At 36.6% G+C, this 72,089-nt stretch overlaps 2 protein-coding genes across 2 annotated transcripts; one reads left to right on the forward strand and one right to left on the reverse strand.

Moving 5' to 3' along the window:
• Positions 1–16,083: 16,083 nt before the first annotated feature.
• On the reverse strand, positions 16,084–16,839 carry LOC107774942 (uncharacterized). Its single transcript, XM_016594607.1, has 2 exons — positions 16,668–16,839; positions 16,084–16,616 (listed from the first exon to the last, which is right to left on the reverse strand). Exons 1-2 carry the CDS (start codon positions 16,837–16,839, stop codon positions 16,084–16,086), a joined length of 705 nt encoding a protein of 234 aa, XP_016450093.1.
• A 36,753-nt stretch (positions 16,840–53,592) lies between these two features.
• On the forward strand, positions 53,593–54,690 carry LOC107804373 (kirola). The gene is made up of 2 exons (XM_016628262.2): positions 53,593–53,837; positions 54,203–54,690. Exons 1-2 carry the CDS (start codon positions 53,651–53,653, stop codon positions 54,457–54,459), a joined length of 444 nt encoding a protein of 147 aa, XP_016483748.1. The 5' UTR covers positions 53,593–53,650; the 3' UTR covers positions 54,460–54,690.
• Positions 54,691–72,089: the final 17,399 nt, after the last annotated feature.

The following is a 72,089-nucleotide window of genomic DNA, read 5'->3' on the forward strand; positions in this document are numbered from 1 at the left end:
TGAGTTTCCAAACTAAATTTAGTTAGAAATCGATCGACCAGTGAAGAACTTAAGCTTAAGTACTTAAATATCAACTGTAATATTTGCACTAAAATTGATAATCTAAAAAGATAAATAACTTGCTGTAATAATTGCAAAATTCTTATTAAACCATCAAGAATACGGATCCGGTTCTATTCATTAGGGTCTTTGTCCAAGTTGAAATTGCAAATTTGCTAGTCATGGGAAATTTGCATAGCTAGTCCGATAGGCTTAGCTAAAAAAATAAATAGATCAATTATTCTACATTTGAAGTTTTCGATCGTTGAGTCAGTTTTTGGTGCCGGAAATTGATTTACTATTGAATTGTAATTTTCGAGTAACTAGCACATAATTCAATTATTTTAATAAGATTAAAGACAGTTTTATGACTTTATTAATGATACAATAAGTAAAATTTAATTACTCTAATGAGATAAAAATAATTTTATAAGTTTAGTGGTCCATAAACGCAGCAAATATCATTTTTAGTCCGCGATCGAAATTATTCACATCTGTTAGTTGTAAAACTGTATAAAATTTGTATTTTTTACATATAACATATAAAAATATACATATAAATAAAAAATATATATTTTTCGGCTATTATTTTGGAACCGGTTGTACGGTGTAAACACTTTGTGCATTGGGTGATGGTTTAAACATCTTCTTAAATTTCCTTTTGACTTTTATTTGTACGATACGTTTGTGTCACTTATTGTAGTTTCCATGCTTTTCCTAACATTTTGCGGAATAATGAAATAAAAATATAAATTTAACTATTCAAAACCCGGAACATCATGAATCATAAGCTACAAAAGTAAAATCTAGTGTCTCTATACATCAGAGTCTAACAAAAGAAAAAAACATAAGATAATGGACAGGAGAAAGAGTAGAAGAGGACTCTGAGGTCTGCGGACGCGACAGATATACCTTAAAGTCTTCAAAGGTGTCCCGACTCACTGATAGTGCGGCTGATAAAGAGTACCTGAATCTGCACACGAATAAGATGTACAGAGAGTAGCATGAGTACACCATAATCGGTACACAGTAAGTACCAAGCCTAACCTCGGTCGAGTAGTGACGAGGTCAGGTCAGGGCCCTACTGGTAAATATATATATTAAAACAAGATAGAGTGTTATACCGCAAAAAAAATAAAGGCTGAAATTTAACAACAATAAAATCATAGAAGGTAACAACTCAGTACACAAAAAAACACAACAGGGGATCTCCAGAGATACCGTCTCGTAGTCCCAAACGTAAATGTGCAGTACAGGGGGGTCTCCCGGAATACCGTTTCATAGTCCCAAGTAAATATGCAGTACAGGAGGATTTCCCGGAATACCGTTCCGTAGTCCCAAAGTAAATATGTAGTACAGGAGGATCTCCCGGAATACCGTTCCGTAGTCCCAAAGTAAATATGCAGTACAGGGCGATCTCCCGGAATACCGTTTCGTAGTCCCAAAGTAAATATGCAGTACAAAGAAATCTCCCGAAATACCGTTCCGTAGTCCCAAAGTAAATATGCAGCGAAAAAAATAGAATTCAATAGTTACGGCACGAAATTCTACAGTTCAACTTAAGTACCACTTAAGGAAAGACAGGTAAATTTACTAAATATGTTGCACGTAGTTCAAGTAAACGGTTAAGGCAACTAAGCATGTTATTCTAATCTAGCAGGATACTACACATGTTGGAGAAACTCAAATAAGAAATAAATCAGGTTATTACTTAGTAGAAAATCGGGTTTTTACACAATTAGCCCATGTACGTACTCGTTACCTTACATACACGACGCTCATATATCAAAAACAATACAAATCTTACGGAGAGTTCCCCCACACAAGGTTAGGCAAGCCACTTACCTCGAACCAAGCTAAATCAATCCGTAAGAATGCTTTTTGCACGAATATCCGTCTCCGAATTGCACAAATCTAGCCAAAAGTAATTTCATATCATAAATACAACCATAATAGACTCATCTAATTAATGAAATCAATACTCTAACGAAAATCCCGAAATTAACTCAAACATTGCCCGTGGGGACCACGTCATGGAATCGGGTAAAAGTAATAAAATACGAAAGCCCGTTCACTCACGAGTCTAACCATTTCAAGTTTACTAAAATCTGACACCAAATGGTCCTCCAAATCGACAAATCAAACTTCCAAATCCCTAGCCTCCAACTCCCAATTTTCACCTTAAATACACAGTAACTAGGTGAGAAAATACATGGGGAAGCAAGATTATTGATCAAAATAAGCACAAGGGACTTACCTCAAGAAATCTTTCGAAATTGATTTCAAAATTCGCCCTAAACCGATTTTGCAAAGTCCAAAATGACCAAAATCACGAAGCCCCTCGGTTTTAACCACTGCCCAGGAATTTCCGCACATGCGGAGCCTGAACTCGCACCTGCGGGTGCGCTTGTGAGGAAAGAAAATGCGCATCTGCACAAATCACTTACCTCCTATGCCTCCGCACCTGTGATGAAAGAGCCGCACTTGCGCGTGCGCGCTTGCGAGAATCCCTTACGCTTATGCGGACCTTGCGCACATGCGATGACCATAACGCATCTGCGGGCATCGTAGATGCAGAATTCACCTCGCACCTGCGACCCCTGGCACTCCTCCACTTTTTACGCTTCTGCGCTTGCCTCTTCGCACGTGCGATCCCGCACCTGCGGTCTCTCCACCGCAAGTGCGAAAATAATAGATGCCTGAAGACTTCAGCAGCAACACAAATCCAACTTTTGATGTGTTATGCACTCGAAACTCACCCGAGTCCCCCGGGACCTCAACCAAATATACCAACCAATCCTAAAATACCATACGAACTTAGTCAATCCCTCAAATCATATCAACTAAAGCTAAAATCACAAATCACCCTCCAATTCAAACTTAAAGAACTTGAAATTTCAAATTCCTACAACCGATGCTGAAACCTATCAAATCACGTTCGAATGACCTCAAATTTTGCACACAAGTCATATTCAACATTATGGACCTACTCCAACTTTCAGAATCAAAATCTGACCCCGATATTAAAATTTTCACTACCGGTCCAAATCTCCAATAATTTGACTTTCGCCATTTCAAGTCTAAATAAGCTACGGACCTCCAAAACATAATCCGGACACGCTCCTAAGTCCAAAATCACCCAACGGAGCTAACGGAATCGACGAAACTTCATTTTGGAGTCGTCTTCATGCAGTTCTGACTACGGTCAAAATCCTAAGACTTAAGCTCCCGTATTAGGCACTAAGTGTCCCAAAACACTCCAAAAACCAAAACGAAACCTCCCGGCAAGTTACAATAGCAGAAATAATTATGGAAGAAGTAGTTAAATAGGGGATCAGGGTTATAACTCTCAAAATGACCGGTTGGGTCATTACATCCTTCCCCCCAAAAAATAATCATTCGTCCTCGAACGAGCAAAAAGACATACCTGAAGTGGTGAAAAGATGAGGGTAACGGCTGCGCATAACATGCTTGGTCTCCCAAGTCGCCTCCTCGACCGGCTGTCCCCTCCACTGAACCTTCACGGAAGCAATGTTCTTTGACCTTAGCTTTCTCACCTGCCTGCCTAAAATAGCCACTGGCTCCTCAACATAAGATAGATCCTTGTCTAACTGGACTGAGCTGAAATCCAACACATGAGATGGATCACCGTGATACTTTCGGAGCATACAAACATGGAATACCGGATGAACTCCTGCTAGGATGGGAGGTAAGAAAAACTCATAAGCAACCTCCCCAACACCTCAAAAGGACAAATGAATCTTGGGCTCAGCTTGCCCTTCTTCCAGAACCTCATAACACCCTTCATGGGCGAAACCTAGAGCAAGACCCGCTCACCAACCATGAATGCAACATCACGAACCTTCCGGTCCGCGTAACTCTTCTGTCTGGACTGGGCTGTGTGAAGTCAATCCTGAATCACCTTAACCTTCTCCAAGGCATCCTGAACCAAGTCTGTACCCAATAATCTTGCCTCGCCTGGCACAAACCATCCCACTGGGGACCGACACCGCCTACCATATAGAGCCTCATACGGTGCCATCTGCAATGCTGGATTGATAACTGTTGTTATAGGCAAACTCCGCAAGTGGCAAGAACTGATCCCAAGCATCCCCAAAATCTATCACACACGCGCGGAGCATATCCTCCAGTATCTGAATAGTGCGCTCGCACTGTCCATCAGTCTGAGGGTGAAATATTGTGCTCAACTCAACCTGAGTACCCAATTCATGCTGTACAACCCTCCAGAACCTTGATGTAAATTGCGTACCCCGGTCAGAGATAATAGATACCGATACGCCATGAAGCCTGACGATCTCACGGATGTAGATTCGAGCTAGCTGCTCGGAAGAATAGGTAGTCATCACAGGAATGAAATGAGCCGACTTGGTCAGCCTATCCATAATCACCCAAACTGCATCAAACCTCCGCTGAGTCTATGGGAGTCCAACAATGAAATCCATAGTGATCCGCTCCCATTTCCACTCCAGAATCTCTAACTTTTGAAGCAATCCACTTGGTCGTTGATGCTCGTATTTTACCTGCTGGCAATTCAGACATCGAGCCACATACTCTACTATGTTCTTCTTCATTCTCCTCTACCAGTAATGCTGTTTCAAGTCCTGATACATCTTTTTGGCACCCGGATGAATGGAGTACCGTGAATTGTGGGCCTCCTGGAGAATCAACTCACGCAAACCATCTACATTGGGTACACATAGCCTGCCTTGCATCCTCAATTCACCATCATTTCCATTAGTGACCTCCTTAGCATCACCGTGCTGAATTGTGTCCTTAAGGACAAGCAGATGGGGGTCATCATACTGACGCTCCCTGATATGATCATAAAGACAAGACCGAGAGACCACACAAGCCAATACTCGACTCGGCTCATAAATATCCAATCTTACAAACTGGCTGGTTAAGGCCTGAACATCCAACGCCAATGGCCTCACTGTTGATGGTAGATATGCTAAACTCCCCAAACTCTCTGACCGGCGACTCAAAGCATCGGCCACCACATTGGCCTACCCAGGGTAGTACAAAATAGTGATATCATAATCCTTAAGTAGCTCCAACCACCTCCTCTGATGCAAATTAAGATCCTTCTGCTTGAACAGATGTTGCAAACTATGGTGATCGGTGTAAATTTCACAAGGAACACCGTACAAATAATTCCACCAAATCTTCAAGGAATGAACAATAGCAGCTAACTCAAGGTCGTGGACATGATAGTTCTTTTCATGCACCGTCAGTTGTATGGATGCGTAGGCAATCACTCTACTGTCCTGCATCAACACCGTGCCAAGACCAATCTGCGATGCATCACAATATACAGTATAAGACCCCGAACCTATAGGCAATATCAATATTGGGGCTGTAGTCAAAGTTGTCTTGTGCTTCTGAAAGCTCTCCTCACATTCCTCTGTCCACCTGAACGGAGATCCCTTATGAGTCAGCCTGGTCATAGGTGCTGCAATAGATGAGAAACCCTCTACAAATCAACAGTAATACCCCACCAAAACCAAGAAAACTCCGGATCTCTGTAGCTGAGGATGGCCTGTGCCAATTTTACACTGCTTCAATCTTTTTTGGATCCACCTGGATCCCCTCACTTGATACTATATGACCCAAGAATACCACTGAGTCTAGCCAAAACTCATACTTTGAAAATTTTGCATATAACTTCTTTTCTCTTAAGGTTTGAAACGCAGTCCTCAAGTGCTGCTCATGATCCTTCAAACTCCGGGAGTATACCAGGATGTCGTCAATAAACACAATGACGAATGAGTCAAGATAAGGCCGGAACACACTGTGCATCAAGTGCATAAAAGTTATTGGGGCATTGGTCAGCCCAAAAGACATAACAAGAAACTCATAGTGACCATATCTAGTCCTGAAAGCAGTCTTCGGGATATCTCGCTCCCGAATCTTCAACTGATGATATCCTGAACGTAAGTCAATCTTGGAAAACACTCTGGCACCCTGTAATTGATCAAATAAGTCATCAATATGAGGCAATGGATACATGTTCTTCACCGTGACTTTGTTCAACTGGCGGTAATCAATACACATCCGGATAGAACCATCCTTCTTCTTCACAAATAAGACAGGAGCACCCCAAGGTGACACACTGGGCCGAATGAAGCCCTTATCAAGCAATTCCTGTAACCACTCCTTCAACTCCTTTAACTCAGGAGGAGCCATACGATATGGAGGAATATAGATGGGCTGAGTGCCCGGCAACAAATCAATGCCAAAATCAATATCTCTGTCGGGCGGCATGACCGAAAGATCAGTTGGGAACACATCTGGAAAGTCCCTCACTACAGGAATTGACTCAACTGTGGGGGTATCAATACTGACATCTCTCACATAAGCTAGATACGTGTCACACCCCTTCTCAACCATTCGTTGAGCTTTAAGAAATGAAATAACTCTGTTGGAAGTATAATCTAAGGTACCTCTCCACTCTAATCGCGGTAAACCTGGCATAGCCAGCATCACGATCTTAGCGTGACAATTAAGAATAACATAGTGGGGTGACAACCAGTCCATGCCCAAAATAATATCAAAGTCCACCATGCTGAGCAATAATAAATCGGCTCTGGTCTCAAAACCACTAAGAGCAATCAAACACAACCGATACACACGGACCACAACAAGAGAATCTCCCACAGGAGTAGACACATAAACAGGGGAACTCAAAGAATCCCGAGATAAGCCCAAATATGGGGCAAAACAAGAGGACACATAGGAATATGTAGAGTCTGGGTCAAATAATACCGACGCATCTCTATGACAGACCGGGACAATACCTGTAATGACAGAATCAGAAATGACTGCCTCTGTACGAGCAGGAAGGGCATAATATCTAGCCTGGCCTCCCCCTCTAGGGCGACCTCTACCTCCCCGACCTCCACCTCGGGCTGGCTGAGCAGGTGGGGTGGCAGCTCGTGTGGTAATCATAGCCTGAGGACTCGATGGATCACGTTGTTGATGAGAAGTATGTGGAGGTGCACCCCTCCTAAATCTGGGGCAATCCCTCACCATATGGCCAGTGTCGCCACACTTAAAATAATCTTTGGGATGGTGTGGCTGCTGTGACTGGCTCAGGCCAGTCCTGCTGATGATGCCAGTATGCAAGAACCAACCTTAGGGGATGGGAATAATCAAAACAAAGAAAAGCAAAAAGGTAAACAAGTCATTAGGGGATTTTGGAAGGATATTTGCAGTATTTAAACATGTATTACAGAATTATAAATTCGCGTCCTAATTTTGGGGACCTCATTGTGCCTGAGGTAGGCCTAGTGACACATAGATTTGGAGAAACTTGATGCCGATAACTGCCTCATTTCATTAATGTAATAAATAGATCAAACCTCTAAAATGACATTTCATATTTTAATCCATTTTTCACATAAAAATTTTACGATTGCGCAAGCAAGTCGATGAGTGATAAATAGTACTTTTTGAAGTTTTAAAACACAAAATTAATTATCAAATTTAAAGATGACACTTTGGATCATCACAATACAGTTCTAATACAGTAGAACATGTAAATAAATAACGAATCCAAGAATAACAGATCAAGATATATGCAGAAGGCAAAAAAACGGAAGAACAGAAGAGTAAAAAGCAGAACTCACCGGATAGCTCCATATAGAAAACAGAAAAACCTAAAAGTGGCAGAAAATAGCAAAAGAGATGGAACAATGATGGAGCAAAGTAAACACAGATAAATTTCTTGAAAACGGAAAGGCTCTACAGGTTGATGTAATGTTCATATCTCACAAGTCATAGCTAGCCTACTTATCAACTTTTATCCTATGTATAGATGCCCATGCTAATCTTTCAGAACACACAAAGGCGAGGAAAAAACTTAAAGGCCCTGTGTCGGCAAGCTAGCGTAGTAGAAAATCCATTTTTTGAACACTTCTCGACATGCTACTACTTGATAAGAAGGCACCGTCTTTAAAACTCAACTGAGTTGATTTTGGTCAATAATTTGAGCAAACAGACTCGGATCAGTATTTTGACAGTTTCGATAGGTCCGTATCGTGATTTGGGACTTGGACGTATACCCGGAACTTATTCGGACTTGGTGAGAAACGGAGTTGATTTGACGTGATTCGGACGTCCGATTGTAAAAATATAAGTTTTGAAGTTTTCTTGAAAATTTTCTTTGATATGGTGTCTGATTCGTAATTCTAGGTGTTAAATTGGTGTTTTGATCATGCGAGCGAGTTCATATGCGGTTTTTGGACTTGTGTGCATGTTTGGTTTGGAGCCCGAGGGCTCGGGTGAGTTTCGGATGCTCAACGGGCCATTTTGGACTTAAAGAAGATAGCAGATTTTCTGGTGTTTTATTGCAGAATTTTTCTTCATTGCGTTCGCGGGGGAGGTCTCGCGATCGCGTAAGGCAATTTGAGTGGTCAACCAAATTTGTTCTTCGCGTTCGCGAATTTGAGGACGTGATCGCGTAGGGGTATGAAGTGGTGTTTCGCGAACGCATTGCCAAGGTCGCGTTCGCGTAGAGTTAAGGAGGCTAAAGTTGAGCCACACGCTCTACTCATCGTGAACGCGTGAGGTCGTTCTCGATCGCGTAAGTCTGAGAGTCAGAGCATCGCGTTCGCATGGTATTTTACGCGTTTGCGTAGAGTAAAATTCTGGGGCAGCAAAGTTGAGCTTCGCGATCGCGATCGCGAGGCTATTCACGCAATCGCGATTAAGGAATCACTGGGCAGAACCCATACATTCGGAAGTCGCCATTTTTACTCATTTTTGAGTTTTAAGTCTCGGATTTGGGCGATTTCAAAGGAGATTTTCACGACTTTGAAGTGGGTAAGTATTCTATAACCAAAAATGATTATATTTCATGAATCCATGTCCATATTCATCATTTAACTCGGATTTAGATGGAAGAAATTGGAAATTTTGTAACTTTCCAAAAACGAAAAATGAAGATTTGAAAGCCAATCCGAATTCGATAATTTTTGTATGGTTGAACTCGTATCGGAACGGGTGTTCCGATTTCGTGAGTTTTTCCGAGATTCGAGACGTGGGTCCCACTGTTGATTTTTTAAATGAATTTCGGATTTTATCCGGAAAATTTATAAATTACGATTTGTATTGAGAATATTGAATTGTTTATGACTACATTTGAGGATTTCAGACACGAATTCGCGAGCCTAAGGTTTATTGGATTCTTGAAATTTGGTTGCAAAGCGAAGTAAATGTCGTGGTTAACCTTGACTTGAGAGAATAGAACCCTTAAATTATTTGTTATGTGAAATGCATGTGAACGACGTATAGGCTAGGTGACGAGTGTCTATACGTCGTCAAATTAATTGTTTGCATAATTATTTGAAAATCATAAATTGTTCTAAGACACGAATTAATTGTTATAATAATTATTTCTCTCTTATTCTTTGTCAAATATTAATTCTTGAATTCCTATAATAATTGTTACATACTTATTTGATTTATGTGTCTTAAGTGTTACATGACATTTATCATATTAAATATTAAACTACCTATTTTCTCCATGATTTCCAAAATAAATTGCTACTTGTCATTGTCTGTTTCATAAATAAATCATAATTATTGTATGCTTGTTGTCTTATAATTTCATATTAACTGTTGTAATTATTGGGGCAATTTCTTTTATAATAATTGGTAAATGAATATATTGGAGGAGCGGGTTGCACGCCGCAACGAAACGAAAAGGAATATATATATTGGAGGATCGGGTTGCACGCCGCAATAGACTTATTAAAAAGTTCATATTGGGGATCGGGTTGCACGCCGCAACAGACTTATTTAAAAGTCTATATATATACTTGATTAAAATAAATATATTAAAAGGTTTAAAATGAATATATTGTGAGAGCGGGTTGCACGCTGCAACGAAAATTGGTTGAAATAATAATTGGTTATGACTGTTGAGTTGGCTTCAACTATTAAAAATGAGTTACCTGATTTATTTCTATTATTGTTGTTATTACTATTATTGTGTACATGTTAATGTAAGTGACCTGCCTTAGCTCGTCACTACTTCGTCGATGTTAGGCTCAGCACTTACCAGTACATGGGGTCGGTTGTACTGATACTACACTCTGCACTTCTTGTGCATATTTCGGAGTTGGTCCCGATGGCGTACCATAGACTTGCTCGAATTTCAGCTACTCATAGGAGACTAGAGGTATAACTGCACGGCGTCCGCAGTGCTGAAGTCCCTATCTACCTTATTTTAGTTGTATGTTTGCTTTCAGACAGCTTTATTTTATTCAAACCTTTATTTATATTATTCTAGAAGCTCGTGCATTTGTGACACCAATTCTGGGATGGTATTTAGACACCGTTATTTTTATGGATTATTCATTACATTTCAGACTTTGCTTCCGCATTTGCTTGCCTAGCAAGTGAAATGTTAGGCACCATCACGGTCCGAAAGTGGAAATTTCGGATCGTGACATGTATAAATGCAAATAAAAATCATGCTTTGCATATAAACTTACGGTATATCATTATCCCCCTAATTTTAAAAAATACTGATTGATATACTTAAGCTCTACATATTCTCGCAATTTGTAAAGGTTGACGCAATTACTTTGCCTAAGTGATGCAGAAAGCTAAAATCAGAATTTAAAAGAAATTGTCGCAGATAAAACTACCTCTTCAAGAAACATGTGTTAGTAGGTAACTATTGATATTCAAAAAATTTCCTAGTTACTACCTATTTAGAAGCCACAAACCAGAGGAGCTTAGGGTCAACATATCTGCTTGAGCTGTTTGCTTAAAGGATGTCCAATATGCTTGCAGACAAATGACAATTATGATATTTCAGGATTACTACGTTTTAATTTTGTTGTAGACATGTGAAAATTTTTGCTGAACCAGGGGGGCAGGGACTGAACTTTACACGTTCCATGTCCTCTGCAGCCTTTTTTGATTGCCACGTGTATAATCATGTTGGTCCTCTTGAGTTTTCTATTTCTTACACAACTCTCAGCTCTTCTTTATTTTGCTTGACTAATCAATGTGTCTTTTTTTTTAAAGAAATTATAGTTCAAACTAATTTTAAACCTGAAGAAAAATATTTTTTCTTTTTAATTCTAAGTTTTAACTGTTAATCTTAAAGTGAAGATTGTCACTTTTGCCTATGGTTAACACTATAATAAATGCTTGTTAATAAAATCAGAAAGCATATAAACTATAAACTTTACAAAGAAGTTTGGCATGATTATTTATATTTGTGCACGTAATGGATACACTAAATATTTTTGCAAAACTACAACTAAAGGTTTACATCTTCAACTTGAAGAACAAAGTAGACATTTGCTTTTATCTTTGTTCAAGTTCCCAATAATTTTTAATTTGGGAAGAATTTTCTTGCACTACAAATGCTGAACATATTTTGTATGACTTCGTGAAGTGTTGGAGAACAATTTTCTAATGTTTTATAATGAATTTTTTTTGTAAATTCCAAAAAACAAAAATGGATAGGTTTTTAAGTTTCGACGTTGGAAAAATATGAAATTACTATTATTACTTATAATTAATTTTTGTTACATCATGTAATAGATTATATTAACTTATGAATAAATAGGAATCAAATTGAAAATTAATAAAATTAGTAAACAACAAGCTAACATTTAGAGGGTAAATTAAGTGGACAACTTTTGAAACCAATGCCATCGAGGTACTTCTATGAAAAAGAAAAACTAGAAACATAACATAATGAAGATTAACTCGAATCCCCTTATAATCATAATCAAAATTAAGATTAAATTTGTTAATCATATCTAAATTTGTAAAGACATAAAGTTGAGCCTTCCGAGATTGGCGCACGGGCTAACCATCACTAGTTATTTACTAGATGGTGGTCTGTGAAGCCTAAGAACGCCATCCATCAAGTGATTCTTAGAATTACTCCTACTGTTATTTGCTGGGAGATATGAAAAGCAAGATGTGCTTCAAGATATGGGAACTCTAGGACTTCTCTGGCTAGAATTAAATACCAAGTCCTCTACCATTTGAAATGGGCTATCTCAAAGCTTATGGGTAGTAGTGGCCATGGCAGTGGACATGTATTTGTTCCCAAGTTTTAGCTCTTGTCCCTAAGATTGAGAGTATTCTAAAGTGGGAGAAACCATGTCTAAATGGTGCATATCACATGGCTTTCTGGATTTTATTCTGGAATGTGATTCTTTATTAATTGTAAATATGATAAAAGGCAATGCAAAAATTGGTGTGGCAAATGCAGAAAACTATCATCGAGATTAGAAGAATTATTTTGCAGGCTAATTGTGTTATTCAACATTGCTATAGAGAGGCAAATGAAGTTGCCGATTGTGATGACCCAAAATATCATCGTTAAATTTAATAATTAATTTTGTGTTCTAAGACCTCAAAAAGTACTATTTATTATTTTTCGATTTGCGTGCGCAGTTCGTAAAATTTTTCACAAAGTTTTCAGGTGAAAAATGGATTAAATGTGAATTAGAGCTTTAAAACTCAACTAAGTTGACTTTGGTCAATATTTTGAGCAAAGGGACTCGGATCAGTGTTTTGACTGTTCCGGTAGGTTCGTATCGTGATTTGGGACTTAGACGTATGCCCGAAATCAAATTTCGAGGTCCCTAGCCCGAGATATAGAATTTTGATGAAAAATTAAAAGTTTAAGTTCAAATTATGTGCAAACGACCCCAGAATAGAATTTTGATGATTCCAACAGCTCCGTATGGTGATTTTGGACTTAGTAACACCGATGATATTGCCAAATACAGTATTGAAGACATGGAAGCGGTTTTCTATGATCTTAAAGATCTTCCTAGAAATGCGATATGCCCTTATGTTCTTGATAAAGCTCAAATTGCGTCAATTAGACATAGACAAAGGAAAAGCCTCTTTGGGTAATCCGGTATTTTTTGTTGTATCTATCTTAAATTACAAGACAATGTATAGCAGGATATACTTTTCCTTATCTCTACTATGTTGTCCATTTGTAATCAGTTTCATTTGCGGGAGGTTTTGGATCAAAAGCCCCCCTCTGTTTTGTATAATCTTTTGGTTTGCAATAAATGCCAGCGCCACCTAAAGACGTGAATTATATATAAAATAAAATAAAAGTAATTACTTGGTCATTATGAAATTGAGTATAATTAGAGAGGTGTAATTACACTTTTCAATTCTCAAGGGGAGGTAAGAATTGGTGGTAATTAGGGGCGAGGCTATGTTGGCTCAAGGGTGGTCAATAAACCACCCTTCGCTGAAAAATTATACTACGTATAAGGAAAAATATTACTTGTTATTGATTAAAAATAGACTTTGAACACCCTTGCATATTCCACTAGCAAAGGGTGTTTAAAATTTGAACACCCTTATTGAATTTTTTGGCTTCGCCACTGGTGGTAATTACACTGTGTAATTACAAGGTTACTTTATAATTTCTTTTCCTTTTTTTATTTTAATTTATTTTCATTATAACTTTTTATTTCCATTATTTTAATTTATTTTTATTTTAATTTCACTTTTTAATTTTTAAATATATTTTCTTTGTACATTATTTATCTTTTGTTTCTCTACCTTTACTTCTTGTGATTTCATGTAATTGCTTGTATATTTTATTTCTTATTTGTTTTATTTTTTTTATTTAGCGTAACTGCGTTATTATTCTAGTTTTTGAAACTACACCTCATAATATTCAAGAAAAAATATGCATATTAAATACATAATCTAATATCATTTATATTTATATAAAAACATTTATAGGCATATATTTGTTATATTAACTTTTAAGTTTTGATAATTACTTCATTTAAAATTTAATTTAACTGTGTAATTATACTTGTGCAACCATACAGTACGCTTGTAATTACACTGTAATTATATTATGACAAACAAACATGTCATCGTAATTACAATACTCTGTAATTACTAGGCTGTGTAATTACTAGCCTAATAGTTATACCAATTCCAATTACCTAGTGACTTTCCAAACAGATCCTAAAGTAATAAAAATACATTTTATACGACGAAATACTCGGGGTCTTTTCTAGTAATATTTATGTCCCAATTTGTGTGGCAGTATTTGGCGAGCATGAAGTTTAAAAAAGAAAAAAAAAGACTTTTGAAACTTGTCGTATAAAATAAACTATAAATATTTATATGACAATAAATTATTTTATATAAAGTAACATTAGCATTTTAAAGTTAATAATATTAAATATAGAATAGTATTATTCTTTTTGAAATTGACTAAATAAATCACATAAATCAGAACGGAGGGATACGTGGGAACATATTATGAACTCAGCCTTCGCTTGGTCAACAGATTATGAAGCAGCACTTGATGCATTTATTTGACAGTGACAACAATTGAGTGTAATTGTAAAGTCATACATTTGTTAGATATATTAATTGAGGGTGGACCCAACGCTATCTATAGAAGCGGCAGCAACGTAAGGGACGTATTTAGACCTTTTAATTGAGGTAACTAATTCTAATTGTATTTCTTGGTCATTTAAGAGGGTGTAATGATTAAAGACTTTTCCTGCATAATAGCCACGTTCTGGCACTTTTAATAATTAATTGGAATAACAAAATAGTCAAAACACATGTTTTAGGGGGTAGCATACTGTTAAGAGGGCTTAACGCATTAGGACTTCTGTCCTTTCCCGTTGCAGTACCCTACAGAAGCTTTAGGAAGATAACGAGGCCTAAGCCAAACGCGAGTTTTACAAATAACAGATCGGCTTGAGACAGAGAAATTCGGACGAATAACATAAGGGGGGAGGAGGGGATAAGGCTGGGTGAACACAGTTTTCACTAAGAGAAAGATATGCCTACAATTGAATTGTTTGACCTCTATTGATGCACAATGGATTAAATTTATTTTTTTGAAAATTGTGTGCTTATAAAAAATTATTCCTTGTATATTACCGTCTTAAACATGTCATTCCTATAAGGGAGTATTGTTAACACTAAAATGAGAAATAGAATTATGTCGCGACCCAAAATTCACTGCTTGTGATGGCACCTAACCCAACTCGCTAGGTAAGCCAACTAACAATCAACACACCAAATGAGAATAATAAGAGATCAATAATGAATTAACTGAAATGCTCATACAATATCCAAAGAATTAGTAGTACAAAACATGAGCCACTAAGAATTAGATTTACAAAGCTCGGATGGAAATAAATGCAACATCTGTTTGAAATTGTACATAAACAGATTTCAAATCTAAAACTACCAAGAACAAGTGGCAGCTATATGAGGAAAGAAGGCATGTCTTCAATGCCAGCTCCCGCCATACACTGCAGCATCAACTCCAATATCTGGACACAAGGTGCAGAAGTGTAGTATGAGTACAACCAACTCCATGTACTCAATAAGTACTGAGCTCGGAAGAAGGTCAATGTCCAACTCCAGTAACCAATAATAACACAGGATATAATAATGCAGTAACAGTAAATAACTCAAAAGATACCATATTCAGCTCAATCGCAAAATACGAAAATTTAGACACGCTTTACAAGTATAACAATTAAAGGCAAATCTTTAACCTAAATCACCTAAATATGAGTTTATGAGATAATTGTGATTTTTTCCAAACTTGCAATAACAGATAAGACATTTCATTTACCAGTTAGCATGAGAAACATAGATCTCTATGCCTATATGTCTATCACGACCCGGAATTTCCACCCTCGGGATCATAATGATGCCTAACATTTCATTTGCTAGACAAGCCAACTTTTTTTTTGGTAACTAAATAATTTTATTACCAAGTAATATTTACACATTGATTCTCTTTTTTTAGCTTGATCTGGACATAAGTCCCAGATTCAGCTATCTCTTCCTTTCCCTCTACTCCTACCTATTCTTAACTGTCTACATATCTATATGAACAATAGGATAGTAGTTCAGTTCTAGTAACCTTCTCTTCAAACGTTGCTTCAAATTCCCTCTACAATGTATCTCCTGTGTTAACAGTCAAGTGATTGTTTCAGCATTCCTCTGTGTTGCTTAAAAGACTCATGCATTCCTCTCTTGCAATATATAATATATGCTTCCAGCTAGTGACATCCTGTAAATTTCAGCATTAGAACTTCTACCTTTACAGTATTGTTCAGCCCATTTCAATTCTTGATCCCATGTCATCGCATGCCTATGAACCCTCTGCCATTCCAGCACTGCTGTCCTGATTTGTGTTGAAAATAGACATTTAAAGAATAGGTGATCAATAGTTTCTTCTTCTGTGTGACATAGTGGGCAGGTATCATCTTCCACACAGCCCCATCTCCTCAATCTGTCTCTTGTTTGTAGTCTTCTATATGCAGCCGGGAATAAGATGAATATCCATTTAGGTAGCCCAATATTGTTGCACATCATCCTTCTCCATGGAACCTTGCTAAACTCTCCTTGCAGCTTCAAGTACATAGCCTTGGTTGGGAATTTTTCCATTCTGAATACCTCTTCTTCTGAGTAACCAGCTTCTTCAAAGTATTTCTTGGATTTAAATATTTTCTGGATCACCCATGATGGTTGTTTTGGCTCATCTCCCCACACTGAATTATATTTCTTATAGTATACATGAACTCATTAAACCCATATTTTGCCTTTCTTCTTGCATAAATTCCATAGTAGCTTGCAGATAGCAGCTTTATTCCATATGCCTATGTCTAACAAGTTCAATCCACCTGCTGCTCTTGGCCAACACAATCTGTCCCAGACTAGAAGTGCTTTCTTTGTGACCTCCACACCTCCTGTCCATAGAAACCTTCTACACATGCTTTCAATCAAGTGAATCAGTTACTTTGGTAGTAGGAATATGTGAGACCAAAATACTTGAATGGAGAATAGTACACTCTTAATAAACTGGACTCTTCTTGCATAAGAGAGGAACTTAGTAGTCCAAGATTGTATTCTCCCTACCAGTTTCTCAATAAGAGGCTGACTTTGCACTAGTGATAGCCTTTTAGTACTCAAAGGTACCCCGGATATCTCACTGGAAGAGTCCCCTTGGAGAATCCTAGCATTTGCAGTATTTCCTGTTGTATGTCATCCCTGAATCCTCCAAAATAGATGGAACTTTTTTCAGCATTGGCAACTAATCCAGAAGCTTGTGAGAATTCTTGGAAGCACTGATATAATAGCTGCACATATATAGTATCACCTCTACAAAATAGTAACAGATCATCGGCAAAATTAAGTTGTATTATGTTTAGCTTGGCATACTTAGGGTGATAGTTAATATTTGGATTCATCTTTAATGTCTTCAACAGTCTGGTGAAGTACTCCATAGCTAATACAAATAGGTACAGAGACAAAGGATCACCCTGCCTCAACCCCTTTTTAGCAGGGAAAGGTGTTGAATGCTGCCCATTGATGATGATGGAATACGAGACACTCCTCACACTTCTCATAATCCAGTGAACAAACTTCACTGGCATTTGCAGACTCCTTATGAATTTCTCCATATAATCCCATTCAATAGAGTCATAGGCTTTCTTCATATCCACTTTCAACATGCATCTTGGTGATAAGCCTTTCCTACCATATCCTTTAACAAGTTCATGACTCATTATTATGTTGTCATTTATCAATCTTCCAGGTACAAATGCAGACTGCCTTTTATCTACTATATCATCCATTATGCCTTGCAGTCTATTAGTTATCACCTTCAATATGATTTTGTAGATGAGAGTGCAGCAAGATATTGGTCTGAATTCAGTAACTCTGGTTGGATTTGTTACCTTAGGAACCAAGGTCACTGTTGTACAATTGATAGGCTGGTACAAGTTATCTCTTGAGAAGAACTCCATCACTGCATCTGTTATCTTGTCTCCGACCACAGGCCATGCCTTTTTGAAGAAAAGTGCATTGAATCCATCACATCCAGGTGCTTTACTATCACTTATACCTAGTAGAGCCTTGTATATTTCTTCTTTAGATATTGCTTTTACCAACTGTAATTGTTGTTGTCTATTCACCAATGGACCATCCCTCATAATCAGTAGATTAATAGCAGGTAATCTTCCAGTTGCTGATCCCAATAGTTGTTTATAGAACCCAATTACTTTCTCTTCAATCTCTTGTTTTGTTTGTATTACTTCCTCATTGCTCCTTATTAAGTTCTTGATCTTGTTCTGAGAGTATCTACTTGTTATGCTTGCAAAGAAGTAGGCAGTGTTATCATCTCCTAACTTTAACCACTGTACTCTTGACTTTTATTTCATGATACCTTCTTTCACCCTCAGCCACTTCTCCAGTTGCATCTTTATGTCCTTTTCTACTATAACCATATTCTCAGGTTGTCCAGGACTCCTCATTTGTTCCTGCAGCTTACATAATTGTTTCCTGCACTGTTTAATCTTGTCTCCTACTGCATTATACTATGTATTATTTAGGTCTTTTATAGCTTGTTTCACTCTTTTCAATCTTTTTCATACATCTTTCATGGTATTGTCTTCATTACTCTCTTGCCATGCTCCACTAACTAGAGCTAGGAAGTCTTTGTGTTCAACTAGATGATTTAGAAACTTGAAAGGTTTGGGAACTTTCTCTTCATTATCTTCAAATGACACATTCAGGGGTGAGTGGTCAGAGCATCCTAGATCCATTACCCATACCTCCAGATATGGCATTTTCAACATCCACTCAGTATTGACCAAAGCTCTGTCTATTTTACTGTAAGTGTGCCCATTTGTCCATGTGAAATTCCTTCCATTGGTCCTCATTTCAACCAAAGCAGTATCATCTATGAAACTATTGAAATCTCTCACCTCCAATTCTTGTACAAGATTCCCAATTAGCCTGTCCTCCTCTGACCTGATGGCATTGTAGTCTCCCATGATTAGCCATGGGCCCTGTTGCCTAATATTTATATCAGCTAAGTCTCTCCACAGGTATTCCAATGTATGCAAGCCATAGAATGCAGTAAAATCAAACCTCATATCCATACTTTAATGTGAATTGCAGCATGAATAAATTGAGAAGACTTTCCCAATTCCAAGCATTCTATCTCATTAGCATCCCATAACAACCAAATTCTTCCTCTGCTACTGTGTTCATAGTTGTCTAACCAATCCCACCCTGTAGTAATCTTCCTTATTATTTGAATAGCCTTCTGCTCCTTTATTATGTGTTCAGGTAATGCTATCACACTTATTTTATTGCTCCTTATAAACCTCTTAACCTCTTTCTATTTAGGGATCTTATTCAATCCCCTAATGTTCCATGTAACAAGCTTCATACACGAATAAATAGGGATTGTGAATACCCTTCCACTCCTGTTTGGCTACTCTGCCTACTTGAACCCTCACCCATTTGCCTTGGAACTGTTAGTTGCAATCCAGATTCTACTAGTATGTTGAACCCATTGATCATGCTAATTTCATCAGCTCCTGTTTTCTTCTTGCTTCGAGCTACTGATTTCCCTGTGGCTTTTTTCCAAATATGTTCCTCCTCTCCTCTAGCTATCCTTGTAGGTGGGTTAGCAATATTGCTATTTGCACCAGCAACCATTGCTACTTCACTGTTCTTAACAGGTACGTTTTCCTGCTCCACCTTATTACTAAGGTTAGCTTTGGGTTGCCACTCTTGTTTCTGCTTTTGTTGCTTAGGCTTAATCTTCTGAGTTGGTTGTTCTTCTTTTTTGCATATGTGCCCAACTTGCATACATGTATGACAAAATTCAGGGACCCAGTCATAAACTATTTCTTGCATGAATTCTCTTCCCTTAGGATGTGTCACCTTAATGGCCCTGGGTAGTTCTTTAGTAATATCCATCTCAATTAGCACTTTAGCATAGGTAATTCGATCCAACTGAGTAGTACAAGCATTTGCATATAAGGGAATCCCTAATCCACTACTTATCCTACTTAGTGACTTTGCTCCTCAATAATTCAGTGGTATATTAGGGAACTTTACCCATACAGGTATGGTTTGCAATACCTCCTTATTAAAATCAAAATTTTCTTACCATACCTTCATGATTATCGGCTTATTATTCAGCATGTGAGGCCCTGAGTACAGAACTTCATCTCTGTCCTCTGTAAATTAAATCTTACCACAAAATAACCATCATTTTGAAAGTAGACTTTTGGCTTTGTTGTAAAATTCCACACTGAAGCAATAAAACGTTCCATAGCTCATATTGTTGGGGTTGCTCCAACAACATACAGGATCAAAGCTTGCTTTCATTTCCTTGTCTCCTCTTCCACTTCTTCCTTGCATAATTCAACAATTACTTCTCCATTTATTATGGTTGGTGCAATGAAACTTAGATTCATTCCTTTTGTTGCCAATCTGTTCCCCACAAACAAATTAACTCACTTATTCTGGTCTATCTCTGTGCTCGCAGCTGTTAATTTGTCCTTTCTTTTATCATCTTCTAACCTATCCCCAATTTTCCCTAAATTACCAGTAGTTGCTTCTGAATTGCTCGCAAGCAGAGCAATTTTCTCTGAGCTAGGGTTGCCGTTCTTCAACTAATTACCAGTATTTGCTTCTGAATTTCTCGCATGCAGACCAACTTTTCCTGAGCTAGCATTGACGTTTTCCCACTGATTTCCAGTAGTTACCTTTGCACTATCAATCATTGGTAGAGGACTCATAGCAGGGGGTGTTTGCATACCTTCCTTTATGGCTGATAATGGCGGCCACTGTTCTTTTGAAATTTTCTTCACATCTGTGATCTCCGAACTTTGCGTTCCAGTGATCTGAGTATTGTTCCCAGTTCCCGTATAATCCATAAGCGGAATCGTAGTCGCATTTCTCTTCGGCCTACCCCTCGTCATTGTTGTTCAGGGTATTTTAGCAAAAGCACGCTATCATGCGCTGAGAGAGAAGAGAGTAACGAGCAATATAGAGTTTAGACAAGCCAACATTAGCTATACTTATTAACCATTTTAAACAATTCAAATCAAATGATAACAATAAAATTGAATAACCTGAAATAAAGTGATAAATTGATAAATGGCGTAATCCAAATACAATCTCAAAAATTGGTATCACAAATACATGAGTGTCTAGAGTACTACAGATAATAGTCTAAATAAAACACAACTATTTGGGATAAAAATAAATAGTAAAGAGGACATAAAAGGGGACTTCATAGTTGAGGACGCCGTGCAGCTATACCTCAAGTCTCCATCAATAACTGGATCCGAGCAAACTCACTTAGCGTTGCTGGGACTAACTCTGTTATCTACACAAGAAGTGCAGAGTATAGTATAAGTACAACCGACCCCGTGTACTCTATAAGTAACGAGTCTAACCACGATGAAGTAGTGACGGGGCTAAGGCGGGTCACTTACAATAACCTGTACGCAATAATAATAATAATAACAGGAAAAACAAGAAATGGAACTAAAGCAATTAACTCATAAAAAAGAACTCGAAATCCAACTACCAGAGAATCTAGAATAACATGTCTCATAAACTCATCTTAACATACCGAGGCAAATCCAACAATCACAAACAAATACCATATATATAATCCATTGCGGCGCGCAACCCGATCCCACCATATCATCATCTGTAAATATCATAATCCGTTTTTATTCCACCATTTTAATGCATTACCTTTCAATTTTCGTTGTGGCGTGCAATCCACTCCCCAAACAATTTCAATCAACAACCAAGATTTACAAGAATTTCTACATCAAGAGAGTAAATGTATAATGTAGGCAATGCAGAATCACATAATAATCAAAGAATCTCTAACAACTCGAATATCTCGACTTTATCAACTCATCGGTTTCTTTCAATTAAACAACCCATACAAGTGAAACCACGTTATAGAAGGCAACACATATTACAAAACTATAAGGCAAATAAGACATGAAAATTTAGATATGCAAGTAAAGCAAGTAGAGACAAGTAGCAAATAAGCAAGGAGTCTTGGAAGGGATGAACAATTTAATACAAGAATAACTAAGTGACAAGTAACAATTATGGCATAGAAGTCAATAAAGCATGTCGCAATTATGGCATTACACAAGATATATCATGAAAAGATGAAAGCAAGTATCATGACGGCGTATATACACGCGTCACCTCGCATATACGCCATTTTCCACATAATTCACATACCACGTAGTTCAAGGTTCCCTAATTTCCTAAAATCAAAGTTAGACCCAATACTTACCTCACTCTCCAATTCAATCAATCAATCAACTATGGCCTTGTCTTTTGAACAAGCCTCCAAACCTTTTAAATATAGCAAATTATCGATCAAATGATTCAAAATAAGCTTTAGAAACTACCCATTAATGGAATATGTTCAATGTTGATCATTTTTAAAAATGTCAACAAAAGTCAACCCCGGTCCCGCTTGGTCAAAACTCGAGGTTCGAACCAAAATGCGATTACGCATTCACCCCCGAGTCAGGTTATATGATTTGTTTTGAAACTGACCTCAATTTGAGGTTTAAATCTCAATTTAATAAAAATCCCCAAATCTACCCAAATCTCTAATTTCTACCATGAAATCATAAATTTGATGTTGAAATATTATGAAAAGTAATGGGTAGTTGAAATAAAATGGATTAAAGCTACTTACAAATGAATTTGGGAAGAAAAGTCTCTTGAAAATTTGCCTATAGAGTGTTTAGGGTAGAGAAATGGTGTAAAACGAGCTAAGTCCCGTGTTTCCCTCTTTTACCCAGGTGCAGATACGATGTCTTGTTCACAATTGCGAACATCGCAAATGCGAACCCTGCCACAGAAGAGCTGAAGTCGCAAATGCAACGAAAAGATAGCAAATGCGAAACTCCACCATCGCAAATGCGGTCAGGAACTTTGCAAATGGGAAGTGGACTCAAGTGGTCACTGATCGCAATTGCGACCACTTCCTTCGCAAAAATGAAAGGCCACAGTTCGCAAAAGCGAACAAAATTCTCGTAAATGCGAGATTCCCCTAGCCCAGCCCATGCAAAATACGAACGATTCTTCGCAAAAGCGAGGCTCGCAATTGCGAGCCAGACCTAGCAAATGTGAGATCTGCAACAGAGCACCAGAACTGGTATTGCACCACCAGTCCTAGCACTAGCCAAGCTCATCTGAAACACGTCTGAAACTCACCCGAGCCCTTCGGGCTCCAAATTAAATATGCACACAAGTGTAATAACATCATACAAACTTGCTCGCATGATCAAATTACTAAAATAACATCTAAATCTACAAATCAACCATCAAAACTAATGAAATTTCTAAGTAAACTCAAGAACAACTAGAATCACATCCAAATGTCCTAATCTTGTCAGCTAAATTCCGAATTGCACCAAATTTTCTAGACAAGTTTCAAATAGCGATGCAAACCTATTCCAAGTTTCAGCATCAAAATATGAACTCGTTAGCTATGAAGTCTATTTATGGCCAAACTTAGGAAATTTACAAACTTTCACAATACTCGTATGGCAAAATGAGTCAAATCAATTTAGGGAGCTCCAATTTCAATTTCGGGAATACACTCAAGTCCAAAACCACGATACAGACCTACCAAAATCGTTAAAATACAGATTCACGATCGTTTTCACAAAATATTGACCATGATCAACTCAAGTTATTTTAAAGCCAAAAATAATGTTTTCTTCAAATTTTTACATAAAAGCTTTTCAATATCAAACGAAGCTAACAGAGGTTTCGAAACTCAGATCAAGCGCTAAGACTCAAAATGACCTATCGGGTCATCGCAATGTCAAGTATACATGTCAAGTCAATAACACAATGTTGCCATCTAACATAAGTAAAATATATCTCTATGCCTATATGTCAAATATACATGTCGAGTCAATAATGTCCCAATGAAATCATCAAGTACACTCACTCTCAGCACACTTAGGTTGCCTGGCTCAAATGCCCCTCACCATCACACACACAATTACTCAGCACTGTACGAGTGCCTGGCTCAAAATCCCCTCATAAATCATGTGTATATCACTTTGCTTGCGCTCACTATAATATCAGACTCCGGAGGGGCGAATACTGGCCCAAGCGCTAATCAATAGTAAATATGACCTAATGTGGCATAAAACCCGATCCAAATAACAATCTGTTGCGGCGTGCAACTATAAGGCCCCGTAAAAGTTCGCCAAGAATTTAAACTTTTATGGTTCCAAGGTAAGCTAATCTGCTACAACATGGATTTTTGGATTGTGCAATGCATCATGGAGTTGGTAGAAGAATTTATAGAAAACGACAATTCTGTTGTCCATTATGCTATAGCAGATCTTTTTTGCTGACCACAGAATCACCACGGAATGAATCAAAAGCAACTCAAATTTGAAACCCATTTTGTGGCCATTCTACTCGCAACATAACCATTCTGCTACTGCTAAATTGCATCGCGAAATTGACCAGACCCAACCCAAAATTTGAAACCCATTTTGTGGCAATTCTGCTAGCCGCATAACCATTCTTCTACCGCATAATTGCATTTCAGAATTGACATACCATTTTGTGGCCATTCTGCTGGCCACATATCTGTTCTGCTACCATGGAATTGCACCACATAATTGACATCGAGGGGTTATTTTTGGAAATTTTTTTATCCAACCCTATTTTGATATAAGGCCTTAGGGGGTCATTTTATAAGATATAATTTGATGTTATAGAGTGAGGTTATCAATTTAGAGAGAGAGAGAGAGAGAGAGAGAGAGAGAGAGAGAGAGAGAGAGAGAGAGAGAGAGAGAGAGAAACTCTATCAAATTATACTCTCCAATTCTTGCTCAAACCTTGAGAATTCAAGAGGGAAACTCACAAGACCTTCTACTTACAATGTAAGACTTCATCCCTAGATTTAATGAAATGTTTAAAAATGGGTTTAAGTAGTATTTTATCATGGTGGGGATTGTGGGATGGTGGCCGGAAGCCATAAGCCCTTAATCTCGAATTTGGGAGTATGTGAAGACTAGGAGATGTGATTTTGGTGAGTTTAAGGCAAATGGTTGGGCATGCATGTGACTAATGTTGGTTGATGGGTGTTGTAGAGATATTGTATATTGGTTGGATGCTTGAAAACTAACGGTGAGGGTAGAAAAATTTCTATTATGGGACCTTGTAATCAATTTCACATATTAAGTGTTTGATGAAATATCAGAATGGGTTAAATCTAAGAACACCTTCCTGACTATGGTTATATTTGGTTATGTTTCTATAGATTCTAGTTGCTAGGAATGTGGGACGTTGTAGTAACTCTAAGGAAAATCTTAATTGCGGTAGGTTGGCTAAACTCCCTTTCTATAATCGGAATCAACGAGTTCGTTGTAAGTTATAAATATGGTTTGCTCAAACTCTAATTCCAACTTCTCCAAATTGATTCCAAAATTGATTTTCCTAAATGCTTATGTACTCGAGTCGCGTTCGAATTGATCCTATCCTATTATGCTCCTCTTTTGTGGGAAAATGTTCAAATATGGTTGTTGTAACTAATGCATATGAATTGAATCCATGTTTTAATCATAAATTACCATGCTCTCCTTTGTAAGTATTTCCAATGTGTTTTGATTTCTTACATACTCATGAGTTAAAACTATGTATTTCCCTTTTGGAAAATTATTTCAAGAATAAATGGTGTATCGCCCGTTTATGATTTTAACTTGTGCTTCGATTGCTAGTCATTTTTCTCCATTCTTTGAAAAGAAATCCATTGTGTTTAACGCCTTCTTTACTAATGAACTTAAAGTTATGATTTTCGAAATATTCTATATGTTGATGTTCATAGTAATGATCCTTGAAAATAAAGAAATGAAAGTGTGTGATGGCAGGCTATAATTGTGTGTTTTAGTCGCTTATTGCACTCTAATTCATTGCACTTTATTCATGTTTGAGCTTTAATTGATAGTTTTTTGCACTTATTATGTATTTTATGCCTTGTAGGAGTGATTTCGAGTTATGTAGAAGTTGTGGAATGAATTCGAGCTATTTGAAGATTTGAAGTTTGAGTAAAAGCTCATGGGATTAAGTCGGGATCGTGTTCGGGGATCGAGGACCAAGTCTGAGTAAATTAGCTCTCTGGATTTCCCCACGAATGCCCGCATGGTGTGTCGCCCCATGTGGCGCGCTGTGCAAGTTTTACAGAGTTATTTTTCTATTTCGGCTAGGAGAAGGTTATTTCGTCTGGGGCCGACCATACTTGGTATAAATACATGGGAAAATATTATTTTATGGACTTGTTTGACATATTTTAGACCTAAGGGGGCTAAGGAGGAGTTGGAAAGACACAAGCACAAGGATTTCATCATTCCTTCCTCACTCAAGACCCTAGTTTGGATCGAATTTATGTTTTTCTATACTTTAATTTTATTTGTGATGAATTGCTCCATATATATGGAGTAGTTCTCTTTAGGATTTGATGGATTTGGTATATTGATGATTGTTTGTGGATTATAACTCTACTTTTATGTATTGAAGAGTTTTTGGATGAATTAACTGTTGCATCTATATTCACTTGTTCATGTAATCAAGAGAGGCATAACTTGTGATATCTTTGCATTATATTGTTGGTTGAGTTCATAGATTCTGCTAACTAATCGAAAGAGACTAGTTGAATCATTGATTAAACCTAGTTAGGAGTATAGTCGAAAGAGATTTTCATAAAGACCAATCCACTACGCATTCTTGCATATCTTCACGTGCTTAAATTGGTTCATCTTGTAAAGTTAAGACTTAATCGAGAGAGGAGTTTTTGCAGAACGTTTGAACTAATAATTGAGTGAATTCGAGAGACTCACTTGAACATTAGAAGTGAATTATCTAGAGTTAGATCCTGAACAATTATATTGCACCTATCATATCAAAATCCTATCTTCTCCTATTAAAAACCTTCTTTGCTTATTCCTTGTTTCGATTGTCATTAGTCAATAACTTTAGATTCTTAGTTAATTTCAGTTACACATCTTATAAATCTCAACTGTTGATCATCTTGGATATCAACCAATCCTGAAACTACGAGAATATTTTTTAAATTCAATCCCTGTGCATACGATAGTATAATGTACTATACTATATTTGATTAGAGAGCAGAATTTAAGTGTGTGTTTTGTGGCACTGTTGTCGAGGATGGGCAATCAATAGTGTTTGAAGCAGCTTGTAGTGCTAATTTAGGAATTTTTTCTTTTTATTTTATTTTTCTCTTTTTATGTTTGGTGTTCTTTGACTATGCGCATGTTACAGGTTAAGATTGGTGCATGACTCAAACTTCTACGAAGGAAGTGCTACCATACGAGCCAAAAATTGAAAAACAAATGCGACAATAGAGGAAGGAAAGAAATCTCACTGAGACATCAGAAAAGGTTGGGCAATCCTCAACCAAAGAATTTATGGCTGGAAACGGTGAGGATAATGTAGATTTGGCTGCGCGAGAAGCAACCCAGCTAAGAGAACAAGCTGAATGAGATGCTGAGGAAACAACTATTAGAGATGCACAAATTATGTACGAAGAAGAGAGGGGTCAGAGAATTGCTCAAAATTAACCCTTGGATGCAGACCAGTTCGGAAATATAGCTCGCGGGTCTGGGAGATCGCTTTGGCGAGTATGGTAGACCGGTATATAATCAAGGATTATCAAGTATTAGACCACCCTCAATTGTAGAAAAGAAATTGAAATTGAAGCAAGGGCTGCTTCAAACCCTTCAGAATTGCTCTGTATTCAGAGGGAAGCCAAATAAAGATCCAAACATACATATAATGGACTTCAAGGAGATTATGAACACCTTTCTATACAATTGGGTATCACAAGATACATTGTATTTAATGGCATTCTCCTTTTCTCTTAAAGATGATGCAAAACAGTGGCTTCGAAGCTTGCTCAAAGGATCAATTAGAACTTGGGAGGAGATGACCGGACAATTCCTTGATAAATATTTCTCCTCAGCTAAAACGGGTTATCAATTAGCTAAAACCCCAAATATACCATAACACACCCAATCCACAAGTTATCAATTAGCTTGAAATTTCAACGACGAGCGACCAACCCACTACCCTACCACATATGGAATTTCTCCATGCCATTTTATTCTTCCAAACTCCATAAATCAGTAGAACAATAGGCCAACACGAGTGGACTACAAAACAGTCCAGTAAAAGTGAAATAAATCAAACTCACGGCTTCCGATCACCGTCCCGTGAGTTCTAATTATTAGAAAAAGAATTTATCAACCTTCCTTGATATTTAACAGCTTAAATACAGAAATTATGTGTTTTCTTAACCATGAAGTACCTTCCAAAACTCAAACTATAAAGAAAAAGAGAGGCGGTATAATGATACTTACGTCGTAGGGATCATTCTAATGTTATCGCTTCTTGATTTTGTGAAAGGGATGTTGATCTTGCTTGGAATTTCTTGGACCAGTTCTTGGAGATGTTGAGAGTGTTTTGGTGTAAGTAATCTCTGTATTTTGGCGAGATATAAGGGGATAAGACCACTTATAAGCCCACCGCCTTAATTCTTCAAGCAGGTGGGTAAGTTGCTTGCTTGGCAGCTTAAGTAGTGCAACTTCGGACACTTGTATCTTTCTACTCCGATATCGTATTGACAAACGGTTTTCAGCATTAGAAACTAGACACATGGGGTTATTAATTATATATAAAAATATCCCTGTAACTCTCAATATATTGGGAAAAAATAATGTCGAAACCTGGCCTATAAACCTGCCAGTTTCTCCGAAGTGCGACGACGTGACTTGGCGACCCTATTTTAAAAATTCATATTTCTCTACCCTGGTGTCTTATGATTAAATGATTTGGAGCGTTGAAAACTAGTTTCCAATACCTTCATTGTGGTATGATCTATGCCCCAAAATTACATCATAAAGCTTACGAATTTAATTTCTCAAAACGGCTCGTTACAAGGCAATTCTTAACTCGATTTTTCCGTAAGTTAAATCCGATTTTTTCCAAACTTTATATTTTATATCCAAACATCATATATAGTCATATTATTACTTTAGACTTATTTAAATCATGATTAATAATTTTCATTCGTCCTAACTTACTTAACACTTCGATAAACCTTCCTTAGCCTTGTAGAAAGATTTCATCCTTTTTGAGCTTACATCAATTGACTTACGACGTACTCTCACTTACGAAAATATGGGGTGTAACAAAAGGAGACCCATGGGATAGAACCACATTATTTTGAAATGAAAATATATGTTTAAGGTGTGTTGGAATATACTAAGAAGTTTTGTGAATGGCAAGAACTTGTGTGGAACAAGTTGGGTACATTAAGTGGAATGGATGTTTCTATTAGCGCAAGACCCGCCTTCAAACAATTAGAACTCCCACAATATAAAGTCGTAGATGGTGATATACCTATCAAATTAAATTCATATCATTCTAGTTTCCAACGCATCAAACCGTGCGTCATTTGGACATTTCTACAAGAAGTTATGGCCACATTACCAAAGGCTGGTAGAGGAGTTAACTGCGGATGCGAAACATCTGCAGCCGCATCCGAAAGAAGAGATGGTAGTGAAGTTCTGCCATAGCATCCGGGACAGCATCCGAAACCCAGAAATCTGGGCCTATAAATAAAATTTCGGGGTTCATTTTTCCCATTTAATTTGGTCGAATTTTGGAGCTCTTCTCCACTCTCTCAAGACCACCAACTCCCCTCTTATTCAAGGTAAGCAATCCCCATTATCTTGGTGTGAAATTCCATTATTTCTACACTAGTATTGATGAAATATACACATAAAATACTTAGATCTTCAAGAAATATTTTCAAGAACTCAAAGGAGAGTTTTGCAAGATTTCTTCAAAAAGGTAATCCTACACCCTTAGACTTACATGTATGGATATATTATGGCAATATGAGTATGAATTAAGTATTGAAACTTATTGTATGATTATTGGAAGCCATAAGTTCCCAATTTAAATACATAATCATTGTAGAGATTGAAAGGTGATTATTTGATGGAAGTTTATTGGTTGGGTGTGGATGGATGGTCACGTATGTGATGTTGGAAGTTATGAATTGTTTAAGAATGATAGTGGAATAAATTATTGGTAAATGGTAGTAGTTGGATGAATTAATTCTATGGTTAAGAAGTGTAGAGATTCATGCCTACTAGGTGTTTGATAAAATGCCTAAATGGCCTAAATTATGGAATTTATTACTAATATTGGTCCAATTGAATTAAGTTGATGTAGATTGAAGTTGTAAAAGTAGTGGGAGGTTTTAGTAGCACTAAAGAGCTCCATCAAGGTATGTTGGCTAAACTACTCTTTTAGAAATAAATTCTATGATGTTCCCGTAAGTTTCAAGCATGGTAGGCTCAAGTTCCTAATTCCTATGTTCCGAGTTATTCCTTATAAACTTGACTGTTCCGAATGAGCCTTATGTCGAAAGATATATGTTCAAATTATGAGTTGTGTATTAAAATGTTATGTCTTTGGGTCGTGTTTCAAATGAAAGCTAGTATGCCAAATTGTGTGAGAAAAACTCGATATTCTTAAGACTCTTAATTACTCATATGTGTACCTAAAGTCTTGATTGGAAATGTCTTGTTGTTGATAATATATAAAGATACTTGAAAATAAAATAAGTGAATTGGGGATATAGAGTGTGACCAACTTGCAAAGAATGAAAGTTGTGGCTAGTGGTGACAAAGAAATTAAATGATGTGAGAGAGGTTAAGAAACAAGCCTTGATTCAACTGTTTTAAAATGACTTCGAAAATAGAAGTGCCTAAAAGCTTATATACTCAAGTCGTGCCCATATGTGGCTGTTTTAACTAATGCTATGCTTTGTAAGTATTTTCAATGTGTTTTGCATTTTTACATATTCGTGAGTGAAAATTGTGTATTACCCCTTTTGGGGAAAAGTATTTCAAGAATAAATGGTGTACTACTTGTTTATGATTTTAACTTGCGCCTCGATTGCCAATCATTTTACTCATATGTACATTGTATTCCTTGTTTAATTAATATTAATCGATATATATGAATATATTGTGAATTTTCAGATAAAGATATTAAAGGATGAGAATCTCATATGCTTGATTTTCTGTTTAAAATTAATTAATTGTTAAGAGAAATTGTTCTTCCTCCCGAATTTATCTTGCAATGAATATACTCTCTTTCCGGAGGTACATAAAAAAATGTCCTCCTTTCTTGTGGAGCGGGTGAACGCCTCGACAGGATAGATGCATCTATGGATCGCGCCGCACGTCCCTCGGTAGTGTACACGCAACTCTGGATCGGGCCAAACGACCTCGGCAGAAATCGTGCTTAATAATAATAATTATACGATACTTTAATAATTATTTCAAGCTTGCGAAACTAATTGATAAATTGGAGAATCCTTGATATTTAATGAATTATTATTCATGTTTGTTAAGGAATTAATTGTTATTCCTGTAAATGAGATTAATTGATAAATTGGAAATTATTTGAATTTAAGAAAATTAGTTAATATATTGAGAATTGTTGCATTTGAAGGAATATGATTATTTTCGCTGGTTAAATAAATTATTGTAAATTCTGGGAATCATGCTTATTTAGATATTCTAGTTGTATTTCAGTTATTATTATTGACCCATAGTGAGTGTCAAAGTTGGTCATCTCGTCTCTACCACTTCGAGATTAGGCTTGATACTTACTGGGTACATGTTGTTTACGTACTCATACTACACTTGCTGCACTTTTTGTGCAGGACCTGATGCAAGTACTAGTGGGGGACCTATCGTCTTACACCCACGTTATCCAGGGGCATAGTGGTGAGCTGCCTTTCTGAGTCGTTCTACAGCTACTAGTGTCTCTCCTTGTATTTTTCATTCTGTCTATTTTTATTTCAGACATTATTTGAGGTTTTGTATAATCTACTAGATGCTCATACACTTTTGACACCAGATCTTGGCACACACATTGGTAGAATTTGCTATTTATATTTTTTTGGATTTAAATTTTATCGATATATATTTAATTTATTAGTTGGTTTGCCTAATTATAGTGTTGGGCGCCATCACGACCTATAGGTGGAACTGAATCGTGACAGTATTAGTTACCTCAATTAAAAGGCCTAAATATGTCCCTTACGTTGCTGCCGCTTCTATAGATAGCCTTGGGTCCACCCTCAATTAATATATCTAACAAATGTATGACTTTACAATTACACTTAATTGTTGTCACCGTAAAATAAATGCATCAAGTGCTGCGTCATAATCTGTTGACCAAGCGAAGGCTGAGTTCATAATATATTCCCATGTATCCCTCCGTTTTGATTTATGTGACTTTTTAGTCAATTTTGAAAAGAATAATACTATTCTATATTTAATATTATTAACTTTAAAATGCTAATGTTACTTTATATAAAATAATATATTGTCATACAAATATTTATAGTTTATTTTATACGACAAGTTTCAACAGTGTTTCTTTTTTCTTTTTTAAATTTCATGCTCGTCAAATACTCCCACATAAATTGGGACAGAAATAGTACTAGATGAGACCCCGAGTATTTCGTCGTGTAAAATGTATTTTTATTACTTTAGGATTTGTTTGGAAAGCCACTAGGTAATTGGAATTGGTGTAATTACTAGGCTAGTAATTACACAGCCTAGTAATTACAGAGTATTGTAATTACGATGACATGTTTGTTTGTCATAATATAATTATAGTATAATTATAAATATATTGTTTGGTTGCACAAGTGTAATTACACAATTAGATTAAATTTTAAATAAAGTAATTATCAAAACTTAAAAGTTAATATAACAAATATATGCCTATAAATGTTTTTATATAAATATAAATGATATTAGATTTGGTATTTAAGATGCATATTTTTTCTTGAATATAAATTAATTAGTAATCATATATTTATAACTAATATTGTAAAAATAATTGGTATATATTTTTCAAATTAATAATATTTAGTTTAATAAATTATAAAAACTAAAAATATACGTCTTGTAAGAACATCATGGAATGCATGTTTGATAAAATAAATTAATATTTTTAAATACAATGTCATAACATTATTTAAATGTTTGACAAAACTAATCTATCAATTCTAACTAAAAAATAAACAACATGCAATGTGAAATAACAAGCCAATACAACTTAAACAAGTAACGTGGAACTATAAATATAACACAAATTTAAAATTCAAAAACAAAAAATAATAGTTTAGCATATGTCAAGTTCCAACATAATAAAAATAAGTTCTAATAAGATTAAGAAATATAATAAGTTTGTAACCTCATTCAAGAATGAAGTTCTACTTTAATGACATTACTCATTATATGCCAAGTTTGTTAACGACTCATTATTTCTAATATTATGAGGTGTAGTTTCAAAAACTAGAATAATAACGCAGTTACGCTAAATTAAAAAAATAAAACAAATAAGAAATAAAATATACAAGCAATTACATGAAATCACAAGAAGTAAAGGTAGAGAAACAAAAGATAAATAATGTACAAAGAAAATATATTTAAAAATTAAAAATTAAAATTAAAATAAAAAGAAATTAAAATAATGGAAATAAAAAGTTATAATGAAAATAAATTAAAATAAAAACAATTGGAAAAGAAATTAAAAGGTAACCTTGTAATTACACAGTGTAATTACCACTAGTGGCGAAGCCAGAAAATTCAATAAGGGTGTTCAAATTTTAAAACACCCTTTGCCAGTGGGATATGCAAGGGTGTTCAAAGTCTATTTTTAATCAATAACAAGTAATATTTTACCTTATACGTAGTGGATCATACCTTAACAAGAAAATATATACGTAATATTGACCACCCTTGGGACAACATAGCTTCGTCCCTGATTACCACCAATTCTCACCTCTTTTCGAAAATTGGAGAGTATAATTACACTTCTCCAATTACACTCAATTCCATGATGACCAAGTAATTACTTTTATTTTATTTTATATATAATTCACGCCTTTAGGTGGCACTGGCCAAAACCTCCCGCAAATGCAACTGATTACAAATGGACAACATAGTAGAGATAAGGAAAAGTATATCCTGCTATACATTGTCTTGTAATTTAAGATAGATACAACAAAAAATACCGGATTACTCAAAGAGGCTTTTCCTTTGTCTATGTCTAATTGACGCAACTTGAGCTTTATCAAGAACATAAGGGCATATCGCATTTCTAGGAAGATCTTTAAGATCATAGAAAACCGCTTCCATGTCTTCAATACTGTATTTGGCAATGTCATCGGTGTCACGACCCCAAATTCCCTCCGTAGGATATCGTGATGGCACCTAATTTCTAAAACTAGGTAAACATATTAATGCGGAATGATAATAAATATTTGAAATAAATAAACTATAATTCAAATAATTTCAACTCTCAAAACCCGGTAGAAATAAGTCACAAGCTTCTAAGAATTTAATCTCTATGTCTCTATACATCAGAGTCTAAAGCAAATAAGGAAGACAACATAGTAAGATAGAAGGGGACTCCGGAGTCTGCGGACGCTGACAGATATACCTCGAAGTCTCCTCGTACAGCTAGTTCACTGATGCGTGGTCTAATAAGATTTACCTGGATCTGCACAAAATGATGTGCAGAAGCGTAGTATGAGTACACCACAGTGGTACCCAGTAAGTGCCAAGCCTAACCTCGGTAGAGTAGTGACGAGGTCAGGTCAGGCCCTACTGGAGAATAAATAATGGCATGGTAAAATATTTAAACAATATTATAAGATAAAATGACAATGAAAATGAATCAAGTAGTATATCACATTTAATTACATCAAATAATGAAAAATAAATACATCGTGGAAACAAAACAGAATTCTTTCCAACTTTAAGAAAATCACAACAATAATCAAAGGCAAATGCGTCCATAAATCAATATCAACAAGGGCACTCCCGAGGTACCGCATCGTAGTCCCAAATCATAAACAAATTCACAATATCTCATTTTTTTTATCTCACTGCGGGAGCCTTCACAATTTATTTGAAAGAAAATATTTTTTCCGAAATAGCATCTCGCGTTTCAGCCATCCTTATCATACCGCATGACTTCTACTAGTTCCCCCTACTAGCCACGCATATCAAGCCACCCTTATCTCACCGCATGCGTTTCAATACCCATACCTTATACCACCGCATACGTATAAATATCACAATATATCACAATTTGCACCTCAAGTGCTCAAATAATTTAACTTGCCAAAATAATTCAACAACAATATTTTTTCACAATAAAGAGCTCACGGCTCATGCCAAAATAAATCATCAATAATATTTTTTCACAATAAAGAGCTCACTGCTCCATCACAATGTGTACGAAAATCTTACAAAAATATTCAGGAGTAAATAATTCAGGAAAATAATATTTTAAAATCTTTAATATGTTGCTTCAATATCAAGTTTAAAAATGTCAAATACTTCATATTAATAATATTTAATTTAAAAAAAATCAACCTTCAAATAATGCACAGAATAAAAGAAACCAAGTTCCAACTAAACAGATAAAATAATTAGCAGAAAAAGGTCAAGAAAATTTAAAAATATAAACATTAAATCAATAATGAAGAATATAACAAAATAAAATAATTAAATTAATGCGCAACAATGATCTACACAATTTAAAATATAATCTTTCGCAATTTAGCCCGTGTACACACTCGTCACCTCGTGCACACGACTTTCAACACATTTCAATAATCACATCAATACCAATCCTAGGGGAAATTTCCCCCACACAAGGTTAGACAAGTCACTTACCTCGACTTGCTCCAATTTAACCAAGTATTATGCTTTTTTCTCGATTTTTCCGACTCCGATCGACTCGTATCTAGTCATAATTAATTCGATACAGTCAACAAAAATTATAGTAATCAATTTCATAAGAAAATATTACATTTTCAAATAAAATCCGAAATTAGCTCAAAATTTGCCCGTGGGGCCCACATCTCGGAATCCGGCGAAACTTACAAAATCTGACAACCCATTCAATTACGAGTCCACCCATACCAATTTTATCAACTTTCGATAACAACTCGACTTCTAAATCTTAAATTTTCGTTTTTGGAAGATTTTGCAAAAATCTTAATTTTTCTTCCATAAATTCACAGATTCATGATGTAAATGAGTATGGAATCATGAAATATAAATAATATAGGATAAGGAACACTTACCCCAATGTTTTTCCGTAAAAATCGCCCAAGAACCGTGTTCCAAAAATCCAAAACGAAATGAAGGAAATGACCATTTTTGGTCCTTAAGTTTCTGCCCATCCGTCACTAAAAGTCCATTTTCCGTCATTTAAAGTCCACCAGAAAGTGCTCTACCAACCTTCCTTCAATCGATCATAACTTTATGTACAAATGTCTAAATGATGAATGGTTAAACCTTCTGGAAACTAGAATCAAACGACTACAACTTTCATGTTTTGAAAAATTTCCGAATCCTTATGAATTGCGAGATATAAGCTTCTAAAGTCGGCTCCACGGCGAAGTTTATGGCAAAACTGCTCTACCAGCCTTCATTCAATCCATCATACCTTTCTGTACAAATGTCCAAATAATGAATGGTTTAACTTTCTGGAAACGAGAAACAAATGTTTTGCAACAAAAATTTCCAGCACTCTTTGTCCGAAATCCATTCCGTTTACCTTCCGAAATCCACCCGAGATCCTCGGGACCTTAACCAATTATTCCAACATATCCCAAAATACCATACAAACTTAGTCGAGGCTTCAAACCACATCAAACAACATCAAAACAATGAATCGCACCTCAAATCAAAATCTATGAACTTTGAACTTTCAAATTCTATATCTTGTGCCGAAACACATCAAATCAATTCAGAATGACTTCAAATTTTGCACACAAGTCATAAATGACATAACAGACCTATTTCAATTTCCAGAATCGGATTCCGACCTCGATATCAAAAAGTCAACCCCCCGGTCAAACTTCCCAAAAAATCAACTTTTGGCATTTCAAGCCTAATTCCACTACGGATTTCCAAATAACATTTCGATCACGCTCCTAAGTCCAAAATCACCATACGGAGCTGTTGGAATCATCAAAATTCTATTCTACATAATTTGACATTCGGTCACTATTTAAACTTAAACTTTTTATTTTTCATCAAAATTCTATATCTCGGGCTAGGGACCTCGGAATTTGATTCCGGGCATACGCCTAAGTCCCAAATCACGATCTGACCTACTGGAACTGTCAAAATACTGATCCGAGTCTGTTTGCTCAAAATGTTGACCAAAGTCAACTCAGTTGAGTTTTAAAGCTCTAATTCACATTTAATCCATTTTTCACCTGAAACCTTTCTCGAAAATTTTACGAACTGCGCATGCAAGTCGAGGAATGATAAATAGTTCTTTTCAAGGTCTTAGAACACAAAATTAATTATTAAATTTAAAGATGATATTTTGGGTCATCACATTCTCCCCCTCTAAAACAAACGTTCGTCCTCGAACGGAGTTAGAAAAAGTACCTAATCTGGTGAATAAGTGTGGATAACAGCTGCGCATATTATGCTCGGTCTCCCAAGTCGCCTCCTCGACCGGATGACCCCTCCACTGAACCTTCAGGGAAGCAATGTTCTTTGACCTCAACTTTCGAACATGCCTATCCAAAATAGCCATTGGTTCCTCAACATAAGATAGATCCTTGTCCAACTGAACCGAACTGAAGTCTAACACATGAGATGGATCACCGTGATATTTTCGAAGCATGGAAACATGGAATACCAGATGAACCGCATAGAGACTAGGTGGTAGTTCAAGTTTGTAAGCCACCTCTCCAACTTTCTCAAGAATCTCAAAAGGCCCAATATACCTATGGCTCAACTTGTCCTTCTTCCCGAACCTCATCACACCCTTCATAGGCAAAACCTGGAGCAATACCCGCTCACCAACCATGAATGCAACATCACGAACCTTCTGATTCGCATAACTCTTCTGTCTAGATTGGGCTGTACGAAGTCAATCCTGAATCAACTTAACCTTTTCCATGGCATCCTGAACCAAGTCTGTACCCAATAGCCTAGCCTCGCCCGGTTCGAACCAACCCACTAGGGACCGACACTGCCTACCATACAAGGCCTCGTACGGAGCCATCTAAATGCTTGACTGGCAACTGTTGTTGTAAGCAAACTCCACAAGTGGTAAGAACTGATCCCAAGCACCCCCAAAATCTATCACACACGCACGAAGCATATCCTCCAGTATCTGAATAGTGAGTTCGAACTGCCCGTCCGTCTGAGGGTGAAATGTTGTACTCAACTCCACATGAGTACCCAACTCTCGATGTACAGCCCTCCAAAACCGTGAGGTAAACTGTGTACCCCGGTCAGAGATGATAGATACTGGTACACCGTGAATTCTGACAATCTCGCTAATATAAACCTGAGCCAGCTGCTCTGAAGAGTAAGTAGTAATCACAGGAATGAAATGAGCTGACTTGGTCAATCTATCCACAATCACCCAAACTGCATCGAACTTCCTCCGAGTCTGTGGGAGCCTAACAATGAAATCCATAGTGATCCGCTCTAATTTCCATTCTGGAATTTCCAACTTCTGAAGCAATCCACCCGGTCTTTGATGCTCATATTTCACCTGCTGACAATTTAGGCACCGAGCTACATATTGCACTATGTCTTTCTTCATCCACCTCCACCAATAGTGTTGTCTCAAGTCTTGATACATCTTTGCAGCACCCCGATGAATGGAGTACCGCGAACTGTGAGCCTCCTGGAAAATCAAGTCGTGCAAACCATCTACATTTGGCACACATAGCCTGCCCTGCATCCGTAATACATCTTCATCTCCAATAGTGACTTCCTTGGCATCGCCGTGCTGAAATGTGTCCTTAAGGACAAGCAGATGGGGGTCATCATACTAACGTTTCCTGATACGGTCATAAAGAGAAGACTGAGAAACCACACATGCCAAAACTCGACTCGACTCAGAAATATCCAATCTGACAAACTGGTTGGCCAAGGCCTGAACATCCAAGGCCAAAGGCCTCTCTGCTACCGGTAAATATGCTAAGCTGCCCAAACTCTCTACCTTACGACTCAAGGCATCAACCACTACATTGGCCGTCCCAAGATGATAGAGAATGGTGATATCATAATCCTTAAAGAACTCCAACCATCTCCGATGCCGCAAATTAAGATCCTTCTATTTAAACAGATGTTGTAGACTTCGGTGATCGGTGTAGACCTCGCAATAGACACCATACAAATAATGCCGCCAAATCTTTAAGTCATGAACAATAGCTGCTAACTCAAGGTTGTGTACAAGATAATTCTTCTCATGCACCTTTATTTGTCTGGACGCGTAGGCAATCACCCTACCGTCTTGCATCAACACTGCACCGAGGTCAATACGCGACGCATCACAATAAACAATATAAGACCCTGAACCTATAGGTAATACCAACATTGGGGCTGTAGTCAAAGCTGTCTTGATCTTTTGGAAGCTCTCCTCACATTCCTCGGCCCATATGAACGGATCACCCTTCTGGGTCAATCTATTCTTAATAGTTGTTCATAATCAATTACAAAATCGTCAATTAACTTCATGTTAACAAAAATCTCGTTTTAAACTTTCACAATACTAATAATGAGATACGAGGCATGAAGACCTCATAATTATTTACCTGAATTAATGAGTCACATTTAACGTCACCTAGGCGGGAACCTACCTCGTAGGTTAAAACTCAATAATTACAACACAAAATTGGCAAGTATGCACAGAGAATTTCATATAGAATTTTCAAATAAGCCTAACAGGAATGACTCCTTATTAGTACTATAGTACAAATTTAATTTCACAAGGGAGAACTTAAACACAAAAATTTTCCTCATAAGGATCTCGTCCTTATATAACTTCCACCGCAGCTCGTATTCCGATTTAAGCATATCAATTTATATAAAAATGTGAGGATATCGTCCTCAGTTCTGAATCACAAGTAATATACACATCGTGCCAATTGAAACTTTTCATTTGCTCCTTCTAAATAATTTCTGTTGAAAAAGAAATTCACAACACATAATGAACCCCACACCGGTAGGGAATATAATTCACAATTTGTAATTAATTATCCGTAGATTAAATCAAAACTTACCGAAATGAGTAACAGAAAATCACATTTAGCCTCACAGGTCTTATTAGTGACCAACATGGAATTATAAGCGTAGTTTTCTCCATGGAATCTCCCAACAGGAGTAAACACATAAGTAGATTAGAGAATTATGAAACTCACTCATAAGTGGAGCACAATCGGAGGACTCATCTCGATACTCAGAACCGAATCAAGTTAAGGAAATTATTCCTTTATATTATATCAAGGTCGTACCTGTAACGACACCAACTGATTTAGCGACCTCGGCCATACAATAAAACAAATATATCAACGACTGGGTCTCCACCTCTAGGACGCCTTCTACTCGTCTATCCTCCACCCCTAACTGGTCGTGTGGATGATGTAGTAACTGCAATGGGGCACGTAGCCTAAGTGCTTTGATGAAATAAGTCTCTCCCAAGTTTGGGACAATTTTCTCATGATGTGCCTAGTATCACCGTATTCATAACAACCCCTTTACGGGTTAGGCTGCTCATATTGTGTCTGTGCCAGATAACTGGAATAACCATTGTAGGAACTCATGTCGATGGTGCATTAAAAGAATTTACTGGAGCACCCCGAGTAATCCGATGTGCGGACTGGGCTGGCCGACTGCCCGAGCTCCCGCCATAATGATTTATACTTGCAGAGTAGAATCCACTGAATCCCCCAGAACCTCGAGACATCTTGGTCTACTTAGTTTCCTTTTTCCTCACCTCGAACACATTCTAATATCACGGTAATTTGTACAACTAGCATAAATGAAGTATCAGCTTGTAGCTCCCGAGTCGTACAAAATTTTACGATCATAATTGAGTCCTTTAATGAGTCTGTGGACTCGCCCTCTGGCTGTAGGAAGCAAAGTAGGAGTATGACAAGCTAACTTATTGAACTTGATGGCATATTCTGACACCGTCAATGGTGACATGACGCAACCGTTCAAACCCTATGCGCCATGCATTACGGAGAGTCCGGGAAACAAACTCTTTCAAAAGCGTTTCTGAGAACTGAGCCAAGTGGGCGGTGTTGCATTGGCTGGTCTGCCTTCTTCATAGGCTTGCCACGAACACTGGTGGAGAATTATCTCTCCCAAGGCAAATTTCTTCTTTTGCTATGCTGACTCAACACTGTTGAGTTGGCCAATTTCTTAACATACTCTTCGATTCTTCTTTAGGGTAACCCTTACCCCTATTTATACACAACGATCACAAAAGTAGAGCTCCATACAGACAAATCTTGTCACGAACCACATAGTCCAGACTATCGTCAACAAGTGTACTTCCTCCGAAGCACCCCAAAATCCGCAACAGTGACGTCCACACTCAGTAGACCTTTTACAAATTTAGAGTTGTTTCTATAACTCCTTTGGTATTGAAATATAGGATTATTAAGGAGGCGGACATACCGTAAGTCCCAACCTTATCCTCTACAAAATCTCAAGACTTAAACATGTGTAAATTTTAGGGAACCTTTCAGTATCACATATATACATTTCATGCCAAAACTGATATAATACATGACCACGCAATCCACCCATTGGTAGTGGACTCCCCCCACTCAGCGCGAAGTCATAGGTCACAACGTTCGATGATCCACAATAATAACCTTCACAGCTTGTATAAATCAACTATATGCCAACGTCCGTTGCACCCCCACATGATTCACTAGGTGATCTCTCAATACGCCAGCATCTTCAGTCGGAACCACATGTTGAGGCAATATTTGAGCATCTCTAGCTCCCTCATAGTCCATCTACGGCATCACGAACCATCGACGCACAACTGATACCGAGTGTGCAATGTCATACACGAGTGGATACAAAGGAATATAAGATATATGTTTCAAGCTAAATCAATGCCGCATGATAAGGAGTCAAAGAAGTGAATATTTTCTAACAGTTCCATAGCCTCTCGAAGATAAGTACAGACATCTCCGTACCGATCCGCAAGACTCTACTAAACCTTCTTGTGACTCATGACACCTATGAACCTAGAGCTCTGATACCAACTTTCTCACGACCCCAAATTTCCTCCGTAGGATGTCGTGATGGCACCTAGTCTCTAAGACTAGGTAAGCCTATCAATGCGGAATAATAATAAATATCAGAAATAAATAAACTACAATTCAAACAATTTCAACTCCCAAAACTCGGTAGAAATAAGTCACAAGCTTCTAAAAATTTATTCTCTATGTCTCTATACATCAGAGTCTAAAGAAAATAAGGAAGACAACATAGTATGATAGAAGGGGACTCCGTAGTCTGCGGACGCAAGCAGATATACCTCGAAGTCTCCTCGAACAGCTAGTTTACTGATGCGTGGTCTGATAAGATATACCTGGATCTGCACAAAAAGATGTGCAGAAGCGTAGTATGAGTACACCACAGCGGTACCCAGTAAGTGCCAAGCCTAACCTCGGTAGAGTAGTGACGAGATCAGGTCAGGCCCTACTGGAGAATAAATAATGGCATGGTAAAATATTTAAATAATATTATAAGATAAAATGATAATGAAAATGAATCAAGTAGTATGTCACATTTAATTACATCAAATAATGGCAAATAAATACCTCGTGGAAACAAAACATAATTCTTTTCAACTTGAAGAAAATCACAACAATAATCAAAGGCAACTGCGGCCATAAATCAATATCAATAAGGGCACTCCCGAGGTACCGCATCGTAGTCCCAAATCATAAACAAATTCACAATATGTCATTTCCTTATCTCACCGCGGGAGCCTTCACAATTTATTTGAAAGAAAATATTTTTCCCGAAATAGCATCCCGTGTTTCAGCCATCCTTATCACACCACATGACTTCTAGTAGTTCCCTCTACTAGCCACGCATATCAAGCCACCTTATCTCACTGCATGCGTTTCAATACCCAGACCTTATACCACCGCATGTGTATAAATATCATAATATATCACAATTTGCACCTCAAGTGCTCAAATAATTTAACTTGCCAAAATAATTCAACAACAATATTTTTTCACAATAAAGAGCTCATGGCTCATGCCAAAATAAATCATCAATAATATTTTTCCACAATAAAGAGCTCACGGCTCATGTCAAAATAATTCAACAATAATATTTTTCCACAATAAAGAGCTTACTGCTCCATCACAACTCGACCTCCTAATCTTAAATTTTCGTTTTTGGAAGATTTTGCAAAAATCTTGATTTTTCTTCCATAAATTCACAGATTCATGATGTAAATGAGTATGGAATCATGAAATATAAACAATATAGGATAAGGAACACTTACCCCAATGTTTTCCCGTGAAAATCGCCCAAAATTCGCTCAAGAACCGTGCTCCAAAAATCCAAAACGAAATGAAGGAAATGACCATTTTTGGTCCTTAAGTTTCTGCCCATCCGTCACTAAAAGTCCATTTTCCGTCACTAAAAGTCTATTTTCCGTCACTAAAAGCCCACCAGAAACTGCTCTACCAGCCTTCCTTCAATCTATTATAACTTTATGTACAAATGTCCGAATAATGAATGGTTAAACTTTCTGGAAACGAGAATCAAACAACTACAACTTTCATATTTTGAAAAGTTTTCGAATCCTTATGAATTGCGAGATATAAGCTTTCAAAATTGGCTCCACGCATCAGAAATTTCTGGCGAAATTTCTGGCGAAACTGCTCTACCAGCCTTCATTCAATCCATCATACCTTTCTGTACATATGTCCAAATAATGAATGGTTTAACTTTCTGGAAACTAGAATCAAACGACTACAACTTTCATGTTTTGTAAATGTTCTGATTCCTTTAAAAATGTGATATATAAACTTCCAAAATTGGCTCCACGCATCAGCAATTTCTAGCGAAATTTCTGCAACAGAAATTTCCAGCACTCATTGTCCGAAATCCATTCTGTTTACCTTCCGAAATCCACCCGAGACCCTCGAGACCTTAACCAATTATTCCAACATGTCCCAAAATACAATACAAACTTAGTCGAGGCTTCAAACCACATCAAACAACATCAAAACAATGAATCGCACCTCAAATCAAAATCTATGAACTTTTAACTTTCAAATTCTATATCTTATGCCGAAACACATCAAATCAATTTGGAATGACTTCAAATTTTGCACACAAGTCATAAATGACATAACAGACCTATTTCAATTTCCAGAATCGGATTTCGACCTCGATATCAAAAAGTCAACCCCCCGGTCAAATTTCCCGAAAAATCAACTTTTGGCATTTCAAGCCTAATTCCACTACAGATTTCCAAATAAAATTTCGATCACGCTCCTAAGTCCAAAATCACCATACGGAGCTGTTGGAATCATCAAAATTCTATTCTGGGGTCGTTTGCACATAATTTGAACTTAAACTTTTAATTTTTCATCAAAATTCTATATCTCGGGCTAGGGACCTCGAAATTTGATTTCGGGCATACGTCTAAGTCCCAAATCACGATACGAACCTACCGGAACAGTCAAAACACTGATCCGAGTCCCTTTGCTCAAAATATTGACCAAAGTCAACTTAGTTGAGTTTTAAAGCTCTAATTCACATTTAATCCATTTTTCACCTGAAAACTTTGTGAAAAATTTTACGAACTGCGCACGCAAATCGAAAAATAATAAATAGTACTTTTTGAGGTCTTAGAACACAAAATTAATTATTAAATTTAACGATGATATTTTGGGTCATCACAATCGGCAACTTCATTTGCCTCTCTATAGCAATGTTGAATAACACAATTAGCCTGCAAAATAATTCTTCTAATCTCGATGATAGTTTTCTGCATTTGCCACACCAATTTTGCATTGCCTTTTATCATATTAACAATTAATAAAGAATCACATTCCATAATAAAATCCAGAAAGCCATGTGATATGCACCATTTCACCCCAAAGTAGGCAGCTTTTGCTTCCGCAAAGTTTCTGGTTCCCCTCCCAACCGGTTTGGCAAATGCCATAATCAAATTACCCATAGGACACCAAGAGGAATACCAAAGAATTTCCACAATTTAATAGCCAGCTCCCCAGTGATGAAAGTATGATGGATTGACTCACTCTGTGGAACTCCACAAGATAAACATACCAAACTACGTAATTATATCAAATTACACCCAAATCCAATTCCTAGGTGGCTTTCCAAACAGGCTCTTAATTCATTTTTGAAACCCATGAGTACTTATGAACTTTTAGTTTCCTTTTTCGTATATCCCATATGTAAACAAGTTCTAACAATTAATAGAGCCTTCCAAATATTATGATACATACATTAAAAATTAACGATCAGTTTTGAGGCACTACATGAGTAATTATGAATTTTTAGTTTTAGATTTTGTGCCTTAAAATGCAGGCCAAGAGGTGTGACGTTTCACCTATCATATATGGTGAAGAGTGCTAGCTAGAACGCATCGAATGTAAATTCCACGAATATTTTTCAATTATTTTTAAAATACAAATAAAAGTAAAAGTAGGATATTGGAAAAGCATGGAAACTACAATAAGTGACACAAAGGTATCGTACAAATAAAAGTCAAAAGGAAATTTAAGAATATGTTTAAACCATCACCCAATGCACAAAGCGTTTACGCCGTACCACCGGTTTCAAAATAATAGCCGAAATATATATATTTTTTATTTATATGTATATTTTTTTATGTTATATGTAAAAAAAATATAAATTTTGTACAGTTTTACAACTAACAGATGTGAATAGTTTCGATCGCGGTAAAATTGATATTTGCTGCGTTTATGGACCACTAAACTTATAAAATTATTTTTATCTCATTAGAGTAATTAAATTTTACTTATTGTATCATTAATAAAGTCATAAAACTGTCTTTAATCTTATTAAAATAATTGAATTATGTGGTAGTTACTCGAAAATTACAATTCAATAGAAAATCAATTTCCGGCACCAAAAACTGACTCAACGATCGAAAACTTCAAATGTAGAATTGATCTATTTTTTTGTTTTTTTTTTGTTTTAGCTAAGCCTATCGGACTAGCTATGCCAATTTCCCAAGACTAGCAAATTTGCAATTTCAACTTGGATAAAGACCCTAATGAATAGAACCGGATCCGTATTCTTGATGGTTTAATAAGAATTCTGCAATTATTACAGCAAGTTATTTATCTTTTTAGATTATCAATTTAGATTTTTAAATCTATAAGCCAAACCAAACCAACAAAAGTCGAGTTTTTCAATCTCGATTTTTCGGATTTCTTTCACAAAATCTTCATAGCATAAAATTTATAATTTGTGTTCTAATTTTTCTTAGGTCCTCGTAGGATAAAACTATATAAGATGTTACCCAATAAAATAATACAAAATAATGTAAGATGAGTCATGATTATATTAAAATAGTCAACAAATCGCATAAAATAAATAATGCTAATTAATAAGCCATAATAAAAATAAACATAATCTAAAAGTACTAAATCATGTTAAAATAAGTACGAATAATAAGTACTAAGTATTAATTACATGATTAAATAATATTAAAAGAAAGTTTTGCATTTTCACTATCTAAAGCAATGAATGTAACGACCCGACCGGAATGTTTTTGGTGTTGTTTTGGGTGTCCGGGATGTTGGAAGGGTGTCACGACCCAAAATCTAACCATGGTCGTGATGGCGCTTATCGTGTTACAAGGCCAGCCTACTTCCCAAAATATTACTACTAAACCGATTATAAGAATTTAATAAAATATTTCAACATTTAAATTTTTCATAAACTAAATCAACTTTAAATATAATATAGAAAAATACCGAAACGAGCCCCAAACATCGGGGTGTCACTAAGTCATGGGCATCTAAAATTAAGAACTAAGATATATAAGCTGTCTAACTATCCAAAAGAAGAAATGATAAGAGGAGTAACAAGGTCCTGCGGACACTAGCAGCTACCTTGCAATCTCCACAGATAGCCGACCTGAACTCAATGATCGCCGCACTCTAACTCACCTGGATCTGCACATAAAGTGCAGGGTGTAGTATGAGTATAAACACCTTAACAAGTAACAGAAATAACTAAGGAACTGAACAATAGTGACGAGCTAAGCAGAATAATCCAATTATTATTTTCATAATTAATTACAAACAGGAGTAGACAGGTAATTTCATAAATCAGTAAGATTACAAGGAAAATTAACAGGTAAATGCAGCAACAGCAAAAGTAAATGCAACCTCACAACAATGTCACTCCATCACTTAGCACTCGCACTCAGCACTCAACGCTCAACACTCTGCGCTCACTAGGGGTGTGTACAGACTGCGGAGGGGCTCCCAAAGTCCAAGCGCTAAGCACAGACAACTCACGTGCCATCATATCAATACCTGAATCTGCACGGTCAACTCATGTGCTATGCGGATAACTCACGCGCTATGGTATCAATACCTGGAGCCGCACGGTCAATTCACGTGTTACGCGGACAACTCACGCGCTATGGTATTAATATCTTCACAACCAGGACCTCGGCCTCACTCAATCATGTACCTCACTAGCCCCACCATCATCAACAAATAAGGGAACACAACCCACTTCAAGTATCACAGCATATTAGCAAATAATAGAGACCAAGGTAAACATGAACAATAATTTTTATGACTGAGTACAAATAATGTGAGCATGAATAAAGTCTAAGCATGATCTCTAACATGAAGGCAGACAAGTTCAACAACAAGTAACTACGTAAACACAAATGGTGGCCATGAGGCCTCACGGGACGGACCAAGTCTCAATCCCTCGAGGTATACACCCACACGCCCGTCACCTAGCATGGGTATCACCTCCAAACAGTCACATGATATCAAATTCTCCGGGTTTATACCCTTCAAGCCAGAGTTAAAACTGTTACTTACCTTAACAACGTAAAATCCTACCCTGGGATGCCCTCGTCTCTGGACACGGTCTCCAAAAGCTCCAAATCTAACCATAAATTAGAATACTACTATCAACATAGTCTAAAGAATCGAATTCCATAATAAAAACTACAAAATATGCCAAAAATCCAAAATCGGCCAAAACCAGGCCCCGGGCTCACGTCTCGAAATCAGTCAAAAATGGCAGAATAATAAACCTCGTCCTCTCTCGAGTCTAACCATATAAAATTCATCAAAATCGGACTACGTTTGATCCCTCAAATCCTCACTTTAACTCTCCAAACCTCAAACCCTAACTCCCTCAAATTCACTTTGAAATCATCAATCAAATTCCAAAAACGAAGATGGATTCATGAAATATAATGAAAACTAAGTATAGAACACTTACCCCAATCCTTATGGTGAAAATCACCTCCAAAATCACCCAAATCCGAGCTCCCCAACTCAAAATATGACCGAATGAACAAACCCTCATTTTATATATTTTTCTGCCAGTTATTCTGCCTCGTTTCTCATGCCAAACGATCCCGAAAGTCGCCTTTTATGCCTCCAATGGATTCCTTGTGAAAGGTTAGTCAAGTTAGGCTTTTGAATCACTCAATTTGACCTTATAATGAAGGAGATATGTAGGTTTTAATATTTGCAAATAGTGCAGATTTTTAAATACGCCGTCAGTGGCAATTTCGTAATTAATCTGCGAAATCTAGCAACCTAATTCTTAGTAAAATGACCATAAAATCCTCATACGATGTTCAAATTCGACGATTCTTTTTGCTATGGGTCCGTAATTATGATACGGATCTAATTCTTCAATCAAAAAAAGAAATTGGAGCTCATTTGTTCATTATGATATCATTTATACTTGAAGAAACGACGTCGAAACATAAGAAAAACGAGCGCAATACAACCCAAAACTATCCGAAACTCACCCGAGGCCTTCGGGACCTCAACCAATAATTTCAACAAGTCATATATCACTACCCGAACTTAGTAGAACCTTCGAAACACCCAAAACAATACCAAAACACCAAATCAACCTCAGATTCAAGCCTAAGAACTTCTAAACTTTCAACTTTCGTCAATTCAAGCCTAATTCTACCATGGACCTCCAAATTAAATTTTGGACACACTCCTATGTCTAAAATTATCCCACGAAGCTAACTGAATCATAAAAATCCCAATCCGAATTCGTTTACTCATAGGTCAACTTCCGGTTGACTTTTTCTAACTTAGATTTCTAACTAAGAGTCTAAGTGTCTCATTTCACTCCAAAACTACTCCGAACCCAAACTACCAATTCAAAACAACTCAACATAGCTGAGCAACACACAAATAAGCAGAAATGGGGGAAACGAGGCTATAACTCTCGAAATGACTGGCCGGGTCGTTACACTCATTCCCCCATTTACTGCTCACTTTACGCTTTACAGTTGTTTTATGACTTACCGGGTTAGTTGATTTGGGTCCGGAAGGAATTAGGAGTGAAATGAGATACTTAGTCTCATAATTAAAAATTTAAGTTAGAAAAGTTGATCAAATGTGGACTTATGTGTAAACGACCTCGGATTTGAATTTTTATGATTCTGATAGCTCTGTATGGTGATTATGGATTTAGGAGCGTGTCCGGAAAATTATTTGGAGGTCCGTAGTGTAATTAGGCTTGAAATGGCGAAAGTTGAATTTTTGGAAAGTTTGACCGGGGGTTGACTTTTTGATATCGGGGTCAGAATCCGATTTTGAAAATTTGAATAGGTCTATTATGTCATTTATGACTTGTTTGCAAAATTTGAGGTCAATCGGACTTGATTCGCTAGGTTTCAGCATCGAAGGTAGAAGTTGGAAATTTCATAATAGACTAAAGTTTCAAGTGAGTTCGCACAAGTCTTAACTTCAAATGAGAGATCTTTGAGTCTAGTTTCTAACGCTTCAAAGCGTTCATCATTTGGACATTCTACAAGAAGTTATGACCAAATTATCAAATGCTGGAAAAATGCGATTCCGCGACCAATTCTGCAATCGCAAAACTGCTTCTGCGACCGCAAACTGGTCGTAGGACCAAAACAACCTAGTTCTGGGCACCGATTTTTGCGATCATTGTGCATCCCGCATACCCATTCTGCGATCCACTATGCGACCGCAGACCTGATTTCGGACGGTTAATTTTTTTATTTTTATAACCCGACCCCATTTTGATAAATAGGCTTTGGGGCTTATTTTGGGGAAATTATCTGATGGTTTTAGAGAGAAGTGAGAGTGTTCTAGAGAGAGGAAGTAGATAAAGTATCTTGTTCATCAAATTCTTCTCCAAGCTTTGAAATTCAATAAGAAATCCCTCAAGTTCTTCATCAAAGAGGTAAGGTTCCATACCCTAGTTTTCAATTTCGGGATTTGGATTAAAAGTAGGTCATAAGAAGTATGATTCTTGGGTGTGAGAGTATTATGTATACATGTATGGATTTATTATGCAATATGAGTATGAATAAAGTATTGGAACTCATGGTATAGTGATTGGAAGCCATAAATTCTCAATTTAAATGAATACCCATTGTAGAGATTAAAAAGTGATTATTTGATGGAATTTTGTTGGTTGGGGGAGAATGGTTGGTCACACATGTGACGTTAGGATTATAATTTGTTAAAGAATGATGGTGGGATGAATTGTTGGTAAATGATGGTAGTTGGAAGAACTAATTCTATGGTTAAGAAATGTATAAATGTATGCCGACTAGGTGTTTGGTAAATTGTCTAAATGGCCTAAACTATGGAATTGGTTACTAATGTTGGTCCCATTGGATGTTGATATTATAGATTGAAGTTGCTTAGTATAGTATATCGTTATTGTACCATTAAGGGGTGAATTTTAGTTTTGGATCATTGGCATTGAATTGAGGAGACAAGAAGGTATTCAGAGGTGGATACGCGCATAATGGAATTTCCGAAGTATTGTATAGCTTGCTCGACATTGGATTCGTCTAGTTCGAGGTAAGTAACTCTTCTAATCTTGGAGCTGAGGGTATGAACCCTGAATATACGTATTATGTGAATTGTTTGGAGGTAACGCACATGCTACGTGACGGGCGTGTGGGCGTGCACCATAGAAATTGTGACGTAATTGTTTCCATGGAATTTTGTAGTCAATAATCTTGGCATTTTCCATGCAGTTTTATATGTTAAAGAAATTGAGCTGAGAATCATATTAAAAATAAATCATGTTGAGGCTATGTGCCAGTATTATTGGGACCCACAAAGGTCATATTGCTGTGAATTATATGTTTTAAATTAAAAATTTATACTCAGTCATATTCATGTCATTACATATCATATCCTAGTCTCTGTTGTTATTTATTGATACATCATATCATCATTTTTGGGCTGATTTTCATGACATTGTTCTAGCCCAAGAGACTGGAGAGATTGATGGCTGAGTGAGGCCGAGGGCCTGATGGTGAAGATGTTTGTGGGATCGGGCTGCACGCCGCAGCATATTTTATTGATTTATGCCACGATTGGCTTGTTATAGCGCTTGGGCTGAAGGAGCCCCTCCGGAGTCTGTACATACCCCAGTGAGCGCAGGTACGTACTGAGTACGAGTACCGAGTGCGAGTGACGAGTGATTTGGGAGGATTGAGTGACTATGAGGACTGAGTGACTGGGAGGACTGAGTGAAATGATACTCTGAGAGTATGCATATGATTTTATCACTGAGTGGCATCGCATTGATATGCATATGTGATATACAAACATAGAGATGCATTTTCCTCATGTTGTACGGTATCATGTCATTCGTGACTTCTCACACATATTGGTAGATGGGCATAGTGATGCATTTGTTTTACACTGATTATCTGAAAAGAAAAATAAAACATCTTATTGATTATTGAAAGGATTTTGGGAAAATTATTGGGTTCAAACTTATTCATATCTTTGGCAACTCCGGTAAACGATTTGAATTTTCATTTATGTACTTGAAAGGCAGAACTATTTTCAGAAATCATATTTTTGCTGAGCATTTGATTGTTGAGTTACTTCTGGTATTACTTGTTTAAGTTGTTATGAACTATTGTTGGTTATTGAACTTGGGACCCGACCTTGGTACAAGCTCGTCACTACTTTCAACCTAAGGTTAGGTTTGTTACTTATTGAGTACATGTGGTCAGTTGTACTCATACTACAATTCTGCACCTTGCGTGCAGATGTTGGCTGTTGATGTTACTGTGTTCGTTGGGAGCTGGATCTGAAGATGTACCTGTGTTCTGGTTGTAGCTGCCTCTTGTTCATGGTAGCCTTAGATGTATAAAACTATGTTTATATAATTTTCAAACAGATGATGTATTTACTTCATACCAGCTTTGTAAACTCTATTCTTAGAAGCTCATGATTTCTACTACCAGTTCTTGAGGAATGTATAAGATTCAGATAATTTTATTTATGTAATTGCTTTATTAATTGTTATTGGAATTTGTTAGTGGTTAACTGGCTTACCTAGCGGGTTGGGTTAGGTGCCATCACGACTAGTTGGATTTTGGGTCGTGACAATGAAAAACTAAGAAAATAAATATTCAACACTATTGTCATTCTTAGTATTAAATTAAATTTTTATGTTAGCATTTTTATTGATTTGATTTTGCTTTGGACTTTAATTTAGTCACTAACTTTTATGGGCTATAAAACATATTTGACCATTCAAAAATTCTAAACGCAAGCTTGAAATAATACATTAAAAGAAAAAACTATGAAAAAGTTTAAAAAATATTTATAAATTATATTACAATAATTATTTTTATGTATGAAATATTTTTAAAACTTCTATACATGTAATGTCGGGTTGATTTGGTTTCGATTTGATTTGTTTTAGTTAAAACCAAACCAAACCAATTGTGGTCGGATTTTTTCTAACACCAAACCAAATTAAACCAAACCATAGTCGGATTTTTTTCTCGGTTTGAGTCGGATTATCGGTTTGGTGCGGTTTGTCGGTTTTCTTTGTATACCCCTACTTCTGATGAGTTATATTTTTGGAGCAATGACTTTAATGAAACAAAAATAATTTTGTGATTTTGCTGATACAACAGGTAAAGTTTAAATTTTGTGACCATGTATGAAATTATTTGACTTTATTGACACAAAAGATAAAATTTAGTGACCATGTGTGAAATTAATCCTCCAAATGCGCACCCATTTAGGTTTTGTATGACATTTGTGAACGCAAACCTAGTATTTCTAGAAAACGTGACAGTAGTTCTCAATTTCTCATAAGTTAATGAACAAATAAATCATTGGTAAATAATAAAAATTATGTAGCAGGATAAAAAAACTCCTTTGTCAAATATATGTCTTTGTCCAATTTTATTTAGAAGCTTTTCACGGCCAGAGGCGGATGTAGTATATAGTCGATGGTTTAATTGAACCAATAATTTTCGATGCGGAGTAAAAATTTATATGTAAAAATTCACTAAAATTGTAAAAATAGTAGATATAAACCCATAACTTTAAAAATATAATGGGTTCAATGCTAAAAAAATTAAAAGTTGAACCCATAGGGTTTAAATCCTGGATCCGCTTCTGACACGACTAATTAATTCTATATAAAGACTACAAGTTCTGAATATTTTCTAACAAACTTGCTTTCTTATCACTATCTGTTGCTATTCCAAAGAAGAAAATATGGGTTTGAAAGGCAAGTTGGTTGTTTCAATGGAGGTGAAATGTGGAGGACACTTATTTCATGACCTTTATCAAACTAAACCTCATCATGTATCCAACATAAGCCCCAATTATGTCACAGGTTTTGATCTTCATGAAGGTGGGATTGGAGAAGTTGGTTCTGTAGTTACCTGGAAATATAAGGAGGGTAAGTACAAAAATTAATCTTTTCCCTCTATGTAATTCAATTTGATGAATTCCCTTCTTTTTCTTGCCATATTTGCCTACTGCATTTGTCTCACATCATGTGCTTGAAAAAGACTTTCAAAAGTAATGCAATTGTTCTAAATCTATGTTGCTCTGTTCCTTTAAAAATATCATCGCGTATGTATTGGATATTTCAAAAGTTATTCTTTTATGAAATATCCAACACGGGTGAAGTGATATTTTTGGATATTTTATGGATATTAATTTTTATAATGTATAAGCTTATATCTTTTGCGAGGAAGTAGATCGTTGAGCTCGGATTAGCGTGTCTTTATATTTTTGGATCTCTTTTTATAATAATTATAGATGGAAATGCAAAGATTGCTAAGTGTGTCATTGAAGTCATTGATGATGAAAAGAAATCAAACACATGGAAAGTGATAGGAGGAGATCTCCTGGAAGCGTATAACGATTTCATTGTTAACATATCCTGCAATCAGCACTGGATTACATGGACACTTGAGTATGAGAAGAAGACTGAAGACACTTCAGAACCTATAACTTTCTTGGGATTTTTCACTTATTTGTCCAAAGATATTGAGGCGCACCATGTCGAAAAATAGAAGAACTCATGCTATTTGATATATCTGATCATATATAATATATGTGTATGTTTGTGTCATGACCATTGGACAATATTGGCTATTACTTAGGATGTAAAATAAATAATAATGTTGTGTTAAAAAATAATTATGTCCAAATGCCAATATATAAATATGATGTTAAGTGGGTTGTATATGAGTGTTGGCTAGCCCTAGAATGTGGAATAAATAATATTGTTGTGTTGAAAAATATATCGATCTGCTTGTTGAGCTACAAGAGCTTGTTGCTCTTTTCTTTTAGTTCAAAACAATTGATCTCTTGTTTCAGTACTACATGTGAATTTGCTATAAAATTCAAATATAGCTATGAATGGTAAATATAGTGTATATATTTGATGTGTTACTATGAATGGAAAATAGTGTATATATTCAAAATGCTATTTGCTCTTTTCTGAAAGTATATCTATGAATATTAAATTAAGGTCCCAAATTAATCATATATATAATATAAATAATTATATATTTATTTTAGTGAAAAATAAAAAAATTGCAATCATATGTTGTCAATTTTTATCAATCACTATATCCATATTTCAAAGTTTATATTATGTACTATTTTAAAGTATGTAATGTAATTACGGTTGAAAATAGTAGGCAATTAAATTTGTAGCTCTTTTTATCATAATTTTGTCGAATGCATTTGAACTTGAATCATTCTTGTTTATAACTTCGGTGTTGTAAGATCTTTTTTAATTCTTTAAATGTCTTTCTAAATATTTTCAAGCTAAATCTAACTAGATTATTAAACTATTAGATTAGAAAATATGTTGTCTTATAGCTTGTTTCCTCCAAAAAGCATTGCCAAACAACTCAACTTCTTAAAAATGGTATTTTTTCGGAGGAAAAGTATTTTTGCTCTTGAAAAAGCTTGACTGAATAAGCTATTAACCTTGAATATTTTTAAAGCATAATGATCTATGAAATTGATGATTTTACCACTTTTTGAAATTAAAAGTGATATGAAAATTATACAAGTAAATGATGATACTCTAACTTGCATATGTGAAGTCTTAATTATATATTTTAAATATTTCTATTGCTTATAGAATAATTTTAATATTTTTTCTAACAGTTCTCTCAATTAAAAAAAAGTTTGTAAACTAAAATCAATAAAATCTAACTTAAAGATCAACAATGTTTAATGAGAATTACACGTAATAACCATATTGTTAAGTGGGAAAAAATGATTTTCCAAATATAATGAACTTTCTTGCATTTTAGGAAGCTATAAGAATAAACATCAAATACATTTTATAAAAAATTTACTAAAGGAATTTAGGGCCTCTTTTAAGATTTGGCTTTAGGCCACATATTAGATTCAGCCGCCACTACCTTCAAAATAAACGTGGAAAACTTACAACAATTAGGGGTCCTTAAGTGTATTTATGTTAAAGTGCGACGTTTCACCTAAAATGCACTGAATGTAAATTCCACGAATATGTTTTCAAAATTATTTTAAAAATAAAAGTAAACATAATATATAGATAAAAGAATGGAAACTACAATAAATGACTCAAATATATTGTACAAATTATAGTTAAAAGGAAATTTAAGAAGATAATGTTTTAAGACCTCGAAAAGCACTAATTATTATTCCTCGACTTGCGTGCGCAGTCCGTACAATTTTTCAAAAAGTTTTTATGTGAAAAATTGATTAAAAGGTAAAATAGAGCTTTAAAACTAAACTGAGTTGACTTTGGTCAAGATTTTGAGCAAACAGACTCGGATCAGTATTTTGACAATTCGGTAGGTCCGTATCGTGATTTGGGACTTGGGCGTATGCCTGGACTCGAATTCCGAGGTCCCTAACCCGAGATATGGAATTTTGATGAAAAACATTAAAAGCTTGATAACTTAATGATTTTTAAGAAATTACTGATGATTGCATTTATTGACATTGGGTCCGTATTTTAGTTTCGGAGCCCGGTATAGGTCCACCATAATATTTATGACTTGTCTGCCGAATTTGGTGAGAATCAGAGTTGATTTGACGTGATTCGGACGTCCGGTTGTGAAAATATAAGTTTTAAAGTTTTGTTGAAAACTTTCTTTGATTTGATGTCCGATTCGTAGTTCTAGGTGTTATTTCGGTGATTTGCTCGCGCGAGCAAGTTTGTATGATATTTTAGGACTTGGGTGCATGTTTGGTTTGGAGCCCCGAGGGCTCGGGTGAGTTTCGGATAGGCCACGAGATGATTTTGAACTTAGAAAATTTGGTTTTTGAGCTTCTGGTGTCATCTTATGCATTGTGCTTCGCGATCGCGAAGCCATTCCTGTGATTGCGAAGAGAAAATTTTAAGCCGTGAGTTTTACTCTTCGCGTTCGCGAAGATAGGCATGCGAACGCGAAAGGCTAGCTCCCAGTGCACTGCGAACGCGAGCTCAAAGCTGCGATCGCATAAACCTGTACGCGATCGCGTAAGGCTGAGAAATTGTTCTCTACGACCGCCTGGCCTTATACGCGATCGCGTAGTGTTAAACAAACCTGGGCAAATTGTGTTCTACGCGATCGCGAACGAATTTCCGCGATCGCGATGAATAAAAATCTGAAAAATAGAACTTAAGTTCTGAAAATGGGGTTTCGACCCATTTTCAACCATTTCCAATTTTTGAGCTCGGGTAAGGCGATTCTTGGGCGATTTTTACGGGAAAATATTGGGGTAAGTGTTACTTATCCTATATTGATTATATTTCATGATTCCATACTCATTTACATCATGAATCAGTGAATTTATGGAATAAAAATCAAAGTTTTATAAAATCTTCCAAAAATAAAAATTTAAGATTTGAAGGTCCATTTGACATCGTAATTTAATAAATTTTGTATGGTTGGACTCGTCTCGGGATGGGTGTTCGTATTTTATAAATTTTTCCGAGATTTTAGATGTGGGTCCCACTTTCGAATATTTTAATGGCTTTCGGATTTTTATCCGAAAAATTAGTAAATGCATATGGAATTAATTTATATGATTCGTATTGAGTATATTGAATTGTTTATGAATAGATTTGAAACTTTTGGAGACAAATTTAAAAGGAAAAGTTGTGGTCGAGTAATCGATTGGAATTTGCAAAGCGAGGTAAGTGTCGTGGTTAACCTTGACTTGAGGGAATAGAACCCTTAAACTATTTGTTATGTGAAATGCATGTGAATGACGTATAGGCGAGGTGACGAGTGTCTATACGTCGTCAAATTAATTGTTTGCATAATTACTTGAAAAATCATAAATCATTTTAAATCATGAATTAATTATTATAATAATTGTTTCTCTCCTATTCTTTGTCAAATATTAATTCTTGAATTCCTGCATTAATTGTTACATGCTATTTGAATTATGTGTCTTAATTGTTATTTGACATTTAGCATATTAAATATTAAACTGCCTATTTTCTTCCCGATTTTTATAATAATTTGCTATTTGTCATTGTTTGTTTCATAATTAAATCATAATTATTGTATGCTTATTGTCTTATAATTTTATATTAATTGTTGCATTTAGTGGGAAAATTTCTTCTATAAGAATTGGTAAATGAATATGTTGGAGGATCGGGTTGCACACCGCAACAGACTTATGAAAAGTCCATATTGGAGGATCGGGTTGCACGCCGCAACAGACTTATTAAAAATCCATATTGGAGGATCGGATTGCACGCCGCAACAGGCATATATATATATATATATATATATATATATATATATATATATATATATATATATATATATATATATATATATATATATATATATATATATATATATATATATATATATATATATATATATATATATATATATATATATATATATATATATATATATATATATATATATATATATATATATATATATATATATATATATATATATATATATATATATATATATATATATATATATATATATATATATATATATATATATATATATATATATATATATATATATATAATAGAATTGATGGAAATGATAATTGGTTATGACTGCTGAATTGACTTCAATTATTATAAATGAGTTACCTGATTTATTTTTATTATTGTTGTTGTTACTAATATTGTGTACAGGTAATATAAGTGACCCGCCTTAGCCTCGTCACTACTTCGTCGAGGTTAGGCTCAGCACTTACCAGTACATGGGGTCGGTTGTACTGATACTACACTCTGCACTTCTTGTATAGATTTTGGAGTTGGTCCCAGCAGCGTACCATAGACTTGCTCGGATTTCAGCTATCAGATGAGACTTGAGGTATAACTGCACGACGTCCGCAGTTCTGAAGTCTCCGTCTACTTTACTTTAGCTGTGTGTTTATTTCAGACAGCTTTATTTTATTCAGGCCCTTATTTGTATTATTCTAGAAGCTCGTGCACTTGTGACACCAAATTCTGGGATGGTATTTAGACACCATTAGTTTTTTATGGATTATTCACTATATTTCAGACTTTACTTCCGCAATCGTTCTTTGTTATTAATAAATTTAAAATTTATTTTAAAAATAGATAATATTATTCTAACGTTGGCTTGCCTAGCAAGTGATATGTTAGGCGCCATCACGGTCTGAAGGTGGAAATTTCGGGTCGTGATACTTTACGGAGTTTATGAATGCAAACATATTATTTCTAAGAAATCGTTATAGTAGCTTTCGTAATAAAGAAAACGAAATAAAATATAGTGGAGAGTGTATTTCAATTTGGGTCTTATGAAATCTTTTGCCGCCACCATTATTGGAGAAATCTAGCTATATATTGGAGAAGACTTAGGAGTTTGTTACCTTTCGTGTAAAGTCGTTAAATTAGCATTTTGTGCGGAGAAAGGAACAATATAAGGAAAAGAAGCTACTGAACGTAAAATTAGAAATATTTTACAGGAATATGCTCAAATCTGTTATGAAATTAAAGCAATTTAGTAAAACATGAATAAGAAATGTTGTTATGAAATAAAAGTAATTTAGTAAAACATGAACAAGAAATAGAGATAGAGAGAAGAAATAGATTCTTATTTCTTGTTTAATTGTGTGTATTTTCCTATCTATTACAAGACCTTTATATAGGCATGAAAAGTGAATAATCATTATTGCAAAATATGTCATTGAACATGTCATTAAGCATTTGAGAGGAAGATCATGGAGGAGATAATGGAGTTATAATCATAATTCCATAATTATTAGAGTATTGAGAGTTATGGAGATAATAGAGAAGAGTAGACATCCACCATAATTTAATTTTCTTATAACACTCTCCCTTGGATGTCCATAGATAATGTACCTCGTTAAAACCTTATTAGGAAAAAATCCTATGGAAAATTTTTTTCAATGAAGTAAAAAGAGTACACATGTTTAGAAATACGCCTTTTGGTTGCCTCGTTAAAAACCTTGCAAGGAAAATCCTGTGAGACAAAACCTTGTAAGGGAAAAAGAGTACAACACGTATTAACTCCCCCTGATGAGAGCATCAATTCACATTCCTGAGCCTTCGCATCCCAATTTTGTAGTGTTAGCAAGATACATTAGTACACCAATTGCACTAAGATATGGTACTTTGGGACCAAGAAGCTCTTCATTATTTTCATGAGGTCGGAATGGATCTTTATTTATATCAAGTGATCTCACAACCATCGGGGTACTTTATGGATGTGCTTTATCCATATAGAATCGCTTTAAAATCTTTTCAGCGTATGCTGATTGATGGACAAAAATTCCATCTTTCATATACTCAATTTGTAGACCAAGACAAAATTTTATCTTTCCAAGATCTTTCATTTCAAATTCGTTCTTAAACAGTCTATTGCTTTAGGAAGCTCCCCGCGAGTTCCAATGATATTTAAATCATCAACATACACGACGATTATAATAAATTCAGATCCAGATCTTTTTATAAAGACACAAGGATAAATTGAATTATTCTTGCACCCTTCTTTCAACAGGTACTCACTCAGGCGATTATACCACATGCGCCCTGATTGTTTCAATCCGCAAAAGGATATTTTTGAAACTTTATTTAATAAATTTTTTGGAAACCTTAATATGATTCAGAACAATTTAAATCCTTCAATGATTTCCATTATACGCATATCAAGTTTTTTATGTATTGCCAGATTAAAACCTGAAATGACTACATCCACCACAGGAGAACATGTCTCTATATAATCAATGCCAGGATATTTAAAATCTTCCTGTGACACAAGTCGTGTTTATGTTTATCAACTTGACCTTTTTTCGCACAAGAACACATTTATACCTCCACTGGCTTTATACTTTCAGGTGTTGGGACTATCCGTCCAACTTCATATTTTTCAGGTGAAATCAATTTTCATTGCGTATTTTTCATTTGGCCAATCATTTATCTGTCCAAATTTCATGACAGATTTGAGCTCAAGATCCTCGTCAATATTAATAATATTGAGCGCTACATTATATTAACAATATCGTCAACGATCATTTTATATCGGTTCTATTATTACCCAATAAAGACATAACTTATTGAGATATCTTTATCTCATTATTTTCAGGTACCTGAGCCTCTCCCATGAGGTCTTATAAAGTGTTATGTCGTGGTACTCTTCTAGAGCACTTGCCTCCTTATTATGACCATCTTGAACATTTGCTTCTCTCCTTCTTCAAGGAGTTTTATCTTTGGAACCGATTAGTCTATTATGCTTCATGCATGCCATAGACTCTATTCATTATGAACTTTATTTTATTTAGAGCATTAGCAGTTGAATATGACATTTAGCTTTGGTTCAACAAATACGCCTGGCAATATTTTATAAATGAATTATCACTTGAACTTCAAGTTCACATTTTCTCATACGAGGATCTAGATGTACTTATAATAATTCATTACATGCGTTCCTTTTTCAGCTGCCCGTTTTCTCCCCTATTATTGGGATAACCAACACATATCCCTAGCCTTATTTGGGGATCCATCTTTATGCATTGTAGTGGAACAATTAAATCATATAACACATTCATAATTCTAGATGGAAATTATTTGGTTCCTAACCCTGAACCGATTGTGATAGGGAGAACTTATCATAACTTGGCTAGATGCGTACAAGTATTGTTGTATATTAAATAATACATCACATACTAAATTTTATTTTGGTAGTTTTGTTCTCATAACCAGTGGTTTAGTTATAATTGGAGGCATACAATTTCTGCTAAACCAACTTGGATTTAAACTAGTATTATCAAGATAAATTATCATAATTTATATTCTGGAATTGTGCTCTAATAATTTGAGCAATCAATCTTGCAAAAGCGAAACTACAAGTTAATAACAAATGCACATGTGACCATAGAATAGATGCATCTATTAAAATTATATAATAATAAACGGTCCACATGGCAGGTGACAAGACCCATATATTTATCATCTTTTATTAGTTCCAGAAATCAAGGGATTCAATCCCAACCTTAACCGTTATATCATGAGAATAAGTAGCACAAGAGAATTCTTGAAGAATCTTATATTTTTTCAATATATGCCAATGTAATTCTCAATTAATTTTTTACATCATAATTGAACCGAGATGGTCAGCCGGTCATGCCAACTAATTTTTTTTCAGTAAACCTCTAGTTTACTTGTGACATATGATTCCATCATCATGCTTATATTTATGTAGTACAAATAGAAAGAAAATCGGGTAATCTTTCATATTTATCCGTTATGATTATAGAAACATGAAGATATTCAATATTCATTTCATTTATAGTCTCAATATGCCAACCACTTTGACTTATACATTTGAAACTCAAAAAGTTTCTTTTGAGACTTTACAATATCAATGTCGTGAATACTTTTATTCATCCAGGTAATAATAAATTAATTTTTTCGGAGCTCTTAACAACTTTTGTACTACAAGATCTTTTTCCACCCCATTCATATAGTAAATGTATCCTTCACGGAGAAAATTATATCATAATAAATTGTCATGGTCAAAATCATCATAAGCAAAATCATTTCTTGCTTTAATTTTTTCCTTTAATAACCTTTTATAAGGCACAACAAAATATTTTTTTGGCGTATTATATGTACGCGACCAATGACATATTCATGTAACCATACAATAATATTTATTCTCTTTATTTCACTCAAACCTCCCTTAGATGTGAGTTGTGTGGTATTCATCTAATCATGCATTGCATGTCTTTATTCATTACTTTTATCACATATTGCCACATTCACCTTTAGGAATGGGTCTGCATTCTCAATGCTTATCACAAGTCACATTCTCTTCAAGGAATGGATCATAATCAGCGGCGTGCTTTATTATTTTTCATACCAATTTGATGGTAAACATTGCCTTCATATTTTGAAGGACTATTTTGAGAACCCTTATTGTTCTCCTCATAGTGATGATTATTATTATTTTGATCTTTGAAATGCCCATGTTCATTATTCAACCACTTGTCTTCATTTAGATTAATTATGCGCCACTACCACATTCACTTTATGAATGGAGCAAATCAAGTGGGATTGATTTCATAATTTTTATCAAAAACAAAAATATTGTTCCCCTCAGTCATCATTGTATCACCAGTTTGGTGCAGTAGGACTTGAACCCAATTGTCACGACCCCAAATTCCCTCTGTAGAATGTCGTGATGGCACTTAGTCTCTAAGACTAGGTAAGTCTATCAATGCGGAATAACAATTGAAATATGAAATAAATAAATCTGTAATTCACATAATTACAACTCCCAAAACCCGATAGAAATAAGTCACAAACTTCTAAGAATTTATCCTCAATGTCTCAATATATCAGAGTCTAAAGAAAATAAGGAAGTAACATAATAATGATAGAAGAGGACTCCGGAGTCTGCGGACGCTGGCTGATATACCTCGAAGTCTCCGTACACAGGTAGCTTACTGATGTCTGGGCTGGTAAGATGTACCTGGATCTGCATAAAAAGATGTGCAGAAGCGTAGTATGAGTACACCACAGCGGTACCCAGTAAGTACCAAGCCTAACCTCAGTAGAGTAGTGACGAGGTCAGGTCAGGCCCTACTGAAATAATAAAAGACAAGGTGAAATATTTAATAATATAATAAAAATAAAATGACAATGGAAATGAATCAAGTAAGTAGTATGTCACTAATTAATTACATCAAATATTGGCAAATAAATACCTCGTGAAAACAAAACAGAATTCTTTTCAACTTTAAGAAAATCACAACAATAATCAAAGGCAACTGCGGCCATAAATCAATATCAACAAGGGCACTCCCGAGGTACCGCCTCATAGTCCCAAATCATAAACAAATTTACAATATCTCATTTCCTTATCTCACCGCGGGAGCCTTCACAATTTATTTTAAAGAAAATATTTTTCCCGAAATAGCATCCCGTGTTTTAGCCACCCTTATCACACCGCATGACTTCTAGTAGTTCCCGTACTAGCCACGCGTATCAAGCCATCCTTATCTCACCGCATGCGTTTCAACACCCAAACCTTATACCACCGCATGCGTATCAATATCACAATATATTATAATTTGCACCTCAAGTGTCCAAATAGTTTAATTTTCCAAAATAAACAACATCAACAATACTGTTCCACAACAGGGAGCTGTCGGCTCAATCACAACGAGTACAAAAAATCTGACAAAAATATTCGGGAATAAATAACTCAACAAAAATAATATTTCAAAAATTTTAATACATTGCTTTAATACCAAATTTAAAATGTCAAATACTTCATATTAATAATATCTAAATTAAAGAAAATCAACCTTCAAATAATGCACAAAATAAAAGAAACCAAGTTTCAACTAAACAGGTAAAACAATTAGCAGAAAAAGGTCAAGCAAATTTAAGATATAAAAATTAAATCAATGATGAAGAATATAACAAGGTAAAATTATTTAATTAATATGCAACAGTGATCTACGCAATTTAAAGACATAATCTTCCACATTTAGCCCATGTACACACTCGTCAACTCATGTACACGACTTTCAACACATTATAATTTATCACTTCAATACCAATCCTAGGGAAAATTTTCCCCACACAAGGTTAGACAAGTCACTTACCTCGACTTGCTTCAATTTAATCCATTAGTAGGCCTTTTCCTCGATTATCCAACTCTGAATGACTCGAATCTAGCCAAAATAATTCGATACAGTCAACAAAAATTATAGAAATTAATTTCATAATAAAATACTATATTTTTCAATAAAATTCGAATTTAACTCAAAAATCGCCTATGGGGCCCACATCTCGGAATCCGGCAATACTCACAAAATCTGACAACCTATTCAATTACTAGTCCAACCATACCAGTTTCACTCAAATTCGACTCCGAAATCTCAAAAATTCATTTCTATGAGATTTCTAAAATTTTCCCAAATTTTAATCTCAAAACACTAATTAAATGGTGAAAATAAATGATGGATTCGGGTAATCTAACCATAATTGAGTTAAGAACACTTACCCCGATGTTTTCTCTGAAAATCTCCCAAACATCGCCTCTCCCCAGGCTCCAATTTGTCAAAAATGGAAAATGGGACGAAGTCCCCTACTTTATAACTTACAGTTCTGTCCATGCTGCCCTCGGGCCTCGGCCTTCGATCCCGGGCCTAGATCCCCGGCCTTAGATCCTTGGCCTTCGATCCTGGACCTCGATCCTTGGCCTTCGATCCTCGGCCTTCGATCTTGGGCCTCGATCCTAGGCCTTCGATCCTGGGCCTCGATCCTAGGCCTTCGATCCTGGGCCTTCGATCCTGGGCCTCGATCCTGGGCCTCGATCTTCAGCCTACGATCCTAGGCCTCGGTCTTCGGCCTTCGATTTCTTCCTCCGAATTTCCAGCATAAAATATTGCAGCAGCTTTTGCAGCATTTGTTTAAGTCCAACTTTTGATCCGTTAACCATCCGAAACTCACCCGAGGCCCTCGGGACCTCAACCAAATACACCAACAAGTCTTAAAATATCATACAAACTTATTTGAAACCTCAAATCACATCAAACAACACTAAAATCACAAATCACACCCCAATTCAAGCTTAATAAAACTTAAGAATTTCCAACTTCTACATTCGATGTCGAAACCTATCAAATCAAGTCCGATTCACCTCAAATTTTGCACACCAGCCATAAATGACATAACAGAGCTATGAAAATTTTCAGAACTGGATTTCGATCCTGATATCAAAAAGTTAACTCCCCGGTCAAACTTCATAACTTAAATTCCTATTTTAGCCATTTCAAGCTTAATTTAACTACGTTCTTCCAAATAAAATTTCGAACACACCCCTAAGTCCAAAATCACCATACAGAGCTGTTGGAATCATCAAAATTCTATTCCGGGGTCGTTTGCACATAAGTCGACATCCGGTCACTATTTGAACTTAAGCTTTAAAACTTAGAACTAAGTGTTCCAATTTATTCCAAAACCTCACCGGACCTAAACCAATTACTCCGGAAAGTCATATATCAGTTATAAAGTACAGAATGAGCAGTAAATAGGGAAACATGGCTACAACCTTTAAAATGGCTGGCCGGGTCGTTACATCCTCCCCCTTTTAAACAAACGTTCGTCCTCGAACGGGTTTAGAATTATACCTGGAATCTCAAATAGGTGTGGATATTTTCTCTGAATGTCCCGCTCAATCTCCCAAGTAGTTCTCCTTCTGGCTGGCCTCTCCACTATACCTTCACGGAAGCAATATTCTTTGACCTCAACTTTTGAATCTGCTTGTCCAAAACAACCACTGGTTCCTCAACATAAGATAGATCCTTGTCCAACTGAATTGAACTGAAGTCTAACACATGAGACAGATCGTCCTGATACTTCAGGAGCATAGAAACATGGAATACCGGATGAATTGCAGAGAGACTAGGTAGTAGTGCAAGTCTGTAAGCCACCTCTCCAACTCTCTCAAGAATCTCAAAAGGCCCAATATACCTAGGGCTCAACTTGCCCTTCTTCCCGAACCTCATCACACCCTTCATAGGCGATACCCAGAGCAAGGCCCGCTCACCAACCGTGAATGCAACATCACGAACCTTCCGATTCGCATAACTCTTCTACCTAGATCGGGCTGTACGAAGTCGATCATGAATCAATTTAACCTTTTCCAAGACATCCTGAACCAAATCTGTACCCAATAGCCTAGTCTCGCCCGGTTCGAACCAACCCACTGGAGACCGGCACCGCCTACCATACAAGGCCTCATACGGAGCCATCTGAATACTCGACTGGTAGCTATTGTTGTAAGCAAACTCCGCAAGTGGCAAGAATTGATCCCAAGCACCCCCAAAATCTATCACACAAGCGCGAAGCATATCCTTCAGTATCTGAATAGTGCGCTCGGACTGTCCATCCGTCTGAGGGTGAAATGTTGTGCTCAACTCAACCCGAGTACCTAACTCCTATTGTATAGCCCTCTAGAACCGTGATGTGAATTGCGTATCCCGATTAGAGATGATGGATACCGGTATGCCATGAAGTCTGACAATCTCGCGAATATAGACCTCAGCCAGCTGCTCGGAAGAATAGGTCGTCATCACAGGAATGAAATAAACTGACTTGGTCAGCCTATCCACAATCACCCAAACTGCATCAAACTTCCGCTGAGTCCGTGGAAGCCCAACAACGAAATCCATAGTGATCCACTCCCATTTCCAATCCGGAATTTCTAACTTCTAAAGAAATCCACCTCGCCGTTGATGCTCATATTTTACCTGCTGACAATTGAGACACTGAGCTGCATACTCCACTATGTCTTTCTTCATCCCCCTCCACCAATAGTGCTATCTCGGGTCCTGATACATCCTTGTAGCACCCGGATGAATGGAGTACCACAAATCGTGAACCTCTTGGAGAATCAACTCACGCAAACCATCTACATTAGGCACACATAGCCTGCCCTGTATCCATAATACACCATCATCTCCAATAGTGACTTCCTTGGCATTACCGTGCTGAACTTTGTCCTTAAGGAAAAGCATATGGGGGTCATCATATTGACGGTCTCTGATACGATCATAAAGAGAATATTGAGAAACCACACAAGCCAAAACTCGGCTCGGTTCGGAAACATCCAATCTAACAAACTGGTTAGCCAAGGCCTGAACATCCAAGGCTAAAGGCCTCTCTGCTACCGGTAAATATGCTAAGCTGCCCAAACTCTACGCCCTACGACTCAAGGCGTCGGCCACTACATTGGCCTTACCAGGATGATAGAGAATAGTGATATCATAATACTTCAGCAACTCCAACCATCTCCGCTGCCGAAAATTAAGATCCTTCTATTTAATAGATGTTGTAGACTCCGATGATCGGTGTAGACCTCACAATGGACACCGTACAAATAATGCCGCCAAATCTTCAAGGCATGAACAATAGCTACTAACTCAAGGTCGTGGACCGGATAATTCTTCTCATGTACCCTTAACTGTCTGGACGCGTAGGCAATCACCCTACCGTCTTGCATCAACACTGCGCCGAGACCAATACGTGACGCATCATAATACATATTATAAGACCCTGAACCTTTAGGTAATACACCATAATGTCGTCAATAAATACAATGACGAATGAGTTAAGATAGGGCTGAAATACACTATTCATCAAATGCATAAATGCTGCTGGGGCGTTTGTCAGCCCAAATAACATTACAAGAAACTCATAATGACCATATCGAGTCCTAAAAGCCGTCTTCGGGATATCTAGCTCCCGAATCTTCAACTGAAGATAGCCTGAACGCAAGTCAATTTTAGAGAATACCCTGGTACCCTGAAGCAGATCAAATAGGTCATCAATACGTGGCAATGGATACCTGTTCTTCACTGTAACCTTGTTCAGCTGGCGATAATCAATACACATCCGTATAGAAACATCCTTCTTCTTCACAAATAAGACAGGAGCACCCCAAGGCGATACACTAGGCCTAATGAAACCCTTATCAAACAACTCATGTAACTGTTCTTATAATTCTTTCAACTCTGTTGGGGCCATATGATATGGTAGAATAGAAATAGGCTGAGTGCCCGATAACAAATCAATGCCAAAGTCAATATCCCTGTCGGGTGGCATACTCGGAAGATCCGCTAGGAATACATCGGGAAAATCCCTTACTATAGTAACTGACTCCACATTAGGAGTATCAATACTAACATCTCTCACATAGGCCAGATACATATCACACCCCTTCTCAACCATTCGTTGAGCTTTAAGAAATGAAACAACCCTGCTAAGAACGCAGTAGACTTGGCATAGCCAACGTCACCGTCTTGGCGTAACAATCAAGAATAGCGTGATAGGGCGAAAACCAGTCCATGCCCAAAATAATATCGAAATCCACCATACTGAGCAATAATAAATCATCTCTGGTTTCAAAATCACTGATAACAATTAAACACGACCGATACACGTGGTCCACAATAATAGATTCACCCACGGGTGTAGATACATAAACAGAATAACTCAAGGAATCACGGGATACGCCCAAATATGGGGCAAAATAAAATGACACATAAGAATAAGTGGAGCCTGGATAAAAAAAGACTGATGCATCTCTATGACAGACCAGAATAATATCTGTGATAACAGAATCGGATGCAACGAACTCTGTCCTAGAAGGAAGGGCATAATATTTGGCCTTGCCTCCCCCTCTAGGGCGACCTCTACCTATCCAACCTCTACCTCTAGCTGGCTGTGCAGGTGGAGTAGCAACTAGTGCAGTAATCATAGCCTGAGAAGCCTGAGGGCCCTGTGGAATAGGTGGGGCCTGAGAAATCTGTGGAGGTACACCCCTCCTAAGTCTGGGGAAATCCCTCATGATGTGACGAGTGTCACCACACTCAAAACAAGCCCTCGGAGGATGTGGCTGCTGGGACTGGCTCGGGCCTGATCGACTAGACTGCCCGCTGAAGGCACCCCATACAGGAGGTACAGTAGACACTAGCGGTGCATAATATGGAACCTGAGGTTTGGGAGTAGCCGGAATACCACTGGAAGCTGGAAGTGCTGAATGAATAGGACGACTCACATAACCTCTATCATGACGGGCTGCAGCTGGGGCACGAGAATTATTATATGTGCCAGAATCTCGGGTACTCTTAGCTTCCCTCTCTTCCCTCTCCCGGATCCACATACCTTCCAATCTCCTAGCAATTGACAACACCTGTTGGTATGTGATGTCTATCTATAGCTCTCTGGCCATACTGAATCTGATACTAGGGTGGAGACCCTCAATAAATCTGCGAACCCGCTCTCAAACGGTAGCAACTAAGGCTGGTGCATGCCTAGCCAAATCACTAAATCAGATTGCATATTCCGACACGGTCATAGAATCCTAGCGCAACTGCTCAAACTCTGCGTGCCATGCATCTCTAAGACTCTGAGGAATATACTCCCTTAAGAACATATCTGAAAATTGAGTCCAAGTAAGTGAAGCTGCCTCAACCGGACTATCCAACTCATATGCCCGCCACCACTGGTAGGACGCTCCTCTAAGATGGAATGCCGTGAAAGAAACCCCACTGGAATCCACAATACCCATGGTACGGAGGATACAGTGACATTCTTCCAGAAAACCCTGAGCATCCTCTGAAGCTAAACCGCTAAATGTGGGAGGGTGGTACTTCTTGTACCTCTCGAGCCTGAGTTGCTCCCCCTCTGAAACTGATTTCCTAACATCATGCCGAACTGGGACAACTAGCTGCACTGGTATAACCTCTGGGGCATGGTCAACTTGGGCCCGTGGCTCAGGAGTAGGGGCGGCGGGAGTCTGTGCTCCTCCCCCGGCCTGAGATGTGGCAGGAGCAAGTGGAATCAACCTTGCCTGAGCAAGAGTGCCAAACATGCTCAAAACCTGGCCAAGGGTCTCCTGAAGTGCAGGAGTAGTAACAAGCATCTCAGGTGCCTGCTCTCCAACTGGAGCTACTTGTGGCTCTGCTGCAGCATCTCGTGCAGGTGCTCTGGCCGCACCACGTGGTCTTCCTCGGCCTCTACCCCTGCCTCGGCCTCTTGCGGCTCCAACAAGGGGCGCGGGTGTCTGATCATCGGATCTAGTTGTGCGTGTCCTCACCATCTATGAGAGAATAAAAATACAATGGTTTAGAACTTTGAAGTCAACAGCGCGCACGATAAGGAATCAAAGAAGTGAATATTTTCCTAACAGTTCCATAGCCTCCCGAAGATAAGTACAGGCATCTCCGTACCGATCCGTAAGACTTTACTAAACCTGCACGTGACTCATAACACCTATGAACCTAGAGCTCTGATACCAACTTGTCACGACCCCAAATTCCCTCCGTAGGATATCGTGATGGCACCTAGTCTCTAAGACTAGGTAAGCCAATCAATGAAGAATAATAATTAAAATATGAAATAAATAAATCTGCAATTCACATAATTACAACTCCCAAAACTCGGTAGAAATAAGTCACAAACTTCTAAGAATCTATCCTCAATGTCTCTATATATCAGAGTCTAAAGAAAATAAGGAAGCAACATAATAATGATAGAAGGGGACTCCGGAGTTTGCGGACGCTGGCAGATATACCTCGAAGTCTCCCTACACAGGTAGCTTACTGATGTCTGGGCTGGTAAGATGTACCTGGATCTGCACAAAAAAGATGTGCAGAAGCGTAGTATAAGTACACCACAGTGGTACCCAGTAAGTGCCAAGCCTAACCTCGGTAGAGTAGTGACGAGGTCAGGTCAGGCCCTACTGGAATAATAAAAGACAAGGTGAAATGTTTAATAATATAATAAAAATGAAATGACAATGAAAATGAATCAAGTAAGAAGTATGTCACCAATTAACTATGCAAAATAATGGCAAATAATACCTCGTGGAAACAAAACAAAATTCTTTTTAACTTTAAGAAAATCACAACAATAATCAAAAGCAACTGCGGCCATAAATCAATATCAACAAGACCACTCCCGAGGTACGGCCTCTTAGTCCCAAATCATAAATAAATTCACAATATCTCATTTCCTTATATCACCGCGGGAGCCTTCACAATTGATTTTAAAGAAAATATTTTTCCCGAAATAGCATCCCGCATTTTAGCCACCCTTATCATACCGCATGACTTCTATTATTTCTCCTACTAGCCACGCGTATCAAGCCACCCTTATTTCACCGCATGCGTTTCAATACCCAGACCTTATACCACCGCATGCGTATCAATATCACAATATATCACAATTTCTATCTCAAGTGCCCAAATAATTTAATTTACCAAAATAAACAACATCAACAATATTTTTCCACAACCGGGAGCTCACGGCTCAATCACAACGAGTACAACAAATCTCACAAAAATATTCGGGAATAAATAACTCAACAAAAATAATATTTTAAAATTTTTAATACGTTGCTTCAATACAAAATTTAAAATGTCAAATACTTCATATTAATAATATTTAAATTAAATAAAATCAACCTTCAAATAATGCACAGAATAAAAGAAATAATTAGCAGGAAAAGGTCAAGCAAATTTAAAATATAAAAATTAAATCAATGATGAAGAATATAACAAGGTACAATTATTTAATTAATATGCAACAGTGATCTACACCAATTAAAGACATAATCTTCCACATTTAGCTCGTGTACACACTCATCACCTCCTGTAC

This window comes from Nicotiana tabacum, chromosome 12 (genome assembly GCF_000715075.1).
Source record: "Nicotiana tabacum cultivar K326 chromosome 12, ASM71507v2, whole genome shotgun sequence".
Classification (NCBI taxonomy): domain Eukaryota; kingdom Viridiplantae; phylum Streptophyta; class Magnoliopsida; order Solanales; family Solanaceae; genus Nicotiana; species Nicotiana tabacum.

Bases quoted from the DNA above. Each gene is read 5' to 3' on its own strand.
- LOC107774942 (XM_016594607.1), bottom strand. From the start codon at position 16,839: ATGTGTAGAAGGTTTCTATGGACAGGAGGTGTGGAGGTCACAAAGAAA. The intron at 16,617-16,667 runs GCAAAATATGGG...AATATAATTCAG, and splicing joins GAATTTATGCAAGAAGAAAG to TGTGGGGAGATGAGCCAAAA.
- LOC107804373 (XM_016628262.2), top strand. From the start codon at position 53,651: ATGGGTTTGAAAGGCAAGTTGGTTGTTTCAATGGAGGTGAAATGTGGA. The intron at 53,838-54,202 runs GTAAGTACAAAA...TAATAATTATAG, and splicing joins TACCTGGAAATATAAGGAGG to ATGGAAATGCAAAGATTGCT.